Source organism: Lichenostomus cassidix, chromosome 13 (assembly GCF_008360975.1).
Source record: "Lichenostomus cassidix isolate B80296 chromosome 13, HeHo_3.0, whole genome shotgun sequence".
NCBI classification, from domain to species: domain Eukaryota; kingdom Metazoa; phylum Chordata; class Aves; order Passeriformes; family Meliphagidae; genus Lichenostomus; species Lichenostomus cassidix.
The window spans coordinates 16,009,151-16,074,704 of NC_139494.1; the positions used below are offsets into that span (position 1 = coordinate 16,009,151).

Here is a 65,554-nt window from a genome sequence, read left to right on the forward strand (position 1 = left end):
CTCAGTGCTGGGGAGGTTCCTGGAGAGGGAGGTTTAAATGGATCCCAAGCACTGGGGAGGTTTCCCTTCTTTTTTCCGCCCTTTGAACAGTATCTGCACTATCTGTGTGTGGCTTTTGGCCATTTCCCTGTCCCTCTGTGTCCCTCTGGACCCCTTGATCAGCAGGGAGATGTCACCTGGTGCTTTGCATCCCAGCTGAGGACCTCAATGCAAAGCAGGGCAAGAGAGAGGATTTCAAACACCACTTTCTAAGCCTTTTGCTTCATCCTCTGAACCTAAAGCAGAGTCCAAAAGCCTTTTTTGTAACCCAGCACAGAGCAGCCAGAGTGATGGGAGCTGCAATGGGTTTCTCACCACACAGGACTGCAGGATGTTTTATGGGAAGAAAAGGCATGGAGAAAACCATAAAGCAACTTCATTTTCTGGCAGTTTATTGCTTGTCTGTAGAGAAACCCTCAGTCCTGGCAGCAGCTCAGAAGAGATGAGGGGATTTGTTCTGGAGGGCTTTTGAATTCCAGGGGACATGGCCCAGGATGGGATCCAGCCATGGTTTTCCCCAGTTCCACCACCTGTGGGGAAAAAGCAGAGAGGAAAACACGATGTTGGGAGTGAGCAGAGGCACAGATAAGGTTCTTGGGGTGGGAAAGGTGCTGCTCACGGATTTCCCCTCACCCCTGCTGGGTTCTCCAGCCCAGGAACCCCCTGGCATCGCCCAGGGCTGGGTGGCACAGGTGGCTCAGGACAAGGGACTCAAACCCTGTGCTCCCAGGGGGGATGGCAATCATTCCTCTGCAGCCCTTTCCCACTTCTCCACCCCATCTCCTTGCCTTCCTCCCGCTGAGATCATCCCACCCCGAGCCACGTGGAAGGATCTCGTGGCTGTGCAAATGCCAAGAGCTTTTTCTCCCACTCCTGCCAGCCCTTCACAGGTTGCTGCTGCATCCCTGCATTTCGTGGAGCTGTTCCCAGCTCCTTTCTGGCTCTGGCAGAACACAAGACAAATTATCAAGGATCCAAAATAGCACAAAAGGTGACACTTGATATTCATTAGCCAGCCAGATATTTCATTACCATCCCACATATCTCCTACCTATTTAAGGAAGCAGAAACACACACATTCCCAAGCTTTTCCAGGCTTCTCTGGTCACAACCCAATGACCAGAGGATCCAAGGACTTCAGTATCTTCCTTCTTCCTCCCTTCCACTGTCCGTTCATCCCCCCTCTTCCCAAAAAGATAAAAATAACCCACCATGTGAGCTGCAATTTGCTGCGAGGTTTCCAGCAGCTCTGGGATGTGTGGAAAGCAGCCAGGTAGCCTAGCAACAGGGTGCAGCTATTTGAGGCTGCTCCAGACAAAAAGGAGAGGAGGATTGATTTTCCTGGGGTGGGGGCAGTTAGCAGCATGGGCAGAAATCTCCATCTGTGCCCAAAAATCAGGATTTACCCAGAGCTGCTGCTGCATTTCTGTCTCCATCCTGGCTGCATTTCTGGGGAACAGAAGGACTTTCAGCTTGTCCAGGTGGATGTTGGGGTGCTGATGTCCCACTGGCACTGGAGGGGTGGGAGGTGAGAGCTGGAAGGTGTCAGGGTTGGGGAAGAGAATTCCAGCTGCAGGGAAACCTGTGGTGTCAGAGCATCTGCTCGTGGTCCCTGTGGGCTCTGTGCCTCCAGCCACATCCCTCACACACACAGCAAAGGTTCAGTGATGACCTCAGGGATCCTTCTGCGATTTATGCTCCTTGCAGGATGGAAATAATCCACAGGGTTTTGCTGGAGGCTTTGGTGGAGCTCCCTGCAGCCCTTGTGGGGCTGTCCTTTCAGCCCCTCCCTGCCCCACACCACTCCTGGCCCTTCTCCCAAAAACTCTGCTCTCCCAAGCTGCCCTCCACCTCGGCCTGGCCAGGGGAGGAGGGTTTGAGCTTTTCCTCTGCCCCTGACCTGGAGGAAGCTCTTTGATCTGCCCACATCTCTCTCTTTGTCCATTTTTTAAGCAGAAACAATGAGATTTCCCTCAGTTCCTGAGCCATTCTGAGAGCCAGAAACACCTCTCAAAATGCAAAGCATGGCTGTGATTAATTGAACAGCTTCTCCACCCCAGTCCTCACCCTCTTCATTACCAGGAGTGACAACTGGGCTGGATGCAATTCCTGCCCTGAGCCTGAGCTCCTCTCCCAGGGAAGGCAAAGCCTGACCCCAGGAGAGGAATTTTGGCACATTAGCAAAGGTTCAAAGGAGTCCCAGGGTGAGGATGAGCACCCAGGAGAGCAGGGCTGGTGCTGCCAGAGCTCTTTCCAGAGCCCAGATCTGCTCTGGGAGGAGGGAGGGATGTGGGCAAAGCAGCACCACGAGAGCAGCACAAGCCATGGCATGGTCCAGGACTCCCAACCCAGGAGTTTGATCCCTTTTCTGGGCAGACTGGGCCATTTATCATGTTTGGTGTCAATGAAACAGCCTGGCTGAGGGGAAGGCTTGCTCAGGATCAATACAGGACCCTCCTTCCCTCCCTGGCCTTGCTGTGACCAGTTTTTCTCTCATTTAAATGCAAAGCTATCACCAGCCTACAAATGAGGCTAAAACAGAAAGGAGCAGAGGAGTCCCTGGCCAAGGCACAGGTGGTTGATTCCCTAATGCCAATGCCATTAATAACCTCCCCATCAGCCAGGGCACTGCAGAGCTGAATCCCCATGAACAGGATGAGAAGTCTTTTAAATGATCTATAAACTCCCCACCAGGGACTCCCTGGCATTGATCTGTAAAGATGGGCATTTCATTTCCATAATTTGTCTCAGGTTTCCCTCCAAGTCCTCTAGATGTGTTTGCAGGCAGCTCTCATCCGTATTCCAAAACGCTTTTCAGCCTGGAGAGGAGAATTTGAAGCAGGTTTGTGTGTGTGTGTGTGTGTGTGTGTTTTTGTGAGTGCCTTCAGCCCAAATCTCTCAGTGCAGGCTGCTGGCTCAGAGATAAGGATAAATTGCATCTGGATAAATTTCTTCTCTCCACATTGCTGTTTTTCCAGCAGGTCAGGTTTTTGTGGACAGGTGACATCCCCTGGGACAAGAGCAGGGCAGAGCTTTGAGTGCCACAGAGAACTCAAAACTCATCTTCCTTTCTCTCTTTCCTCCTCCACTGCCTCTCTCTGCCACTGTTGGGTGAAACTGCAGCATTTCTGCAGGCAAATCTCCAATCCTGTGTCCTCCTCTTGTGAGCAACCCTCTGAACAGGCAAACTCACCTCTCCTGACCTGTGGAATGGCCTCATGTATTTCGTAAGAAGAAACCAAAAAAAGCACTGAAGCAAACAATCCTTCAGTCTGCTTCACCCTGATTTCACATCAGATTTTAGGTCTGAAATGTCATCAAGTTAAGCAGATAATGGTAAGACCAGGTCCCAAGGCAGCAAAGCATTTAAGCATGAGCTCTCATGTGAGGAATCTCACTGGCTGTGTGCAGAAATGGAGTTTTGGTGAGAAAAATTATGTTGTTTTCGCCAGACTGGGGAGTTGGTAGCCCAAAATGTTACTGTGTAAACTAATCAACATAATGCAGGCATAAATCATCACCTTTATAGGGGAAATTATTCAATTACAGACATGAATGCAGTGACTGTATTAGCACTTTGCTGCTGCCAATAGGTCTGAAATTGCTCAAAATCCAGGAGTTTTATCTTTCACTCTTCATGCCAACATCAACACCCAGTGTTGTCCTCTCTGCATCCCTCTGTACCTGCTGGAGGTTCCATTTTGCTGCAGCACATCCCTGAGTAAATTTGCACCTCAATTCCCAGGGGATAGAGCACTGAAATGCACTTTTTCATATTTATTGCTCAGCAGGGTGGCTGGAGAGTCCCTGCAAGGCTGGCAGGGTTAATGGTTTGGGTTGGTTAATGGAGATTTTGGGGTTCTCTGCCTCATCCCCTCCCAAAAAGGAGGCAGAGCAGCCTGGAGGGCACAGGGAGGGTTTTCCTGAGCCTTTCCACATTAGCAACATCACCTGGAGCTGGGAGGAACCTCAGTGGCTCCTTCACCCCAGTGCATTCTGCAGAGCTGGGCTGTGACATGCTGTGGAGCAGAAAGGCTTTGCACAGTGAGTGCTTTTCTGCCCTCCTAAAACCCTTGCTCTGTTTATTATTTTATATTATTATTATAAATTTATATATTATTTTTATTATTTTTATTATATATTTATATATCACTTATATTATTATAATATATTATTAAAAATAATTTCTATTACTTTGGCTAACCAGAAAAGCATTCTGGGAATGACTCAGCTAAACTAGAGTAAGAAACAAGTTCCATAATTGTAAAACAATTATTAGAACCAATAATTGCTCACAGTGGGGCTGTGGTTGGTCACACCTGATGTTCCTATCCTGGTCTGTGGTGTTGGTTAAGCACATTTGTTTTGCCTCACAAGTGTGTTAACTCATAACAAACTAACAGTGTAAAAACCCTGGGTTTTTGCAATAAAAGGTGTTCACCATAGATGGTGTGTTGAACACCTCAGCCAGCCTCAGCAGCTCCCTGAACCCAGGGAGAACTCCTGTCCTCACCTCACCCCAGCACAAGGGAGCTCACCTGGGGGGTTTGACATTCCCTCTGCAGCTCCATCACGTCAGATTTGCTCTCTGCCTTTGTTTCCTAAAGTTTGCTTCTCCCTCCTCCTGCTGAGCCCTTCGGTCACTCAGAGCCCCATGGCCACCTCAGGTCCCTGACACACATTGGCTTTGCTTTCCTGCCAGGGATCTGTGTGCTTCCAGAAGGATGGCAAATCCACCAGCCAGTGCCTTTGTTCTGCTCCACTGCATGCACGTGTGCTTTTGTAGGGCTTTATTTAAAAAACAAACAAAAAAACCAAAAAACCCCAAAAGAACAAAAAACCAAAAAAACCCAAAAGAACAAAAAAACAAAAAAAAACCCAAAAGAAAAAAAAAACCAAAAAACCAAAAAACCAAAAAAACCCAAAAGAACAAAAAAACCAAAAAACCCAAAAGAAAAAAAAAACAAAAAACCAAAAAAACCAAAAAAACCCAAAAGAAAAAAAACCCAAAAAAACCCAAAAGAACAAAAACCAAAAAACCAAAAAAACCCAAAAACCAAAAAACAAAAAAAAACCCCAAAACCACCAAAAACAACAACAACAAAAAAACCTAAAAAAACCCCAAAAAAAGCAAAAACAGGGGAGGGGGAAAGAAGAGGCAGATTGCTCTGCTGCTGCCTGGAATTATCTCTTTTTGGAGGGTGGAGTGTCAGAGCAACAGTGGATTCTGGCTGGTGCAACCCTCACCATGCCTGTTAATGTGAGTCAGATGTTAATAATTATTTAGCAGTTGAGTTTGCAGAGAAAGGAGTTGGGGGGGGAAAACTGAATTTACATGCATCACTACATGGTGGCCTTTAAAAGTCTTAGCATGAAAAATGCATGGCTGCCCATGCATTATTTAATGGGCAATGAATAGAATTTCCCCAAGATCAGACTCGCAGGTCAAGACTGACAAATTTGGCAGAACTGAGCCTCGTGTCTGTCAGCCCATGGAGGGGTTGGGGCTGCAGGAAGGCTCTGCTGTGCTGCTGAAATTTGGGCTGTGGGAGGACAAGCAGAGCTCATCCCATCCTGCACTCCCTTGCCAGCCTGTGTGCAGCAGGACAGAGCTTTGTTTTGCCATTCACCGTGAGCTCAGATTGGAATCACTCCCTTTTTCCACGATGAAAAGCTTTTTACCGCTGAGTATCTGTGGCAGAATCTCGTTGTTTTGATCCAGCTGCTTCAGGTTTTCCTGTGTTTACTCTGTCATCAGCTTGAACACAACCTCGAGGCTCTCAGCTGACAAATGCCCCCCAGAATTCTCCCCATCTCTCTCATTTTGCCTTTCCAATTGTAATTCCTGTTTGAAAATAATTCTGTGCAGTCTCTAGCCCCGCTGCCTCCAGAATACCAATGAAGCACATCTGAGGCTGCAGCTCTGTTTTCTCTGGCTGCCCTGATCCTGGTTTGGAGACTCTTCCAAATCCTTCTTTCCCTCCCCAAACGCTCAGGAATGCTCTCATCCCTCCTGGAATGCCAATGCCTCTCCAGATGAAGCTTCCAAGCAGTGGGGAAGAGCTGGACCTTGGAATGTGGGGATGGTTCTGCATGCAGAGCACCCAGCCCAGCCCACCCTGGGTTAATTAATTCCCCCTTAGCTAATGAATGGAGAACATGTGGTCACCCCATTCTGGAAAGACACATCAGAAATGCTTGGAATTCTCTCCCAGCTCAATTTTTCACCCAGTTTAGGGTGAAACCCTCACATTTAACTTGTGTGAGGGTTTCCTTATAGAGCCATTTTTAACCCTTTTTCCTTTGAGCTCTGCTGGGGACACCCTTGATGGAGGAGAGGTCAGCTCCAGGTTTTGAAGTCTAAAACACAGCTGCCCTTTGCTCAGTGATGGGGGAACAGATCTGAAATCAGGTATTTCCTTGCCTGTGGTGAGTTTTGAGTGAGAAGTTTCTCTCGGAGCTGCTCCAGGGAGTTTGTCCCAGCAGGACCCCTGAATGGGGCAGACAGACCCAGCAGCACCCCGTGGAGGAAAATATTGTGGGGATGTGAGGGAAAGGGGTGTGGAAGGGTGTGAGTTGGATGAAAATCATCACAATTTCCACGGCAGGGCAGACAAGCTGAAAATGCAGGTGGGAAGTGAAAGGGAGATGAGGGAATTTGGGGAAGAAGGGCTGAGAAATGCTGCTTGGAGCAGAGAAATGCTGCTGCTCCTCAGGCTGTCCCCATGGGCACAGAGGGCTCAGGGGACAGGGATGTCCCAGGAAGGGACAGCAAACATCCTGTGTCCCCTCCTTTGTGCAGAGGGATCTGTACCTTGAGCCCTAACTCTGCCCTCCAAAAGGCAATGAAAAACGAGGTTGTGTGGAGCACAGGCAGTCCCTGCCCACTCCCAGGGAGCTGTAGACTTTATTAGCTTGGTACACTGTTATTCCTGTGTCAGGCCAGGGAAATTTTCCCCACCATCACCCCTCTCACAAGTGCCACAAGTGCATAATAGACATCCTACAAGTACAGAAGCATCTCGGCAGCAATCTACTCTGGAGCTTGCTTGAAAATTGCTGTTTGCTGTAACGGCACCCAGGGGAGCACTGCTCTCTAATATTTGTTTAAAGCAGACTGGTAAAAGTAAAATAATGCCCTGACTCACTTCTCAAGGCAGGCTGTTCCCCCATAACATTGGGCAAAATTGGATTGCTGAAGGAATCACAGCGAATGGCTCTGCTCTGGAGTGAGGATTCCAATCCAATCAGAAGGTGCAGGTGGAGGAGCAGAGCCTTTGCAGGAGGCAAAGAGCAGGTGGCATTTGGCAGGATGCTGATAGCCAGGTTGGCTGCCTGAACAGGAGCTGAATTTCAGCTTGTTCTGCTGCCTGGTTAGGATTTGGGGTTTAAAACACACTCTTTGGGTTTGTGAGAACCTCGGGAGAAGGGGAAAGATGAGCAAAGATGTTTTGGGAGTGTCAGGTTCCAAATGCCTGTGGGAAACAGTCCAGTGGGAAGGCATGGGGTGAGTTCATTGACTTGCAGGGATTTCTGTGTGAAGCCAGTGGGAGAAGGAGGAATATAGGATTTCCTGAGGAGATCCAGAGGCACTGAGTGCCTCCCACACAGAGCAGTGATCCTACACCTCACTGGGTGGATGAGGTGATGGAAGAGCTGCTCCAGCATTCACACCTCCCAGTGAAGGGCTAGGATAGCCTGGGCAGTCCCTTCACCCATCTCCCACGGTGGTGAGTGAAAATAATCCAGAAAATAATAATCCCCCGTGCCTAAAATGCCCTGTTTCATGCTGAGGCTGCTGCTTTCCCACTTTCACAGCCCATCTGATGGAAGTGACAAATTTCCTGCACAGCAGAGGCTTTTCCTGCCCATGAGTCAGCCTCTCCTGCTGTCCAGCTGCACACAGAAACTCACTGGGGCTGGGGAGTCCTCCCCTCCCTGATATCATAGACATCCTCCCTGATAGCACTTCTGCCCTCTCTGAGATCACATCTACCCTCCCTGATAGCACTTCTGCCCTCTCTGATATCACCTCCATCTTCTCTGATATCTGCCCTCTCTGATATAATCTCCATCATCTCTGAGATCACATCTACTCTCCCTGATATCACTTCTGCCCTCTCTGATATCAAGCCCACCCTCTCTGATATCAAGCCCACCCTCTCTGATATCAAGCCCACCCTCTCTCCTGTCCTGTTTTCCCTCTCTGCCACCAAGCTCTGCCTTCTCACCAATGTCCCTCAGCCCTTTGGAGCAGCAGCAGGACTCATCCCTGGCAGTTTCCCCATCAAGGCAGGAACCCTGTGTGACTCTCAGCCTTAACGTTTGCCAAGTGCTGGGAGATCCCAGCAGGGAAATTGCATTGCAGTGAAATATTAAACTACACAGCTCCCTACAACCTTGCTGGGAATCGCCCAGTGACCTGAGAGGGTTTTGTTCCTCCCCAGCCTCTTGGTTTCCCTGTACAAACCATGGCTCACTGGGCACAAGATCATCTGCAGTTCACTTGTAAGGAATATCTCTGCTCCACTTCCAGGCAGGAGGAGAGGGCAGATAATGGAATGTAATGTAAAATCTTTTTGTTGCTCTGGTTGTATTTCTCATCAATCCAACTCCCATTTGCAGATGCAAAGAGAGAGCTGAAATGGCTCTCTTTAAGAAATATGTTGGTGGGAATCATTCTGGGTGTTGTTATTGCTCTTGCACTCTGGCGTGTTTGTTGTTCCCCAAATGTTTCTGTGCAGCTGCCGTGGATGTTCAGGGCTATTTTCATAATTCACTTTTTGACACATTTGCTGGGCTGCTGCTTTCACTGTGGGCTTCTCCTGCTTGCCTTTCATCATTTGGCAAGGTGGTGTTTTGCTTTCTCTGCATTCTCATCATTCCAGAGCAGGCATCCCACAAGAGGGACACATGAATTCAGCATTTCTGCACATTCCATGCAGCTGTGGGCTCAGGAATTCCCAGTGTGCCTCAGTTTATCCTTAGGGAATTCAATAATTTCAGTGTTGCACCCTGGGTTCTTTCAGGACTGGGGTTTATTAGGTTGTGCTGGACCAAAAACCACTGAAAACCAACTTTTTTGGGGAAAGATTTCTTACAGGACTTTCTAAATAACAAGTTCCTTATGAAGATCTCCAAATGTACATTCCTAAATCAGGCTTGTGGCACTCCTTGGGGGTGTCTAAACAGAATGATTACCACTTTATGGGTAGAGAATTTAAATAATGAGGGGGAGAGGTGACCTGTCTAAGGTCATGCTGGACCTACCTTGAAGAGCACATGATAATATGAAATCAAATACAACTCTGACCTCAATCTCACTTCATTAATTTTAACCCTGACTGATGCATCCTTCTTATCCAGAGGGCTGTTCATGGATGTACCACCACTGGGGGCTTTTTCCTGAGGATCAAAAACCTGTGAGCCACATTGAGCCTGGCTGTTAATGATTAGAATCACAGAAATCAATTTTCTCTATTTGAAAGCGTAATTTCTGACGCAAAGAGCACCGAGTCATACCAAAAATGCTTTTTTTGGTCCATTTAGTGAGCTGTGAATGCTGTCTCTGCTGCCCTGAGCCCTGTGGCAGTGCAGAGTTTGGGTTACCTGCTCAGGTAACCCCAGAATTCTCCTGTGAACCCTGCAGAGCTGAGAGCTTGTTTGTGTCCCCACAGCCAGAGTGAATTAGTGAATTTAATTCCAGAGCTGTTCCTCTCGTGTCCACCTCTCCCTAACCTTTAATTATGTCTCCCTGCTCCCTCTGTAATTGCCCACAAATTCGGTTTTGTGGCCCAAACCAAAGGCAAAGGCACAGAGCTGTGTTAAGGTCAATTATCTCGTGCTGCAGTTCTCCTGCAAAGTGAGCAGCTTCTGGTGAGCTCTGTTATTAAACAGGAGCTCATTCCGTGCTGAAGTTGCCCTAATTGTGGTTTTTTTTAACTCTAAGTAACACTGCCAGGTCATCAGGATGGCAGAGGATTGAAGTCTCAGGGACAACAAGGCGTCTCAACCCCATTGATCAGGGCTGGGAATTCATTAGGAAGGAATAGCTGATGGTTTTATCTGCTTTGCAGCCACTTCTGGAGGGTCTCACAGCTGAACCTCTCAAAGGTCTGCAGTATTAATTAAGTCAGCTAATACCCTGTCAAATTAGGGAGCATTTCCCAAAGGGAAACAGAGCCCTGGAAGTTCAGTTTGTGCAAAGCCAAAGATCATCAAAGCCAAGGGAGGGGGAAAGCCTGTGAGAACATTGAGTCACTCCCCTTTTAATGGAGGATTATCCTCAAAGAATAATGGGCTGAACTGTAGGCAGGAGAGGTTTTTAAAACTCATTAAAAAAAAAAAAGTAAAATTAAAAGCCTTTGGGTGATTTTTCTCTGCTGCTAAGTGGGAAATCCATCTGGACCCTTATTTTATATCTTAAAAACTGCCCTGGAAACAAAACCTCTTTATAAACATGGGGAACTGTTGGGTAATTAGGGAACTTCTGGATCTGTGAAAGACAAATTCTGCCTTCTATCCAGCAGCAGAGATTCCAGCAGCCAGCAGGGGATTTCTGAATTGCATTTCTGAATTGCATTTCTGAATTGCGTTTCTAAATTGCACCATGTTTCCATGAAGATTCCCAAGGAACAGCCAAACAGAGAAACCCTTGAGTTGAACACAACAACCAAACCCCTGAGCTGATGGTTTTCATCCCCACCAAGCCCCAGCCATGAGGAAGTTTGTGTGCTCTCTGGATTTTGGGGCAATGAATGCTCAGGGAGGTGCTGAACCAGCCAAGTGATGCTCTCTGGCTGAATTGGGATCAGTTTGCACCTATTACAGAAATTCCTCATCTCTGCTGCCTTTCCAGCTCGCTGTTTGGAGCTCCAGCTGATTTTCCTGCCTGTGGAAATCTCTGGCAGTGTGTGGCCAAGCAGAGGGGTTCATTTATCAGCTGGAAGCACCTGCAGGGCTCAGCTGCATCTCCCCTTCTGCTGGGCTGGGAAATGTCCCTCAGATTTATTCTTTTTAATAAACATCACACATATGGGGGGAAATCCACATGGAAGATGCTTCTGTTTTTCATTTACACAGCCCAGTGCAGCCAGTTTGAAAAGAGAGATAAGGAGATTGTAGCACAGTGTCAAAATTCCACTATAAATGGTAAAGGAATCGGAAAATAATCACAGTTTAAGGGAGAACTGCATCAAATTCCAGGAATAAAGGGCACCTTTTCATGAGCTGAAGGTCTATGAATAATCCATTATCTGGAATCTGCAGGGGATTCAATAGGAGAGCCACTGCTGTATTTCCTTTGCACTTACTGGAATTCAATTTGGTTTTGTATTCTTCTTTGACATTAAAATATTGATGTTTACATCACTGCTGCACCTCGGTGCCAACACTGGGAAGGGGAGGACAGTGGAGTGCAGATAACATGTAAATTAGGAGAAGAATAAGTTCTTTTCTGGGAGATTTATGGCTCCCAGTGGTTTTGTGGTGGGAGGTGACTTGTGCTGCTTGGGAAAGGAATCTTCTGGTTTTACAGCTCAGGATGGGAATCTGGTGAGGATTTCAGGCCTTGAGTGAAAGAGCTTTGCACTCATTCTGATTTAAAACCAGGATTTATGGACAATCTTGATCACCTGGTACAGTGGTAAAGTACCCTTGTTAAAAAAAAAAATTAATAATTTTGTTTCTAATTTAATCCTTGCTAAATTCAACTGGTAACTCAATGCCTTTGCCCGTGAAAGGATCCTCTCGTATCAAATGTTCTCCCTGTGCACTCACCAACTGTGATTAAATTATCCCTCAATCTTCTTTCAATGAGCCTAAATTACATTGCAATACCCGTTGAATCTCCCAAAAAAGGCCACCTCTTGATAACTGATTTTCCAAAGAATCTTCAAGCCACAGGACCAAGCAAAGTGCCCAAATTCCTCCCTCTTCTTTTCCATTTCTGGCCTCTACTAAATCAAACCAAAACCTGTGGCAGGGAATCTGTCTCCTCTCCAAGGCAGGTGGATGATCTGAGTCAAAACATTGGAAGTCCCCCATGGTGCCAAGGTTGGCACTGAATTCAGAATTAATCTGAATAATGAAAGAAACTGAATCAATCCCGAGCAATGTGGATGGGAGATCTCCTCAAGGATCTGTTGGAAGAGTGATTAAATGCTGACTGGTTCTCTGTTAGCACTTTCACACCTTGTGATTTCTTTTCCCTCTTTTAGGGAGAGAAAGGGGATTTTTTAGGGGATCTCTGTCTCCCTTCCTTGGAGGCTGGTGAGCTTCTGCCAGGCTCCCTCTGCTCTCCCAGTGGCTGAACTTTTCCTGAGGTCTGAGAGACTCTGGAACTCGAGCAGGAATTCCTCCCCTGGGATTCTGCAGCAAACAGAGCTGGAATTATGTTTAATCCTGAGTTTTGTGATGTGGCAGCAGCTCACACCTGGTATTTTAGTCCTATTTCCTCAAGGACTCACAGGTGCTTTTTCTTTTTTTTTTTTTTTCTTCTTTTTCCCTCTGAGATCTTTGCAAAAATCTCCTTTTTTTCTGTTTGCACTTACAAGTGACTCCAAGGCATCGAGAGCTGGGTTTTCCTGCCTCTGTCATTCTGGGTTAAACACACAGTGGGCTCGAAGGTGTGTAAACATCCAGAGAGGTTTTGTTCCCCAGGGAGCCCAAAGCTCAGCAGAGCAGCTCCAGACAGAGTTTTCCAGGTGTTTTATTGACACCTCAGAAAGGGGAGGTTCAGCCCAGCAGCCTGCTGAGCTCTCCCACTGATCAGCAATCCCACATCCAGTGCTTAAATCTCGGAATCACAGGATTGGTGAGGCTGGAAAACACCTCCAGGGTCACCCAGTGCCACCTTGTCCCCAGCCCAGAGCACTCAGTGCCACCTCCAGCCCTTCCTCAGACACCTGCAGGGATGAGAGCTCCAAACCTCCCTGGGCAGCTCCTGCCAACCTTTTCCATGAAGAAATTCTTCCTTGGGAAGAATTGACACTACAGGAAATTTATCCTCTTGGCTGGAGAGCTGTGAGCTCACTGTGCATGGCCACAGCTGGAGCAGACATCGTCCTGCCCTCTTAAAAAATTCACATTTCTTTGATTTTAATTTATTTTTGGTTTTCTGTTTTAGATTTCCCAGCAGTGCCGTGAAAAGCTACCAGCAGCAAACAAATCAGGAAGCTGGGAGCAATGCTGAGCTGAAACTTCCATCCCCTGGAGCAGCCAATCCCTTGAGTTATTGGTGTTTTCTCTCTGACATCTCCACTGCTCCATAAACCTCACAAATCCATCCCCAAACAGCCTCTTGCTCTTCCTCTCCCAGCTTCCTGCACTGCCAGGGCTTTGCTGTGGACCAGCAGCAAAATTAAACCTTCATCCCATTTCGTTGGGAAGTTTTGAATGCAAAATCCTTGCTGGAAAAGAAGGGAACTGCAGATTCCATGGACCTGCAGGTCTCCAGGTCTCACACCTGTGCAGCCCCAGAGTGCTCCTTAAACATTGAAAAAGTCAAAGATGTGCTGCTCTGAAAAGCTCAAGAATATTTAGAATAAATTCAGGGACGTCTCACTGCCCACTGGTTTATTTTTTTGTTGCTGACACGTTTCTCATTGTCCATTCATCTTCTAATCACCAGACTGGGTGGAATAAATCATTGCTTCCTGCAGCTCTGTGTATAGTTCTTGGGACAATGGCCTGGAAACACAGAACAATGCTGTTTATCAGCCATTTCCCATGCTCTGGCAGACAGAGATTCCTGGGAAGGGTTGCTGGTGGTGTTCAGTGAAGTTGTCACCCATTTTTTTAATAAATCTGGGTGTTATAACTCAGGGTATTATAAACTCTGCATCAGCCACGCTGTCCTCACTGGGCTGTTGAGGTTCTTCTGTCTCCACCACTCATCCTCACCTCTGGAAATACTGATTATTTAGACCCCAGCTGCCTGAAAACCTCAGCAGGTGAGAAAGTGAGGGGAAAAATCAGGATTCCCAAAGGGGTGGCTGAGGCAGGTTCTTTGCTACTCTGAGTGTCCTGCAGGAAATGAGTGTTTGAATCTGTTGTTCTTGAGGGAAACACTTCATCACCAGCTTAAATGGTTTGCTGGATGTTCTGACTGAGGAGAAAGAGAAGGTGGGAGGAAAGAAAACAGCACTGAGGAGTCTAAAATAATAAAAGAGAAAGTGAAAAAAAAAAAAAGGATGACACAGAAGAAATAGAGAGCTGCAAGGAGAAATATAATGTTAGGAATTCAATTGGGAAGGGGAAAGAGAGAATTCAGATGTAATTGAAGGAAAATAAGAGCAGCACAGGCCAGAAAAAGCTAGGAATCAAAGACAATATATCCCTGTCTTAAACATGATTTAATATTCCAGGGAGGGAGGATAAATGATTTGTACTCCACAGCCCATTCCATGTTTTCCTGTGATGCACCCAGAATGCTTATGATTGTTTTGTTATGGTTGCTATTGTTAGGAGGAACAGCTGCTTTCTGGGGGAGCCCTGACACAGCAGAGCTGTCCTGTCCCTCTGTCCCTTGTGCTGTGACTCTGCAGGGGGAACAGGAATGAGATCACAGCCTGAATTTCAGCCCCAGCAGTGCCACCCCAGCCCTGCCAGCTGTGGGGTCACCTGGGAGAGACACCAGAGCTGTGGTGCCTTTCTGATGCTGCCAGTGCCACTGCTGTCACCTGCCCCCTGTGGATGTCACAGCCATGGCAGGGACACCTTCCACCATCCCAGGTTGCTCCAAGCACTGTCCAGCCTGGCCTTGGACACTGGCAGGGATCCAGGGGCAGCCACAGCTTCTCTGGGCACCCTGTGCCAGGGCCTCAAACCCTCACAGGGAGGAATTTATTCCCAATATCCCATCTCTCCCTGCCCTCTGGCAGTGGGAAGCCATTCCCTGTGTCCTGTCCCTCCATCCCTTGTCAATTGTCTCTCCATCTCTCCTGCAGCTCCTTCAGGCACTGTGAAGTCACAACTCTGTCACCCCAAAGCTTCTCCTCTCCAGGCTGAACAATCCCAACTCTCCCAGCCTTTCCTCCCAGCAGAGCTGCTCCATCCCTCTGACCATCCTGGAGCTCCTCTGGACTCTCCAGCAGCTCCAGCTCCTCCCTGAGCTGGCCACAGCAGGCTTTTGTGCCCAGAGCAAGGAGAAGGGGCTGTGAGAGCTGCTGAGGAGCAGAGGGGATGCTCAGGCTCTGGATGGAGGAGAGCAAAGCTCATTTTGGGAGCTTGGAAAGGGAGAAGAGCTCGGGTCAGCAGCTCAGGCTGTGAGGGGAGGCAGGAGGAGGATTATCTGTGATTCCATTTCCAGGCTGGAAGCTGAGGGATCCAGGTGGTGGAGCAGGGAGGAGATCTGTCCTTGCAGCCTTTGCTCCAGGATTCCTGCAGCTCCCAGGCTGCAGAGCCTCGGGCAAGGCAGGGACAGGGACAGGGACAGGGACAGAACAGGACAGGGACATGGATCTGCACTCCACCATCACCCTGAACCTTCTGGACACCAAAACACAGCTGGGAGAGCAGCAAATCCACAGGAGAAAGAGCTAATCCCAAACTCTGGAGCAGCTCTCCGTCTCAGAGCACCAGGCAGGGCAGACAAACCCACACAGAGCTCTTTGCCCCGGGGAAGGAGCAGAGAAGGACGAGGGAAAATGTTCCTGTGAGCCTTGACAGAGCCAAAAATTTAATTACCTGCCATCTTTGAGTCTGTCCCGTGCACTGCACCCTCAGGGGCTCACTGATCTCTTTCCTCATTGAAACCAATCCCAGTCCCTCTGTTTGGATGGTTTCACTCCTTGGCAGGTCCAGACTCCTCATTGCCTCTGCCAAGAGGCTGCTGCATTCTGAAATTCCTATTCCTGACAGAAGAATCCTGATGATGCACATGATTTTGCTAAAAGAACCAGAGCAGTAAGGAAATCAGGAGGACTCAGGACAGAGGAGGGCAGTGTGAGATGGATTGCAGAGCTGGAGGGTGACCTGGCCCTGGATGTCTCTTTTTCCAGAGGGAAAACAGAAAGTCCAGAGGTGTTTCCTCTCCATTCCTGGGGATTTGTGCTCCTCCTTGCCCAGCTGAGCACCTGGAGTGGAACACCAGAGAAACGGGTGAAAATGCACAGAAAATCTTGGATATGAGAGCAGATCTGAGAGATCTCTGGTGCTGCTCACAGACCAGAACCTGGGGCTGTCCCCAAGGGAAGGACACAGAACCTGGGGCTGTCCCCAAGGGAAGGACACAGAACCTGGGACTGTCCCCAAGGGAAGGACACACAGCCTGGGACTGTCCCCAAGGGAAGGACACACAGCCTGGGGCTGTCCCCAGATGAAGGACACACAACCTGGGGCTGTCCCCAAATGAAGGACACACAACCTGGGGCTGTCCCCAAAGGAAGGACACACAACCTGGGGCTGCCCCCAAAGGAAGGACAGGAATTCCAGCTCCTTTCCTGCTCCCTGTTGGGATGCAGGATGTCCTGAGTGGCTCAGGGATGCTCACTGCTCACAGGGACATCACTTTGTCCCAATCCTTGTGCTGTCCATGGCCAGCAATCCTCACTGCAAAATGCAGGACAGCAAAAGTGTCCTTGCTTTGGGTGAAAAAGCAGAAATTTCAGCTCTGCCTAGAGAAATGAACCACCTGGAGGATTTTGCTTTGGGATCTGTTAGTCAGCTCTTTCCAAGTGATGTTTGGGCTGGTTTAGTCCCAGCCTAATGTCCCAATTAATGTCACCTGGCTTTCTCTGCCCCCCCAGCTAGGTCCTGGCTGTCCCCACGCTCATCCTCTGCTCACTCACTGCAGGGTTTTCATTACAGCTCTGGCCCAGGCTCCAGGTTTTGCTGGAAATGAGGAGGGAGACAACAAAACTGCTGTCCATGGGCCAGGGAACATATGTGACCTTTGCATTTGTCACAGCTGCCTCGGGAAGAAGCTGCTGTTTGCTCCATAACTGCAGCAATCTCCTGCACAGGTGGCCAAAGCATTCCACCAGCACGGGAGAGAATAATTGGAGAGCTCCCTTTTTTAAACTGTATGTAACCAACCATGTCAAATTTATCACTAAATGTCACATTTTATCATGATCTGATCACCGGAGAGCAAGAAAAATGAGCAGCCTTGTCTCCATCAATAAGCAAGTGATTACTCAGACAATAACCAGGTTTATTTTCTTTATTTCCATAAATGTTTGAAGACTTATGAAGATGCTCTGGAGAAAGGATTATTATTTATTTTGGCAAGCAGACAGTTCGGTGATGGGAGGTTTAGGAAAGCTGTAGATGTTGATTTAGAAAGGATCCTAAAAGTCTTATTCGTTTTCATTCTGCAGGAGGAATCTGGGACATCAGATTATTTATCAGATTAAAAATGCACTGCCTGGTCCATCTTGTAGCACACAAGTTCTGCACACAATCACATCCCTGGAAAGCCAGGGACAGGGAAGGAGCCAAAATTCCCACTTTAGCTTTTATTTTTGAGATCATTCCCCTGCCAGTTGGCCCTTGTTCCCCATCCCAATTTTGGAAGTCGTGTGGCATCAAATGCTGACGTTGCCAAAGACAATCCCTCCCCTGGCAATAGGAAAAATAGATTTGATCAGCATCAGGAAAAAGAGATAAATTATAAACTATGGCCCCAAATCTCCAGGATGTTCCAACATGAGGAAAGTTGTCCCCAGGGGGTGACAAAGGGCAGCTCTGGTGGCACCTCTGCTGTGGTGTTTCACACAAACACACAATCCCAGCCAAGGCACTGAATTTCTTGTGGGAAAACAGAGATGTCAGGGAAGGAAAACCTTTTTCCCCATGATCCATGTGTCCCCAGAGCTATTCCTCACACCCCCAGAGTCCAGGGAACCTCTGAGGGACATCAGGAGGCTCTGGGGATGTGAGGAGGAGGCGTTTGATGAAGGGTTTTTGTGACAAAAAGAGCAATACATCAGCTGGGCTGAGTGTGGAGAGACAGAGAATAGTTTTTCTGGCTCAAGGAGAGATGGCAGTGAGAGAATTCCAGGGAAGTTTGGCCAAATTTAGCCACCAGAGTCTGAAGGCTGCTGGGAGAGCACTCCTGGTGAATCAGGGAATTGTGGCTGGAAGGGACAGCAAAGATGAATTCTCTCTTTACCCACAGAGAGCTCCAATGAGAGCATTTCCCCTCCATTTCCTTGGAAACACAGGGGAGATCCCAGGAGACAGAACTCCAGTGTGGCTCAGGGTGCCAGACTGAAATCCCTGAGCAGGAATGGCTTCAGTGCTTCCTTCTCTCCTCACAAATCCTCTCTCTCCTTCAATGTTGCTGTTGAGCCGCTAGCAGAGAAAAAGACCTGGATTCTCAGCATGGCATGAAAAGAGAGCTTTATTATTTGATTCCAGCTTATATAGATTTTTCAGAGGTCACCCAGATTGGTCAGTCAGAATGGCCTAGGCCTAGGCCTAGTCAGAATCCCCCTAGGCCTGACTGGCCAGGCCTGAACTGTCCAAATCTCGAGACACTGTTTTTAATAACATTCAAACTTTATCTTTGTTTATAAAACACAGGAGAAAGTTCTCATGGGAAAGACCTGTGCTAGCCACACTTCTCTCCTCACAAATCCTCCCTCTCCTTCTCTCTTTCCCAGTTCTCTCTCCTGCCCTGAGCTCTGAGGCCTCTCCAGCACAAATCCCAGCCTCAGTGATGGGGAAGAACCAAAATGACTCCTCCCTGTCCCTGCTCTCTTTTATCTTATTTCAAATGGAAGAAGTCCTTAGCAACAAAGAAATTGGTTTTTCTCAGTGCTGCTCTGACAGAACATGAAGACTTTCCCTTCTGTTTCCTCCTGAGGTTTTCTGTAGCTCTCTGTGACTCTGGTTTTTCTGGAAGCACCTGAGCTGGAAAGCAGACAGAGCCATTAGTCCTTAAAAAAAAGGTTAAATAAGATCTGAGGAAAAATGAAATCTGGCTCTAGATCAGAGTCTAGATTCATGCCTTGGGTCTGGAGCTGCTGGAGATCTTTGGAAATGACCTTTAACTCCTTCAAAACATTCATTTTAAAGCTCCTGCTATCTGACATTTCTGGCATAACATCACTGCAAGATATCTGCTGGCAGCTCCTGGGGTCTTGGTGACCTAAAAGCAGCTTTGGTGCAGCAGTGACCTGCAAACAGCAAATACTGTGGGTTGTTTTGCTCTTCCCATGTTGCTGGGGAAGGGAAATAGTGACAGAAGAGGGAACAGGAGGCAGGGGAGAAACTGGAGAAGAGCCTCTCCTTGCCTCTGCACCTCACCTGGGCCAGCAGGGCAAAGATCAAGAGGATTTCTGTTTTCCTCTTTTTAATTCCTTCATGAAAATGTGCTGAATGTACACTTGATCTTCCCAGGGAACAATGTTTTTTTAAAAGGCAGACAGCGCTTTCTTCTTGCCTTTTTCAATTAAGTTTACAACTATTTTCTGCTGCATTTACAAACTACTTCAAAAGCTTTCTTGGAATTCATTCACCCCAGAGTCGTTTGGCTGTAGAACAAACTAAGAAATCAAGGGAAAAACGAAAAAAAAGAAGTGCAGTGAAAAAATAATTTAAAAAACCCAACAACTCGCAGGTTAATAAGATTTCAGCTGGTGGAAAAAAACAATAGCTCAGAGCTGCTGTGTGAGAGACTTTGGGCCTATTTCTATTTATTTCTGTTCTGCCCCTCCTTGGAATGCATCAGAGCTGAATTAGCCTTGGCAGGATTTACAGCCCTGTTGGGTTTGCTGAGTTTTTAATGTCCCAAATGCTCCTGGGATCTGTTAATTCCCTCATGGCATGCAGAGCTCTCTGCTTCCCTACAGGAATTCTTTGGATCCCAATTGGATTTGGGGTCTCCTTTCTGTCCCAACCTGCTGCCACCCCATCCCTGTTGGGGTCTCACCCTGGTGTCACCTCCTCCCTTTGTCTCTGTGTTGTGTCCTTGTCACAGCTCAGCCCTCCTGTGTCACCAGAGAGGAGGAAAATTACCCCAGGAATAGCAATGGGGAGGGTTTTTCATGGCTTTCCTGGAGGGAAACAACAACTGCAGTGACATTTAGAATAGCAATAATTGTACAAAGTTAAATGCTGGATTCAGTGCTCACACATACAGGAGAGATCAATTCAATTCCTATTAAAAAAAAAAGTGGCCAAAAGCAGTTCTTTTAGTAGCAGATCTGGAATTATAGAGGTTTTTATGGCTAAAACTGCAGATTTTTGGGGTTTTTTTGTTTGTTTTTTTTTTAACTTCTGGAATTTAGAGAAAAATATTGAAGTAAAATAAAAAGTACTAACTTCCCTTCACAAATGTGGTGGAGGATCATTGAACAGGATATTAGGAGACACTGAGAGAATTGACTTCCATAATCATTTAGAAGCTCCTCAGAAGGAAAAAAACCCTTTATTAAGTAAAATGAAACAAAGTCTTAATTAGCTAAACTCCTCAGTTTAACATGGGAAGTTTAACATTTCCAAGGGAAAAGGCAGATGTACAGTATTCAGGGGCAAGAATAAACTGGACAGGGCAAGCAGAAGGATTAGGAAGAATTCATAATTTTATCACAGCTGAGGAGTTACATGAAAATATTTTGTGGGGACAGCAAGGTCAGGGGGAATGCAGAGCTGGAGGGTGCAGTGATAATGAACTTTATCTCAGGTGGACAAAAACTGGTTCTGATACCAACACCAAGTGAGCTCCTTGTTAAGGAGACCCAACCATTAGTCAGACAGTGGCAGCAAATGCAAAATTAAAGAGTGGGAGGGGGAAAAACGTCGAGGTGGAGATGATTTCCTTTAAAAAAAAAAAAAGGTTAAAAAATCATGTGGCAAATGAGTGATTTGTCAAAGCTGGATTGAAAGTAGGAGCTGCAAGCACAGTGATGTCTGCAGCAATATGGAAATAAAAGATAAAAGGTTAAAGGTGCAATCCCAGCTCTGCAGAGGAGCTCCAGGGTGGGGATTGTGTCACAGGGGGAGGTGACAAATGGGGCAGGACTGAGTCCTGGACACTCTGCATTGTGCCAAAACCAGAGGGGGATAGAGGGGAGAAGGAGAATGGAATTTCTCATTCGTTTTTGCTCTCACAATATTTCCTAAAGGTCCTGGCCAGGTTTGAACATAAGTGCCTTCTGTGGGCTTTGCCACTCGGGGTTGGAAACAGAAATAAATACAGATATATATATATTTATACATATAGACACATCTGCAGCTATGAGTGTAACTTGGTAAGGAGTATAGAAAAGGATGAGAAGTATAAAAATGGAACCACTTCAAATCACGGAATGGTTTGGGTTGGAAGGACCTTAAATCCCATCCAGTGCCACCTCTGCCATGGCAGGGACACCTCCCACTGTCCCAGGCTGCTCCAAGCCCTGTCCAGCCTGGCCTTGGACATTTTTAATTTTTTTCCACTCGTTTACTCCCATCTGGGATCTCATGCTGGAGATCTCACACCACCCAATGGGCAAACCAGACCTCCCAAACCTTTCTGAGAGCTGTGCTGGTGGCCAAGTGTCCAAAACTGTCCCTCCCTCTCCATCAATGGGGTTAAACGGGAGAGACAAGAGGATATTTGGGGTTTTCCCCACTTCAGAGAAGCACAAATCCTTTTTAAACCTCCTGGATCTCATCCTGGTGAGAGCTGGGCACATCAGGGCTCACACAGACTCTGCAAGGCAGAACAAGCTGGAACAAAAGGCAACCACCAAAAAAAAATTTAAAAAATCTTTCTCTCCTCCCTAACCCCCCGCTGGAGTGGGTGGAAGTGCTAAACTTTGCAGCACTTGGGGGAAAAAAAAGGAGAACGGTGATGTGAAAAGGAGAGTGTCAAAGAAACATCCTCCATCCCCAGCTCCTCCCCCGGCTTTGTACCTCCTTCCACCTCCTCCTCCCGCAGAGGAATCGCTGAGAAGTTTCAGACTTTAAAAAACAAAAAGCTGTTCTTCTATTAAAAAAAAAAAAAAAAAAGATTTAAAAAGAGAAAAAAAAAGATTGAAAAAAGAGAAAAAAAAAAAAGTAGTGGGAGGTTTTCCCCCAGAATTTCCCACAAGTGCTGCAACTGCACATCCTGGTTTGGCAAAGAGGAGGAAGAGGATGCTCCATGAACTGGGAATTCTCACTTTGAGACTCCTGTGGCTGCAGCAAACAGAGCAAGGTCAGGGGAAATGTGCCATTTCAGGCCTCCTCAGCAAATCCTTCCAGTGCATTTTCCCCCTGGAATGCCAGAGGTTTAACCTTGAACATTAATTCCATTAATATGGGATCAAAGTGTTTACTCTGCTACCTTGTGTTGGTGTTTTCACCCCAAAATAGGTGCTGAGAGCAGAAAATATAATAATTTAATGAACAGGAGGAATAATTGCTCTTTATTCTAAACCTCCCTGAGTTAAATCATTTCCTTTCAGTTTTCTTAGCTCCTGAGTAGGAAAATTGCTGAAAATGGACAGAACTATTAAAGGGAGTTATAGCTGGCATAAAGGGACCTCAGAGGGCAGAAATGATGGGACAGTGTTAGGAAAATAGATCTGAGTGCAGCCCAGTTTGGGTTTACATTACAATTTGCAAAAGCTGCAGGTGACTGCAGGAATACAGACAGAGGGGGAAAAAATCAATGGTGTGAATTATTAAAAACCAGAGAGCCTGTTCCTCCATTAATATGAATTCACTGGGTCCTTAGCATTGCTAGGACACACAGAGAACTACAAGAGGCTTTGGCAAGACAACTTTGAAGGGAAAGACAAGAATGAGACCAAAAAAATCTGACTGTAATTTGGGATGAGCACAGAATTCCTTAGCAGGGAAGCTGAGGGTAAATCATCCTGACTCTCACAAGGAGCTGAAAATTTCCTTCAGCCACTCTGCTTCATCACATGGAAGCTGTGTGTGGTACCAAAAACAATCTGAAAAATGTTTGAGAAAACTCAAAAGGAATCCTTGGTGCGATTTACCACTAACCCCTGCAGCAAGGTTTCTCAGCATCAGGCAGGAATCAAAGAAAAGCATTCCAAACACCTGAAATTACTTTAAAAATAGTCATTCTATATCTGAAAATCAGCTAGGAAGAAATGGGGGGGTTTTTAGTCAATGTAAGATTTTCTGCTGCTCTCAACACATCCAAGAGCCCCAATCTCCCAGGTGAGATCCTGGGATGAAATATAAGTGAGAATTCCCTCTCCTTCAGCTTCTTGCTGTGAGCAGCCCTCAGCAGCTCTCAGAACTGAAGTGACACGTCCTGGGCTTAAATGGGACTGGAAATGGTTATTTTGTGTCTCACAAATATTAAAAAATTCAGTCAAAACGAAGAAAATCCATTTTCTGAGAGCATTCAGCAGGCTAGCCCTGCTCTAGCCAGGGGAAGGACAGCATGGCTGTGTTTTAGGAAAACTCCTAATGTTTTTGGGAAAACTCCTAAACTCCAACTCTCTCCAGGTCAGGGAATCCCGAGGGAAGGAGGATTTGGGTCAGACACAGACCTGAGCTTGTGTTTTCTCCTTCCTGGGTGTCTGAAGTGGCCAGAAGGGACTGGGACTGAAGGCTCCTTGTGTTCCTCAGGCTGTTTTAAAATCCTGACACAGGGAGAGGAGAAAGAAGAGACTGAGGAAACAAGGGGAAGGCAGAAATTATTTCTGTCAGAGCAAATGGAGCTGTGCAGCAGCTGGGGAGGAAAACAAACTGGGGGGAAAAAAGGAAGGGAAAGAAAATAAAGCAGACAGAGCATTCAATCGCAATTCCAGCGTTCTGCTTTCTAGTGGAAGCCAAATCGAGTGGTCTTCAAACAGCCCAGAGAAATAGAATTGGAAATGAAATTTTCCATCCCCTGCTGTGGCTGGAGGAGCTGAGCCAACCACCCTGTGCTGCTCCTGCTCACAGCAGCTCTTCCAAAGGCTCTCCAGCCCCTGGAGCAGCATTCCCTCTGGCACCTCCCTGGGACCTCCAGGTGTTTCTCCATCAAGAACTGCTGTGGCATCAGGCTGGTTTCCTAAAAAGGGGTTTGTTTCTCCCCAGCAGAGCTGCATCCCAGGCACTCAGGGATCCCAGAGCAGCAGCCTCCCCACACCACATCCCTCCCTCCCATCCCAGTGCCCAATGACAGCCTGCAAAATGCTCTCCCTGAAGGGAATTAGGTTGTCTCTTTTGGTCCTTGCACAAGTGATTCCAGGAGATGCTCCCTCCTGCCAGTGGTGAAATTACCCTGGGCAGATCCAGATGAAGCACTCTGGGTTAAGCCTCGGTGCGTTTGGAGGGTTTGTTTGCACCGTTTGGTTTTGAATAGGCACCCGAGCTCAAAGTGGTGTCACTTCAATGTCCCCACTGTGGGACACCTCCCTGCCTCAGCAGATCCGAGCAGAAGAGGGCAAGTGTCATTCAGGAAAAATAAAAAAAAAAAAAGAGAAAAAAAAAAGGGGGGGTTTTAAATAAAAATAAAAAAGTGGGAGGGGATAAAAAAATAAAAAAATCCCACCAAAAATGAGTATATCATCATTTAAATGTCTAATCCCAGGGGAGCCAGCAAATCTGACTCCTAGAGCCATCCAGCAAAGGCTGTGGAGTCACCAGCATTCCTGGTCCCTCCCTCACAAATGGAGATATTTTTGTCCCCTTTTCAGGATTTAAGAACTCATGCCAGGTTAAGGAGAGGGAGAACCTCTTCCTAAAGGCAGAATGAAAGCAGAGGCAGGGCTGAATCCAAACCTGGGGTTAAATGCCAACACTACACACCCAAATGGGTGCCTGGGTGATTCTGTTCTTAATATATTAAAATCAACACCTTCTCCATCATGCAAATGCCAAACTATCCCTGGAAATAAAAGGGCTGAAGAGCCAGGCAGCCTTTTTTTTTCCCAGGCAGTTATGGCTGTGCTGTGCAGATTGGATGCAGCAGGGAAAAGCAATAAGCCCAGAGCTGAATAAAGCATGGAATAGATTTTTCTCCCTTTCTTTGTTTATTTAGGTTGACGAGGTTAAGGTGGAATGTCTTAGTTGTTTTTTTATTTTAAGCAAAAGCTTCACTGATATTTTTTTAAGCATGGCCAAGGCACAGAAGGGGTGAGTTGCAGGGAGGGGTGGCAACAGATTAATGTCATTTGTATGAGCCGAGGACTTTAACATCTTAATTACTCATCTTCAGGTCTCAGTGATGATGCCAATTGATCAAAACCACCAGGAAAATGCCTTTTTCCAGGAGCAAGGAGGCAATGCTGCATCTTGAAACGTGAAGTGACTGCAGCACCTCGGTGAACTGAGCCTGAGTCACACTGAGCTGGAGCCCCGCGGGACACCAGGGCTGCTGGCACAGCCTTGTCCTCACAAAAACCCAATTCTCTCCCTCTGCTGGTCTCCTCCAGACCTTCAGCCTGAGGGTCAGATGGGGGAAAATGGCTCTTCTGGGAAATCCTGTACTCGAGGCACTAAAAATCTACACGAAACTTGTGCCACCTGCAAACTGCTCGGAGCATTTAGAATCTGACAGTGGAGCTGTTTGAGCTCTGCTGGAATGTGGGGAGAAATCCTTGTTCCCAAATCCCTGCTCACGGATTCCCCGTGGATCCAGGGCCATGGCAGGAATACAGGAATGAATACAGGAATGCAGGATCAGCCCTGGCACCCCCAGGCTTGGGTCATCATCCTCAGCTGGGGGGACATTGGTTCATTTACACCCTTTTAGGGATGGGGCAGTGGGATTTGCTCAAGGTAAAAGGGAAAAACTATTGGAAATGTTGGTGCTTCACATGTGCTGGGAAATGACAGGTTTGGCCTTCCCTTCACATATGAATTTATGAAAACTCATCTGAACAACATGGTGGGTTTTTTTCTCACTGTTTAGGTACTTTCATTCCTACCACTATCATCTCAAAATTCTCTTCACCTTCATTTTGTTTTCCTTACCATTTATACTTGTAAACTCCCAAAGACTCTTCAGCTCTCCGACAAAAAGTCTATTTTTAGCAGAAGAAATCTTTTTCCTCCCCCCTGCAACAATTCCTTTTTTTTATTGATGGTAGGCAGGAGTTGTTTTTCCAGCGAGCCAAAACTCCATAATTCACCCAGTAATTCTGCTGGCTGCTATAAAAGTAGCCCCATCTTCCCAGTGGATTAAGCTGTCTTGCACACCAGAGCAGCCAGTCCGGACTGCTGCCAAATGCTATATTTACATTTCCAAACTAGAATCTGTTTCTAATACATTTTTATGGGGAGTTTTGACCCTTTATATTTATTGTTAATGAGCTTTCATCTCTATAATAGCCTTTCATCCCAAAGGATCCTGAAGAGTAATTGTAATAACCTGGCATAGAAAATATACACAGAAATCAATTTGCCCAGCACTGAAATGTGGCCGTGGCTGGAGGGGCTGGGAGGGAGGATTTAGCAGAACCCTGAGCTGCTGCAGTGCTGCTGCCACCCAGGTGACAGGGACAGCTCCTCCTGGAGCTGGGGGTGTCCCAGCCCTGCAGAGCAGAGTGTGGAGAAGGAATTTAGGGACTGCAAGGCTTGGGTTTTTGGGGCTGCAAGGCCATGGGGAGCTACACAGTGACCCAGCAGGGCCGTGGCTCTGGGAAGGCTCAGCTGCAGCCCCTGGGGGTGTCACCTGTGCCTTGGAATCTGCTGGGACAAGCTGGGATTGCTGCTGGCATCGCCCTGTTTGCTCCAGCAAATCCTCCCTGGGTTTGCACTGTGCTGCCACCAGAGCACCCCTGGGACAGAGCTCCAGGGGCTCCAGGGCTCGCTGGGACCTCGCAGCCCCAGCAGGGCGGCTCTGCAGCCCTGTGAGGATGGAGGGACAGGGAGCAGGGAGGGATAATGTCACCAACCCTCCCTCAGTGCCACGGGAATCCTCCACCCGGCATTTGTCCCAAACGCTGCTGCCTGTGTGGGGTCAGGGTTTCCTTAGGGGCTGCAGTTTGCAGGTTGTCACTCCTGCTCACCCCAGAGGGGACCCCACTCTGTGTCACAGCAGGGGAAGCCCCAGGGCTGCTGTTTCTGCACCCCAGGCAGAGCCCTGGATGGAGGCAGTAAGGCAGATCCAGCACATGGATCCTGCCGGGTTGGGAGATTGGGATTGGGATCAGGATTGGGATTGGGATCAGGCCAGCCTGTGGTGGCAGGGCAGGGCACTGGCTGTGCCAGGATGAACTGTGTACCCTGCTGCTAAGAGGCTTTTCCATGTCCTCTCACTCTGCTTTTCCCCACCACCATCTGCCTGCTGCAGGACAAATCCTGCTCTAATCCTGCCCAGCCTTCCCCAGAGACAGCAGCTCAGCCACAATGAGACTGCATTTCCCACCTTCCTGTGCTTGCTGGGGATGATTTCCCATGAGGATACAACCCACAACCTCTCAAATGACTTGTCATCCACCCTACTGAGCAGAGCAACATTTTCAATCAAAAGGATTTGACCTCTTTTGCCCCTCCAAGGGCAGCAGTGCAGGTGAGAAGGGGAGCTGAGTGCCAGAGACCCCAACCCTGCTGGGCACTCCCCCAGTGCTCCCAGTGGGATCCCTGTAGTGCCCCTGCCACTGCTGGCATTTGAAAAAAGCAAAGGCCAACGAGATGGAAGGCAAGAGCCTTTCCTTCCCCCATCTCCTCCCGTAAGTCATTTTCCCTGGCCTATTTTACAGGAACTGAAAATCTATTAGAGGAATGGCTTAATCCGGTTTGACTGTAATAATTAGGGTGCTTTAAAAACCCCTGACTAATCGTATAAAATGTGATTGTAGACAGCTCAGTGCACGACCCTTACACTTATCACTGGAGGTATTATTACAAACCAGAAACAGCTGGCAAGCACGGGGGAGGATAAAGGGAATAAAAAAATCACATGCAAAAGGACAGGGATTGTTCACTTTCTGATCTCAGGGCAGCGCCTTGAGCTGTCTTTGGGATCCAAAGCACAAAGTCACCTCCAAGACCCCAGACAGACTCAGCTGTTTTAGCCACTGTGCCCTGCCAGCCCTGTGGGCACTTCTTTTCCTCGGCCTGGTTTTGCAGGCAGTCCAAGAGGATTGGAGTCAGTGCTGGAGTGATTCCCCTCAGGGCGCTGCAGATGTTCTGAGAGGCTTTTCCAAAACAAGACAGTCTGGATCAGGCAAGGAGGATGCAGTGGTTCAGGGTCATTGGGTTACAGCAGAAAAGCAACTCTTGCTTCCATGCCTTGCCTGGTGCAAATCTCTTTTCTCTTGCTCTCCCTTTCTCTTGCTCTCCATTTCTCTCAAGTTCCAACAGCCACAGTTTCTTCCTTCCCTTCCCAAGCCTGGGCACAGCTGAATTCCCACCTTTGGTGAAGTTATTTTTTTCCAAATGTTCTGCCAGTCTTTCCCCAGGATTGCTGCCTATTCAGGACACCCTTTGTCCCTGCTGGATGAGCTCCTTCCTGTGCTGACAGCTCTCCTTCCACCCTTCCCACCACTCCAGCAGGGCACACAAACAGTCCAGGCATCCCTGCATGACTGACAACTCTTCCAGGGACCCACAAGGGTGTTTGGGTGGGGAATTCAAACTCTACCATAAGGTACCCCAAAGGATCTCCTGGCTCAGCAGGGTCAGGCACAGAGGAGGTTGGAGCTGATGGACTTGGCCATCACAGAAATGTTGAGAAGCACAGGGAAGGCTTTTATTCCTCAGAGCATCCAGGGCTGAGCTCTCAGCCTCACCCAGACACAGCTCACAAAAACACAGCTCTCCAGAGCCCCTCAAGAGCTTCAGGCTGCACAGAGAGCTGACAGCCTCGAGGAGCCTGGGCTATCACCAGCACGCTCTTTAATCAGAGCTGAAAACTTATGATCAACCTTGAAGGAGGCTTTAAAAGACTGAAATAATAAGATGATGCACTACAGTTCCAATTTTCTCCCTGTTCCTGTGATTAAAATACGTGGTTGAATCTTGGAAGCTCAACTGCAGTTGTACAGAAGCTGTAACAACAATATTGACAGGGATGGAACTTGCAGCCAGAGTTGAGTTGAGTTGTTTGGTTTCTTTTCCTTTTTCCCTGAGTCTTTCTTGTTTTTTTGGTTTTTTTTCATTCTGCTCTATACAGATTTTGATCTTTCCCTTATTAAATAGGAATGGTTATCCCCACTGACTCACTTATCTAATAATAGTTAGAACCCTTTTAATTCAAATGATTTGATTCCTGGGTTTTACTGATTCAAGTAAACATGCAGTCAGAGCATTACTGGGAAACTGGCAATAGAATTCCATGGTTAAATTATCCCGTGACTCAATCCTGCACAGCACCAGATCCTTTTTAATACATTTCACAAGTTCTCAGTTCTGACCTCTAACACCAGAGTGGTTTCTCTCCTGTGGTAGCTCAATTTCACAACTCTGAATACACTTTTTTTTTCGTAAGGAAAGCTATCCGAAGGTTTTATAAAATGTTCTTTAGCCTTTGGGAATGAGTCAATTTAATGCCAGGCTATCATTCCATTTCAAAGAGCCGAAGGATTTGAGGCAACACAATCTGCTTTCTGAAGCATGTGAGATGAATACAGTGGAGGGTTTGTTACAAATCAAGCTGCAGAGTTTGGGTGCAGAGCTCAACTTCCCAAAGTTCAGCTGTGGAGGTCCATTGTAAAGCCAGTAGAAGAGGAGCTTGGGTTTAATTATTATTTTCCTGTTGGAAATGGGTGGGAGTATAGGCAATAAAAGCTGGGCATTAATAGGGGAAAATGGGAAGCTCTGAAAATACCTCCTGAAATCCAGAATCACCCAAATCCAGAGTCACACATCCCTCCACCAACCACCTCCCAGTGCCAAGAAAACCCACAGCAGCCACAGAGACGTTCAGTCACATCGAACTTTATTTTAATCCCGTCAGAAAAGTTCAAGAATTACACCAAAAAATACTTCAGTCTCTGCTACCTACTGACAAAAAATACACCACAAAATTATAAACTGTTCAGTGGTTTTGCTGGAGTTTGGGTTGTTGGTGGAGGGGGTGGTTTGTACATTTTGAGTGAGAAATGAATTTACAGGTGGAAAGGGAAGGGAGGAGAGGGAATCAGACGATGGCATTTGGCACTACAGTTTTAGCTACACTATACAGTTATTTATCATGATGCCTGTAGGACTGAGGAGTTCTGCCCTCACACACTGCCCAGGGTCTCTGACGTGGAGGACAAAACTGCCCAATGCGAGGGAAGAAGGGGCCAGTTCCTAATTTCCATCCCAGTCTAGCCAAAAATCTGAAAAAGCAGCTCAGTCCGAGGTGAACCTGTGCACTCTGCTCCTGCTGCTCGGCTCCCCCTGCTCTTGCAGCTCTGAAAAAAGAGAATCCTTGGGGGTTTTTTAATGCCACCAGCCTGCACTCATCTCATGTGCCATTTGTGGGGAGAGGATGTGTTACACAGTGCAGGACTGCATTAAGTTTAGGCTCTGCTCTTGGTTTGCAAGCAGAGATTTGATTTGTACCTCTGTCCAGTGACCTGGAATGACAGGAAATGCTGAAGGAGCTGAAGCAGGAGCATCCCATTTCATGGGAGAATTGGGGGCTGAAAAGTTGGAGGTTCAATACTATCAGCACTTTTGAGAGGCTCCTCAGATCATAGTGGCATTTCTTTGTGTCTTGGTGACCCTCAGGAGAGAGGTCCCAAAGGATGAAGCCTCATGGAAATTGTCAAAGCTCATGCAGGGAATCTGTGCCAGAAGCAGAAGTAGAGCCCTGAACTCCTGACTCTGAGTCCTGTGCTCAAAGTTTATCCAAGATTTCACAAGAGCAGCCTCTCTCTGTCTGCTCCCATCCTGCTCCATCTGCAAACAGCAGCCTGGATTTCAGCCTCAGAGCCTGGCCAGGATCAGCAGCACCGTGGTGGCTCATTAGGAATGCCAGGAACTGTCTGGATTTCCTTGGGCCACTGCACAGGGTTGGTGTTTGCAGGTGAGCGTGTTTGGGGCAGGAGGGGATGCTTGTTTTTGTCTATCAGTGAACGAACACTGACACTGGATTCAATCTGACAGCAAAATATCTCCCCTTTGGCAAACCAAACAACACCACAATGTCTTTGTCCTGGGTTCTTCCTACCCCTCTTGAAAGGATTTCAGCTCTTCCTTCACTGCGTGTGGAGCCTCTGTCACAACTTTCCAGCACTGACAAAACTTTGTGAGATCCTTTTTGCTGCTTTTATCCTCTCTGGCTGTTTACCTAATTTGCTTTTTTTGTTTTTTAATTTATTTTTCTAACAAATAGTTAAGCAATGATTTAAAAATATTTTTACATCGTAAGGTACAGTCAACATCAAACATGCCTTTGTACAAGAGCTCGACTCGGTTACAAATCAACGAGAACAATGCACGAAAAGAAATATCCATTAAGCTGATCCTGCACTTGGGTTGGATTTCCTCCTGCCCCGCGGGGAGCAGGGCTCGCTCAGCAACGCGGTGTTGTCCCACCCGCCCTCCCAGCGCCCTTTAGTGACCTTCTGTCTTGGCAGCCTTGTTGTCGTGGCTGGCCGAGGCCGAGGGCAGCCAGGGGGACACGGCTCGGGAGCTGGTCTGCTTGGCCATGCTGTAGTGGCTGATGACGGTGTAGAACCTGCCCCGCGAGTTGGAATCCTGCGCCGAGTAGTAGGCGTCCAGCGAGGCGGGGATGCAGCGCTTGTGCTGGGGAGGGGAAAGCAAGAGATGCGGTGATGCCGTCAGGGTTCACAGGCTCCCGCTGGAGCTCACATCGCTCAGCTGAGTGCCCCGAGAATGCACCAAGCTGTTGCTATTGGCAACCCCGATGGCAGCGGGTGGCAGCCGGGGTGGGAGCTGGGCTGTGGGATGAGGGTGGCTCTGGGTCACTGCGGTACCAACACAGGCACAGAGCAGGAGCAGCTCTGCTCGTGTGCTGGGCTGAAAGCTCTGGAGCTCCAGGGCCAGAATGAATCCCCAGACAGGCACAGGACAGGCAGAGGCAGGAAAAGCTGCTGTGTGCTGCTCTGTCAGCCTGACCTGCGGGATGAGCACCTGACCTGGATGGGGATGGCCAACACAGAGCAACAAGCCCAAGGGATGAGCTCTTTTCACAATTTCAGGTTTGGATTTAATTCTGAAATTTGTGATTCTATGAAGGTACCTCAAAACTCATCTCATTCCAATGCCCCTGCCATGGCAGGGACACCTTCCACCATCCCAGGTTGCTCCAAGCCCTGTCCAGCCTGGCCTTGGACACTTGCAGGGATCCAGGGGCAGCCACAGCTTCTCTGGGCACTCTGTGCCAGGGCCTCCCCATCCTCACAGGGAAGGATTTCATCCCAATATCCAATGTAAACCTCCTCTCTGTCACTTTGAAGCCATTTCCCATTGTCCTGTTACTCCAGGCCCTTGTAAGGAGTATCCATCTTGTAACTCCTTCAGGTACTGGAAGGACACAATCAGGTCATCCCAAACCTTCTCTTTTCCCAGCTGAACAATCCCAATTCTCCCTTTTTATATAAACTAAGAGAATAATTTACATTGACTAATACACCAACATCTTACTCTATTTTCCAGCTCACAGATTATCCCCAGTGTGGTCAAGACTCCTGTGAGTTTATGAGTTTATTCACAATAAGAAGTCAGTGAATTATTTTGCAAACTTTTTTTTTTTTTTTTTTAATCTCACCTGACCAGACAAACAGTTCTGTGAATATTCAATATATAATCACTGGGCAGTGAGGTTTTAGCAATTGTTACATGGTTTTGTTCTTGATAGAGGCTCAAGAGCACCTAAAAGTGAACTACTTGGGCGAATTTGGATTTCTTTCACAAAGCATAGGAGTGTCAGTATTCCAGCACTTTGCTTTGCATTACTATGTATGCCAGTAAATCTCAGTTACTAGGGAGTGTGGGAAGCAAATGCAGGATCCCAGCTGCAATAAATCCATTCACAAATATGAGGGATTGTTGCTGAACATCTGTCTGTAGTGTTCACCAAATGCTAATCCCAACAATTACACTGTAACAGTAGCTGATGGAGGCAGATGCACATCCACATTTCCCATAACACTTTTTCCATTTCAACACATTCCTGCCAAATGTTCTGTTTGGCCTGGTCAAAAAAAAAAAAAAAAAAAGCAGACTGGGCTGTAACCATGCAGGCAATTAGAGGCTGTCATTAGCTCAGGCAATTCATCCTCCTGAAGTTCCTTACCTTATAAACAAATCCATCTGGGCAACTGTGGTCATAAGTGAAGGCTTTGTACACCACAAGGAACACTATGCAGGCAAGGAATGCAAGAGCCAGGCTTATGAGAATAGTGACCTAGAAAAGAGGGATAATGTTACTGTACATATGTTAAAATGGCATATGAGCAACCTCATAATTAAATGACTTATAGGAACAGACATTCTAACAGACTGCAGCCGTCACTCCACCGTGCAGTACTTAACTAAGCATGGTAATTGACTGAATGCTGGAGCCAAAACCCTGCATTCCCACATCCTCCCCATCCCCCCAGGCACTTTCAGCAGGGCACATTCCTGTGCTTAACCCCTTGCAATTGTATGGATTTTGCTTATGGATCTATGGATATTTGGTGTCCTCAGAGGCTTCGTGTTCCCATGTTCTCAGTCTGGCCCAGCAGCAGCCAGAATCCCCATTCCAGGTCTGGTGTGGGTGGATAAAGTGCCCTATGGCCATGGCAGATCCCACTTTTCTGAGAGCAGAGGCAGGCGAGCAGGGAGGAGGAATGAGGCTTTTGTAGAACACATCCCTTTGTGCTTCCTGGGTGATTCAACCAGCACAAACTGAGCCTTGCAGGACACAAGGAATCCTCCATTTCTCCAAGCTGTAAAAGCACAATATCCCAACCCCTGACAAAACCCAGCATGGAAATCCCACAGCACATCCACGAGCAGATGTTGGTGTTGGAGGCAGCAGACACAATTCCCTCTTTGGGCCTCAAATATTCTCCCTCTCCATATTCCCATTCAGGTCACCTTGCTGAACATTTCTACTCCTTTGCTGTAACTCCCTTCTCTCTGGTTTTTCCAGGTCCCTCCTAAGTAGTTCATCCAACAGCAAGTTTTCTGTCCCTGTTCCATGTCTGGACTGAGGCCCTGATCCTTGACTGCTGCTGAGCTGTGTATTCCTTAAGGACTGAGCAAGGATCTGTAAAACACTCCCATCCTTCCCTTTCCCAAAGCCTTCTTGGTCCCATAATTCCACAAATGCAGCATAAATGGCTCTGGACTCTGACAATGTAAATTAGAGCACTAAAGGCCATCAGATTAATTTTCTGCCCTGGCAAGGAAATCCACAAATTTTTCATGTCCATCTCATCATTCGGGGTTCATTCACCCTGTGGTAGCTACAGATATGTCCCAGTCCTCCTCATTTTCCTGTATTCCTTATTTTCCTGTACAGGTGTTCAAGGAAATTGTTCAGTAGGTACAGGCAGTTTTTCCTTAATTATAGGAAACTTAATTTATAGAAGAGGTGGTGGTAGAAAGTGGGAAAACACTGACAGAGTGGACAGGCTTGTCAGGAACAGCAGCTAATAAAGAGCAGGCTGGTTATACCTCAGAATGAATCAATATAATCTTATTTTTACAACAATAATACTATGTAATATTATATCAATGCATATTGTTATTTGCTTAATATTGGTTTGCATTTAAATTTGCTCTGGTTCTCCCCTTCAATCAGAAAAAAAAAGTGTAAAAAGGTCAGACTGGGGCTAAGAGGTTTTGCCAAGGACAAACAGTTCACTGAAGCCCCACCTGCCTTTTACTATTCCTGCTTGAATTAACCTCTCCTCGGGGCCTAATCTGCTGCAAAATAGGTCAGTGAAGCCAAAGGCAGCAGCAGAGGGGCAGAATTACTGCTGGAGCTAAGAGAACACTGTAGGAGAGTCCTGGAGAGGAATCTGCCACAAAAGGAGTGCAGTTCTATGAATTGAACCAAAAAAAAATTAAAAATTGGGATCCACCTCCTCTCAGTGCCCACAGGGATGAATAGAAATATTTCAGAGCAGCTTTATGGCAGCCCTGGGGGTCCCAGCTTGGGGAAGCCATGTCCCTTTTCTTGGTGATAAAGAGGAAGAAGGCTCAGCTCCATTCCAGGGAGATGCAAATGGAATTTGACATGTTTTTTTTTCCCAAAAGAAGTTGTATTACACACGAAAAAAAATATAATTAAGGCCCTTTGAAACAGTAAAAAGAAGAGACTTCCAGGATGAAATATGCTCTATTTTTTCCAACAGGACACCTGGGAAAAACAGATCCCTCCCCATAAAAAGCCATCACAGTCCTGATGACAGGTCAGTGCAGAGGAGCATTTTCCCCTGTAGAACTAATGTCCATCAACTCTTCTTCATTTAAAAGGGGAGTCTCCTAGGCCTGGTATTTCCTCTAATTCAAATCTTAACACCACGATGACAATGACATAAGTGTCCTTTGAGGTTAATTTGAAGGCACTAGAGCAAGATGTACATCTTGTTCACCAAAGCCAATGCCCTGCCTAGAAACGTGGAAATAAGGAATGCTCAGCTCTCCAGTTTGGCTACTCTACCCCGAATGAAATGTACAATGAAAAAAGAAATCTTGCTGGAAAGTCAGCCTTCAGAAGAAGAAAGAACTGAGCTGTCTAGAGAGTGAATAAATGTCTCTTCTTGTCTCTTTTTTTTTGCTGAATCCCACATGCATGTACAGCCTGTGGAAATGACCATTAGAAGTGCAGTTTGAGGAGTTCCTTTCCTCTTGTCTGCCCACCGAGTCCCTAAAAATAACAAATTCCCCTCTGTTCTGTCACTCTGCTCTGGCAAAGTGCTGACATCCAATTCATTGTGGCCCAGGAACAGATCCTTCTGCTGAGCTCTCCCTTCCCTCCAGGGTGTAATTGAGCCCATTTTCACCCTCCTGCCTTTCCTACATTTGCAGAATTACAGCGTGACAATATTACACCTGCTGATGATAAATGGTGTAAAATTGCTCTGGATGAAATGTCATGTAAGATGGTAAAACCCAGAGGAAAGGGAAGAAAAATCCACCCCCGGATATTCTGCCATGCCAGAGTTAAGATCCACCTCTCCAACTATTCCACAGCATACAAAGCTTCATTAACATTCAAACACCAAAGAATCACAGAGCTGCAATACCTAATAAACCTCCACTTTTTTTTTTATGATTAACACGAACCTTGGCAGTCTCTAAGCAATATAAACACTCGCAGAGGGGAAATAAAATTTAGTGAGCAGATAAAACCTGAAAGTGCTGCAGGCATGAATCTGTCACATGTGACTGCTTGAGTGGGTGAAAGAAGGGGAGGGATTTGCCTGCCCTCTCCTCAAAATCTCACATGATTCCCAAAGGTTCCCTTAACAGGGAACAGAGAAGAGAGAACATCATTACCACACCGAAAAAACTCCCCATCCTCCAAAAAATGTGGAAAGCGGCCCTTAACATCTGTGAAGGATGATGTCAAGCTCCCATCAACAGCAGCACACTTGGTGTGGTTCCTCCCTTTCCCCACAGATGAAGAACATTTTTTGCATTTTCACACCAGCACAGATGAATAAAAGGATCCATCCTCATCAGGAAACAGGACATCAGTCACTACTAGGATTTGTGCCAGGGAGAGGATGGCTAATTGCAGTGGTGTTCCAGCTAACCTGGCTTTCATGCAGCCATGGAAGCATCCTTCCTGCTCTCTTTGATTTCATCAGCTGCCCAGGACTTCTTTTTTCATCAAAAATTCCCTTTTTCCCTCCCTCGCTAAGCAAAGCCTTGTTTAAAAGGCAAGCAGAGAACAATGGCACATCCAAACAGCAGGGCGTTTATTTAACAGCTTTTTCCATTGCAAGGTTTTTATTCCTTATTCATATCATATATAATCACAGAACAGTTTGGGCTGGAAGGGACCTCAGAGATCATCTCATTCCATGGGCAGGGACACCTTCCACTGTCCCAAGTTGCTCCAAGCCCTGTCCAACCTGGCCTTGGACACTGCCAGGGATCCAGGGGCAGCCACAGCTTCTCTGGGCACCCTGTGCAGGGCCTCCCTACCCTCACAGGGAACAATTCCTTGCCAACATCCAACCTAAATTCCCCCTCTTTCAGCGTGGGTGGCACTTCTTAGATATCAGGCATGATTTTATTTCTAAACCTGGTAAATCAGTGTTTGACTCTGGACACTTTTCTCCCTGCTTATGTACACTTCAAATAGGAGCAGAGCCAAGAAGATGCCACAAGCAGGAAAAGCCTTGCTGCCTACAGAAAACCAGCCAGGCCAGCAGCACCCAGAGGAGAGATAAAGATCATTTACCATGGAAAAATCCCTACAAAATTCTGCACCATTTTCCTGCTCTCTGCAGCTGTAACGTGAGCTAGGGACCTCAGAAGCCTCTGTCTGTGCCTGCACTGCACTCTCAGCCTCCTCACAAAATTCCCGTTTATCAGGAGAGGATCCCACTGCTGCTGCCATGTCTGGTTCTACAAGATACCTTCAGTGTTGCTGGGTATTGGGAAATTTGGTGACCTTTAATAGGCAATTCAGCTGAAGTTGTTCTCTTGGTTTTAATCTTCTCTTTGTAGAAGAAGAACGGCAAAGAACAAGGCAAAATTTGTCATGAAGAAAATTGGCAGAAATTCTGTCAAGGTTATTTCAGAGAAGAGCTTAAGAGCTGTGCTTGGAGAGGCAGCAAAGCTTTTCCTGTAGTTTATGGCAATTCCATTACACCTGGAAACCAATCAATCCCCTGACAACCCAGTTAACTTGCAGGAAAAAAATCACAAAATCATCTAAGGGCATCCAAATACATCCATACACTCATGAATCCATTATAAGGATATCTGCTCAACAATGAAAAATTCAGGAGAGCAATTTTTTTCTCCTTCATCCCCTAACTTCTTCCAGCTGATAGATGGAAGATGACACCATTAGATCTCCACATGGTACAGTTAAAGTGAAAAACTCAGGAGCATTTCCCAGCTCCTGGAGCCAGCTATCCTGGCTGCCTCCCACCTGTATTCTAGGATGAAATCCAAGTGCAAACCGCCCAAATCCAGTTTGTTATTGCAAGAAAATTCAGGTGTGTTCGCAAGGAGGGAGCTGCAGGCTGACAGGACACTCAGATGGATCAAGCAGGGGATGAGGTACACCCCAAATACACCCCAGGAAGAGATGTCCCACTGTTCAAACTCTGTCAGAGAACTGCTGTGGTGCCTTGCCCAGCACCCAGACACCCTGATCCATCCTGACAGGGAAAATGAACTGACTGCACTTCTTCAAAAATGACATTTCCCTCCCCTACTGTTAAAAATATTTTGTAATAAGTTGCTGATTTTGCTGATCTGCTGGCAACAGCTTCGCCTCCGAAATTTTGAAAGGCTAACTGCAAAAAAAGTGACACAATTGGGTCTTCAGATTTGCTTAGCACTGTTCAAGAAGATGTAGGATTTGTTCTTTATTATTACAGCACAGCTTTGTTCCAGATGGTGTCCAGATTCTTAAGAAGCATTGTTTAGGAGATGCTTTGTAAGAGGGAAACGTCCTTACTAATGTATCTACATTTTCAGAGCTATGGGAAAATATTCCTTAGTGCTGCGAGGTTTCTTCTGTGAAGTTTTAGGGTGGATGGGATTTTTTGCTCCTTTATCATAGAATTCATAGCCTTAAAACAATTTTGGCCCAAATCTTAAAAAGAAACCTCTATTTTTGAGGATAGCCACCAGCAATTCCTCTGCTCCACGCCTCGTAAAGCTGTGAGAGCAGCACGAGTGTGGGACGAGCACACCGTGTTTCTAAGCAATTCGTCAAATAATTCAATTATGCACACAATAACTAGCTGGCTCAATTATATTAGCCAGTCTCCATCATGTAATATAATTTCTAGTGGCTGTTTAGGCACTAATAGGCTCAGATCTTTTCAACTGTGGCTGGTGCCAGCTGTGGGCTGCGTGACGTCTTCCTGTGCCAAGTCAAACCCCTTGGATGGAAAATTCATGGCTCCGTTTCCAAGCCCCCGTTCCTTATGGAAGTTCTAAATGCCATTTTAAATAAGGATGCTTATTTAAATGAATATCAGTGAGTTTCCACTGAGGTAAATAAAAAGCTCTGTTGGGTTTGCTTTCTCTGTTCTGCCCTTTAATGCCATTAAAATTCCTTCATCAAGCAGGCTGGTATAGTGAGATGGGGTGGTGTTGTTTCTAGCAACACATGAATACATAAAATAAATTCATGGCCATTTTGGCAGACCATGCAGGTGTTTAAAGGTCTTTTCCCACCCTCCTATAAGAATATTTTTTTTTCTTTTTTCAACTGTCTTAAGCTTTCCCATGTGATCTTTCAGGTCCCTTCCAGCCCAGGCTGTTCTATGATTCTGTGTCTGTTACCTTCAAAAGGAAAGAAGCAAACTCCCCGAATTAAACAAGTGGGGTGAGTCAAGCTTAAAAAGGTGCTTTTTTTCCCCAGTCCACATCCTGAGAACACCTGACAGTCCATTTCAGGCGCTGAGCAATGCTGGAAGAGGCTTCCTCCCAGATCCCTAATTCGAGGTGTTTTGTTCAATTAGTGGGACTGCAGCAGACAGAAACATCCTCTCCAAGCCTTCCTGACGTGCAGCCATTCCCCTGTGCCTTGGCAGAGCCTGGGCTGTGACATTTCCTGCGGTCACTCCACGTGGGACATGGCAATGGATGCCTCAGCTCATCACAGGCCCTTTTTAAATGCATTAACAGGAAGACAAGATAAATCAAGTCATCAATAAACTGTCTCCTTGCCTGCCCTTTGCCTGCCAAGACTCAACCTCTGCAGTCTCATGAATGCAAAATCTTCCCCTCTCGCTCTTCCTTCACGTTGGATTTGGCGCAGGGAAAGCACTGGGAGCCCTGAGTTAGAATGGATTCAGGGATTAGCTCATGGCAGGTTGTGTTCCCTGCTCTGCTGCTGCCTTTTCCTGACCCCTGATACTCCCCAAACCCAGCCTGAGCTCACTCCCCACTCACAGACACCCCAGTGAGAGCTACCCAAAGCTGCAAGCAGCTAAATTCCCCAGCTCTTGGCTTTTCCTGGGACAAAGCCACCCAAAGGCCACCACTATCCCTCAGCTCTAGGGAAAAGCTGAGGTGCATTTGCTTTGTGAAATTACCTCCTTCCAAAAGTCAGGCTTGCAGGAATTAAAACACCTTTGTTCAGTGCACTCTTATGCCAAAAAAACAAATCACTTGGAAGTTTGTTCCTTCAAGAAGGCCAACAAATCCACCTGTATTTCAGCATTTATGTCTCCCATCATGAGGAGGAAATAGAGCTAATAATACTTCTGCATTCATGGTCCAGTACACCCATTTCTCCTTAAAATCTTATTATGTGGGTGCTTTATACAGGAACAGAGTGAGGACTTGGTGAGCAAAGTGTCCCCTGGGTAACTTAGAAATTAAAAGCCTTTCCATTTTGAATTAGAAATATGAAGCTTTATTGCAGCAAATGACTTACAAGAGCAACACTTTTAAAAGGAAACAACAGAAATGAAAATTCTAGGTGATTATGCTGCCTTCAGAGGCATGAGGCCAGTGCCATTAGCTGTGGATCCAACCCAACAGGCTTTAATACATCTGCAAGTACCAACAAGAGGCACCTCAGCTCTGTTTAACATTCAATCACAGCCTGTGCTGCTTTACAAAGAGAGAGTGAAACATTGCATGGAAAAATGTTTGTGAGTGAAGCATTTCACTTCCTTGATTATTACTTTTTTTAAGCATTCAGTGGTCTGGCCACAAGACTTCAAATGCACTTCACAACAGGCAATAAACTTCTCTTTGGTTTCGCTCAGATGAAAACTCTTTCCTGCTCCCTCCACCCTGCTCGGTCTCTGTTGCTACAGTGGTCACATCAGCATTAAATATCTTTAATTTCACCTCAAATGCTGCCAGGAAAATTGCCCAACACACAGATTTCCTGTGGGGTGGCAGAGGTAAGTGCAGAGTGGTGTTGGAGACAGAGATGCAGTGTAAGAAATCCTCCTGACCCAATGGGAACTGCAATTAAATCCTGTAATTAGCACCTGGGGTATCTCCATGTGGTCACCTATGGAATATTTTCAAGCATTTTGCTCCAAAGCCAAGGGTCAGTTGAGGTTTCTGCTCTGTAAATCCTTTCTTCCTTCAATATATCAAGGACTGGAAAATGAAGTTTAGCAGGTGTACCCCACAAACACTTAGCCATGTGAATATTCTCTGCGACTTCCACTTCTAGAGATTTTCTGCAAAACAATTCCCTTTCTTCTTCTCTCCAAAAATAAATTAAATGCAAAAAAAAAACCCAAACCAAAACTGAGCAAATCTCTCTAGCTGATTATTCTGTTAGTGCTCACAGATGGCAAAAATAAAATAGAGTCAAGAGATTTTTCCTGACTTTGCAAAAGAGTATCTGTGTGTGTAAAACTAATATAAAATAAGAATGCATAGTAAGGAATGCTCCATTTGCTGTTTAAAAAGATGTTTGAGTTTTTTTCTTTGTTTTGTTAAGTGGTCCCTAAACCAGCATAGAGCATTCTAGTTAAATCAAAGTATGTATTTCTTGTGTGTGTTTTAGACATGGACATGACATTTTTGGGCCTGAACCAAAAAATCAGGAATTAGCTGGGAACTCTTACAAAACCACAGGTTCCTACCCAGACAGGAGAAACCTTGCAGGGTTTCTAGCACCATACCTGGGGATGTGATCAGACAGATCTGTTCCCCGGCAGCTGAGCCACAAATCCCCACTCAGTTCATCCTCACAGCTCCTGATTGTCACTGATGATCACAAATGGCTCCATCAATCTGCCTCCACACAGCCTGGGAGAGCCATGGGACAGATGTGACCTGTCCTCTTCTCTTCCCATTACAGACAGAGCAGAAGAAGGATTTCTGTGCTCAGACAGAAGATGATGAGCAGCATTTCTCACTTGCTTGCATTTATACCACCAGTGAGAGTCTGGAGCCACACAGGGGTGAGTTTGCATCAAGGCCAGGCAGGGCTGGGCAGTGGTTTTTTTGGGAAAAGACAACCTGTGACCTTCTGCATTGCATTGGGAAATATTCAGTCTCCAAAGAGAAGGCTTTGGCTCCAGACTCAAGGCAGTCCACTACAGTGTGGAGAAGATTTAGGTGCAGTGAGAGCTGTGTGACAGCCCTGCAGGAACTGTATCCACAATTATTCTGATGATAACTCAGAATAAGATAAAGAGAAAAAACCCCAAATTAGTCCCTGGAGACTGAAATCAACCCCTTCATACTGACACCTCTCCAAGCCCCTCTCTGAATGTAAGGTTCAAAACCATGGTACCAGCTCTGATGCTGGTGCCAGTGCCTGCTCCCCTATGCCTGCCCCATTTCTGCTTTGACCCTTGTTCTCCTGGATCCGGAAAACAACTCCTCAGCCCCAGCAGCAATTCCCACCAGAGTGAGAGAAATCCCTGAGCACAGTCCGTGCTCCCACCCTGGAGCACCACTCCCCTGAGTCAGGGTAAGAGGATCCTTCAGCACCACTCTGCATCTCCCGATAACCGATGGGAATGTGGTTGTTGCCATGGTAACACTGGTACTGTGAGGATTAAAAAGCAGTGAGGAAAACTGTCCTGCTGATTCCTTCCTCCAGGAGTTACTCTTCTGCCCCCTGGGAACTGAACAATTAAAGGAGACTTTAAATTTATTTACCTAAGAATGGACACAAGGAAAAGCCCCGGCTGTTTTTCTGGGATTTGTTTCTTTGCAGGTTAGAGGAAGAACTATCAGCATAAAGCAACAGCCTCCGGGTGAAAGGAGAACATCCCATGGAGGAGTTTGCAGGATCCATGGCATGGATGGGGAGTTTGGGAAGGGGGGGCAGGAAAGCCACGTTTGGGGCTCTGTGTGAGCAGCAAAGTGTGAATTCCCTGGGGATTTGATGGATCACCTTCCAGTGGGGAAACAGGGGAGAATCTTCCATTTAGCAAAGCTGTCACCAACAGGAAATGAATCCCTGGCCCAGAAAAAATCTTTCTTAATTAGGAGCCAACCAGTTCAGATATTGGCTTGGGTTTGATCATGAGCAATTCTTGCATCAAGGTCTGTTTTGCAGGGTGTGGCTGGAGACAAAGCAATTTTGTTCTAAATCTTTCACACTAGGTCAGAGGAAAAGAATTATTCCAGTAGGAGCATTTCAACAGAAGGATTTGAATGGGTTCCACTACATTTTGAGGACCTGGTGAAAAGCGTGGGGAATAATTGCATCCACTGATCCCTGGATCTGTGTGTGTCAGAGCAGTTTCAGGGTGGAGAGAGGAGAGGGACCTAAGGATGAGAAATAATTGTCACTGCACACTCAACAGGAACAGATGACACAGCCAGTGACTCTGAAAACGCATCTTGCTACAATTGTAGCAAGAAGAATGAAGTTCCCAGTCCTCTTCAGTGAAGCAGTGATCAATACTTGCAGATGATTTCTCCAGGTAGATAAATGGCTTGCAAAAAACATCTTAAATGTCTTGACTTCTCCCCCGTACACCCACTCCCAACTTGTTCTGTTAAAGTACAGAGTTTAATTATTCTAACTCTGAAAACATCAACTTTTTAGAGAAACTGATCCATGAAAAGGAAATAATTGGAGAAGACTTGAGCAGTCAAGTAACTATGGGAGGTAACTATCGCCCAGCTAATAGTCAATAAACCATTACTTCCCTGAAAATAATGAATAGTTCTGTGGCAGAGGTGAGAAAGGCTCAGACTGGTGTAACAAGTATTTTTTTTTTTTATAAAACCAGTAAGGAGCCAGCAGTTACAGGTGTCCAGCCAATGCTCTGTAAGCCTGCACTGAAAGGCCACTCCAGCACCTCTCGTGGTGCTATTTAATAAATTTGATTTCTATGCTATCTGGACTGGTTAGATGAGAAAAGAAATCATGGAAACCTGTTCTCCAGAAGTAACAAGACTTCATTCAATGCATAATCTGATTAAAAAGCAAAAGGGATTTGATCTCTTTTCAGCACTGGTAGAAATAAGGGCAGAATGATTACTCACATATGAGAGATTGTTCTCGAAAGCTGTAAGATGGGGTATCACTGGTGAGAAGGTGCAGGAAGCCTCAGATGCAAAGGGTTAGAGCTACCATCCTCCAGAGGAATCAGACACAGAGACATCACATTTGCAGACTTTCTCTAATGCACCTCAGTGTTGTCACTGGATGGCAAAGCCCAGGAGCAGGAGCTCCCTTCAAAATATCCCAAATGAAAGGCAAACAACAGCCACCCTTCCCCTTCAGCCTGGGAAACCTCAGCTCACAGAGTTACTGCAAAACAAGATCTCTGCAGTTCAGAAACCTCCTAGAGGAACACACTCCAAAGGTGTAAGCAGTCTGGAGAAGGCAAGGTCTATAAATCACTGCCTGTCAGCTTAGAAAAATGTTCTCTTTGCTTCTCTGTGGAGGAGTAAAACGAGAAAAGAAATTTCTTTTCTGTATGGATGGCTCAACCATAAGGCTATTTTAACATCATTTTCTTGTAGCCCATCTACACACAACTATTTGAACAGTTGTTATAAAGGATGTATGGGCTGACTCATGCAGCTGAAGAATCAGCCTAATTGGTCAAACTTGCAGGACAGTGTGTGCTGAGCTGGAGAGAATCATAATCTCATCTATTAGGGGATGTGACAAGTTGCAGGAGCTATCTCAGATTCCTGGAAGAGCTGGTGTGAAATAAGAACCGTTGCCTAGGGACAGTCTCTTCTTTATGTTAATTAAAGAGCTCAGATCTGGGCTATTCTGGATGGATGAAAAATATGCAAGCATAAGCTTAAATTCTGGCTTGGGCTTGTTCATTTGAGAAAGTTGTCTAATAATTCATTAGTTGCTTCAATAAAAGATACCCAAAAGGCAGGAAGAAGTGTATCTGTGGACTTGGCTGGCAGGTTTAAGATTTCCTCCAAACATCCTGCTCTTCTGTATCACAGAATCTCAGCCTCTTGTCCCAGGCAGCCAGTGACAGCTCAGGAGGAGAGGGAACAGCCTCAGGCTGGGCAGAGGAGGCTCAGCTTGGCCAGCAGCAGGAATTTCTCCATGGAAAGGGTGCTCAGGGATTGGCAGGAGCTGCCCAGGGAGGTTTGCAGTCCCCATCCCTGCAGGTGGCACTCAGTGCTCTAGGCTGGGTGACAAAGTTGGACTTGATGGTCTTGGACAGCTTTTCCACCCTCAAAAGGGCAAAAGAAAGCATGATGATCACAGTTATATCATCTTTTTAAAAGCTTTTAAAAATGTAGCCAAACTGAGATCATAGAAGTGAAGTATTTCCTATGATTTGCTCTTAGAAAAAAACAAATTTAAAATGATTTCATCAGTACCAGATCACAGGCCAGTTTATAACCAGAGGGCAGGGTTTTTAATAACTTCACTAAAAATATGCACTGGGACAAAAATGTGGTGCAATAAAAAGAAAAAGTACAAAAGGTAATAAATATTACCTATTATCTCAGCTCATTTTTGTCAGGAAATAATACTACAAATTTAATGGGATACATGGAAGCCTTATGAAAAGCAGGCAGGGAGAGGCTTAGAGTCTTATCCAGTATTAGACCAGAGGCTGCCTGATTAATAAGTTGACATTGAAGAGCAGAGAATGAAAATCATATGGACTTTAGGGAAAGGGAAGAGCTCAAAAATGAAACTGTGATGCTGCCTGGCTCTGTAGGAAGAGGCCCAGCTCCCACCTTTGCAAGGACTGCCAGCTGGAGCAATGGGAAAACTGCACCAAAAACAGGATGGGAAAAGGAAAAAAATGCATGAAAGGAGAGGTTTGAATGCAACAGCAACTTGGGTGTGTGAGGAAAGGGAAAAACAAGATACTCTGTAGAAGGAGTAGAGGAAATGAGATTTATCCATGAGCTATACACTAACTCAGTGTGTAAGGAGGTGATGTTCTTGATCGCTTTTTTAAAATAACAAAGCCAGATCTTGGTGGGATTAAATCATGGTTTTACACTGCCTTTCACACCCTTCAGGGCTGCAGGACTGAGGGTTAAATACCCAGTGATGTTGATGCTGTAAATACTATTTACAACATCACCAAGGCCATTTACTGTGGGTCCCAAGCCAACAACATCAGTCCAGGAGACTCTGAATTTATTGCTGGTTCTCAGGCACATCGTGTCTGGTTCTGATTTGTGTGCTGCTCACACTGGAAAATGTCTGCTGTGGTTTCCAAGGCTGGGATTTAACCGTGGTTAATTCACTCTTCACTTTACTACTGGGACAATGGAGATTTACCAATTTACCACTGGTGGTAAATAGATACTAGACACACAATAAGCTCAGTGAAGAATTCAGTAAATACCAACAGCAGGTAAGTTATTTTAGATCAAACTGTGATGTCCACTGGAAAAAAAACAACCCCAAGAACCATAAACATTTATTCACATAACTCTTAAGAGTAAATTATGCTTTGGAAGGAGCAGGACTGTAACCAGGCACTGCCTGCTTTCTGTGCTTTCTACTCAAACCATTGCTATTTCTTCTGACTTTGAAAATGTGCAATCACATCTCCCATTTTTATCACTGCCATGCTCTGTGGTTTAGAAAAAGCACCAGGTCTTCCCAGTGAAAAGGGAGGAAATAGTGGCAGCTACACACTTGGAGTCTAATTTTAGGAGGAACTGAGCCATTCTAATGTGCTGCAGTCAACAGGAACCGAAGGCACTCAATAATTCATGAGTTTCTTTCCATGTTTGAGTAGAGCCTGTTGAAAATCTCCCAAGGAAACATTTTCCATCACAAAATTCCAATTCCTGTGAAGCAAAACTGCTTACAGGACAGGATATGCTTGGATACGTCTCTAAAATCTCTTTTTCTGTGCATTTTGAAGTGGATTTTAATCTATAGTAATATAATTATAATAACAATGTATTTTAAATATGAAAAGCGTTGTCTGGCTGTGAGACAAAAGGAATTTTAAAAGGCTAAACAAAATGTTTCAATCCATCCTCACTGGGATTTTAAAATTATTTTTAAACACCAGTGTTTGAGAAGAAAAAGGATTCAAACTTGGTTCGTTTTCAATTTGGGCTGGAAATTATTTTCATTTTTTGTGGGACAGAAAAGCATTTCCTACTTTGGATGTAGCTAAGAAAGTATTTTCATGCCTGTCCTAAAAAAATCTTTACACTCATGCAGATAAACCTCTCTTTGACCCTGGTGATGAGTGGAGTGTTAAATTTGTTATGTCTTTCCTGTCACTTTGATTCAGTTATTTTAAAATGAATGGCATTTGCATCAGAAGGCAGCAGAACAACCATTTCTTACCTTTAGTCTTTCTGTTACCCCATCAGTGAAACTGACTGTGAATTCAGCAATTTTGGGCACTCTGAGTTTTCCTTTGTTCTTCTGGTCAGGCTGATATTCTGTTCTTGTTTTCACAATTACCTGGAAAATAACAACATTTTTAAGGGTTCTGCCCACAGCATGAATTTTGGGTTTGTTATCTAATCTTTTCTATATAAACCATCCCCTGGACCTACACAAACACCATAAATGAACACAAACCCATCATCCCCTCAGGAATAAGAGAGGCAGATAAATAGACAGAGACAAAGAACTAGGACAGTGAGCTTATCACACTGAGCCTTAAAATAGCTGACAGCAAAATGTTTGACACCCACTTTTGTTTAGGACTAGGCATTGAATTTGTATATCATGCTCAACAGGCAGAACAGCCCATCCTAAAGGAGAGCCTCACTAATTAAAAGCTCCGTCCAAACAAGTTCCACCAAGCCAATTTAAATTTAGGCCATTTGGTGTCTCATTCATCCAGGCTCCAGATTATCAATATTTATCTTGTATTATCACCTTGGCTTTTCCCCTAAGATCTGTGTCTGATTAATCCAGATCCTACTAATCTTATCAAATGAGGTGATTTACACCAGTGCAGAAGACTCTTCCACTTTTTGGCTCCCCATTTGGAGTTTCAGCCTGGTGAAAATGAGAAACTCCAGGAGTGGAGGCTGTTCCAGATGAGAGTGACAAAAGTGATCCTAAAGCTCTTAGCTAGAAACAAAACCGTGGCGAAGGATTGGAGAAGATTAAGTGATGCACAAGGCTGAGTTGCCAGCTAATCAAGGACTCATTTCCAAATGAAGACAGCAAAGTCTGCTTTGGACCAAAGAGAACCCCAGGTATTTAATCCTCCTGCATTTAATGCATGTGAAAATCAGAGGGAGAGAAAAGCAGTGAGGAGTCATAAGCCAATTTTCTGGATTCAAATGCAAATCATTAAAGGCTGATGAATATTTACATCCTTCAGCGACTCCCTCTCAATAGTATTTATTACAGGAGCATTTGCAATATTAACACTTGGGGAGAAGAAGGGACAAAAAGCCACTCAAATATATTTCTATGAGCATTTGGGAGCTGAGGATTTGTGATGAGACAACACAGAAGATGGGAAATGACCCACGGGGACAAGCCTGATTGGGCAGGTTTGGGGTGAATCCTGACCCTGCTCTGAACCCACTGTTGAATCAAACCCCATTTTGTTCACTCCCTCCAGCACACTGTGGGCAAAATAAAGCAAAGCTCCCTCTGCAGCCAAGACTCAATGGCCCAGGTCAGCTCTGAGCTTCAAACAAGCAATAACCTCATTTTCTGCCTCAAAAGGAACAACTGCACCCAGACTCATGCAGCTGGCCAGCCTTCAGTCTTCTCCCTGGCCTTTTGTAAACCCAGTACAGTAAATTATAGAGGATCAGACAGCAACACCTGCCAGCCAGTGTTTAGAAATTGCTCTCTGTCTGTTTTCAGACAATATCCAATTCTCCCAAATTCATGCCTCCTGCTTGATATGAATCTTAGCTGCAGACAATTTATTTTAAATTTACATGATGGCTTTTCCACAAATTCTAACGTTGGGTCTTAATGGAAGACCGTGAAGGCAGAATATAAGAAAAAAATCAAATTAAAAACCTTCCTTTTTTCCAGATATAATTTAATTTTCTTCATCATCAACACCAATTTGTTATGGTTATTTTTTAACTGTTACATCACACCAATAAGCAGGGAAGTTTGAATCATGCTGTCTGCAGGGGTACTGAGTAAGACTGAAAATGAACCCACACAGCCCTTCAGAACCAGGCAGCACATTCAGGTCCAGTAGCAATTCCACCACATCTGTGAATAAATAAGCAAGCTCAGGGCCCAGCCAGAGCAGAAGGCACTTGAAACACAATTTGCTGACTGTGACAGCAGTGAAATGAGTGTGCACAGAGCCAGAGTCACCCTGGGCAGTGTTTTGCAGAGAAATCTGCAGAGGTATCAAAAAGCTTTGGGAGAAGAGGGAAGAAGTACCTTTGCTAAAGGCCTTTTAGCATTGCAAAAGCTAAAAATCATCTCTCCAGAAGTGTCTTTGTCAGGGACCTGGTGGAATTACTCAGCAGAAGAAAGACAGGGCAGGCAGTGAAGTCTCCTTTTGAAAGGAGAGCACAGAAATCAAACGACAAAGGTCAAAGAGAAAACTGAAAACCTGCAGTGGAGGGGGACACCATTCAATATTGTACCAGCAATGATAAAAATGCAATTTTGCTGAGGGCATGGGGTGTACATTGAGAAGAACAGAGCTCCCTCTTGCTCAATCCCCCACAGGGCTAAATAAATCAGCCTGAGCATGGATCCCACTCTTGCAGAGTTAAAAGTGCAAATTTAGAAAAGGAATAATCAATCTTCTAAAGAAACCTTTCTGCATTTTCAGCTTTTCTTTCTTTCTTTCTGTTTTCATTTGCCAGCTTTCTGATATGAGTTGGGTGGGAAATATTTGCCTTTCCCCATTCCCTGCCATCACTCCTTTTTCACCTTCTTTTTCCATTTTGTCAGCGAGGAAAAAAAAATTCCTGGCAGCGAAGTCTTCCAGAAATTCTACCCAAATTGCTGTTGAACGTCGAGTAATAAAAGCCTCCTGACTCCACAGTCGGTGCAACGATCAGTGCTCATTTATCACCGGCTGCCCCCGAGCAGCTCCAGCCGAGCCCAGGATCCCAACAGTTTCCATGCAAACAAGGTACATCCATCTCACACCACGACAGCTTTCCTGGGAGAGCTGCTGGCGTTTATTACAACCCACAGCCAAGAGAATGATCCTCATTCCCTCTACTTGTCTGTTCTGCTGCGGTGCTGCCTTGGGAATAGTCATGCTGGATTGAAAGCAGGGAAAGGGAGGGGAAAATGGGGGTCCTGGGGAGGCTGCAATTCAAAGCAAAAGAAAGGAAAGAAATGCCATCTCCTCGTTCCCTCCTCTGGGATGTTGGCACGTTGGAGAAGAGCTGCTCTAAGGGGGGAACTTCCAGATGGATAGAGCTCAGGGAATCTCCCTGCGGATTGTCTTGCTCCTGTGATCTGTTCTTAAAGTTTTCACACCATTTCCCAGAGATACAACGCCTTAGAGTTGCAGGGACTGTGCTGTTCATTGCATATGCAATAAGAGGAACACCAGTGAATTACCTGGGACTTTTTTCATTTTACATCCAAAATAAAGCTATTCTTTGAGAGTTGCTTCCTAGATGGGGTTTGCAGAGCGATTGTGAGAATACCAGAAGAGAGAAAAGAGCTTCCATGGACCAGCAAAAAGACACATCTAATTATGGGAATCCACACTGCAGCCCTTGCAGCTTCGTCCTTAACCAGGTTTGTTTAGAATTTGAGCTAATTAACCACCAATTCAGCAAAGCACTTAAGCATGCAAGTAGTCCTATTAACATCAGCAGGATGAGCCGGATATTTAAGGTTAAGTGTGCAGTTAAATGCTTTGGCCATCGGAGCTGGCTTCAGGCTCCTTCCCATAGCCAGCTCCAACTCCGATGCTTGGGGATCCTGGGGAATTCTCCAGCAAGTGCTCAAGGCACTCTGCACACAGCATGACCCCAGCACCCCACATTACTGATGGAGGAGTAGGGAAAAAAGACAAAAAAAGAATCTCGGTAATGTGCTGAGTCCCACTTGGTGGCTGAGTCAGGAGTTCAGACCGCAGTTGGTTCATTTCTTACAATGCACTGTTTTCTCAGACTTTCATTAATGAGAGAGAATAGCAGCTCCAGCAGATTCTCCAGATAAGCACAACATTCCTGGGATTCGGGGCTAGCAAAGGATGGCTGGGGTGGGAAGGAGTCAGACAAGCTATGGAAAATGGCAGCTCTCTGCAGAATTGTCCTCCTCAGCCATCCCAGGTCAGCAGATGTAGTAACTCTCCATGTCTGGAAAGGTTTTGACATTCTGTTCTCTTCCTCGGATCTTCTGGTTCCTCATTCCAGTCCCTCCAACACTCTTCTGAAGAGCTCAGAGCAGTCTGCAGGGAATAGCCTCTGGAAATTATGAAACCCCACCACAACAGGACCACAAGCCACATCCATCCCCCAGCTCCACACAAGATGTTTCTAATGATGCTGTTTGCTAATACATTTATTGAGTCCTAAACCCAAATGCTCTTATTATTCCAGGCTTAATGCTAGTGCCACAATTGGAATCAATAGGAAATCTTTCCTTGGCTTTAATGAATGCAGGACCATGCACCCTCTCTGTAGTGATGCTTTGGAAAATTATAGGTGTGCTGAGGTGAGAAACAACAGATGAGAGTCTGCCTACACCAGCAGGAAATCCATCATCGACAACCTTGAGAAGGTAAACAGTGGGAGAGTGCTGGGAAATCCAGGGATTTGGGCTGCTGAAAGGGAAAAGAAAGCAAGCTTCTAACCAAGTGGGCTATATTAAAAGCATTTGCTGTGAGGAGGAAGGAGCAGAGTAGATGTGAAATGTGACAAATTGAAAAATAACCCATTAAGCATGGAACCTTGAAAAGGATTTTCCAGCAAAGGGATGAAGTAAGTGTTTCAGAAAATGAACTGATATGAATTCTGAGCCTTGTCTCTGACTGGCTAAATGTAACATCATTTATTGCCACTTTATATTTGCGCTTGAGCTCTATGGTTTTCCCTGAAGAAATGAGTAATAATATTTAACATAACTGGCATTGTGAAAACTTTAAATTATTCATTTGGAAAAGGACATGCAGCCCTGCTGTAATTCCCACTCCACTGCCACGGTGCATGTAATATATTGTGGTTCAGGTGCTGCAAAGCGCAAACCATAAAAATTTAAAATACTACTTCCTGGGATTATTAATAATGAAGAGTCTCTCAGTCGGAGTGGCTGTCAGATTGACAGAAGAGATAAACAAACTGTGTTGCTGCTACCAAGGAGAAAGGTTCCTTCCAAGTTCAAAGCTGGACTTTGTAGTCCCACAAAATGGTTGTAACACCCCCAATCCATTTCCAGGAGGATTAGTCATGTTCACTTTTAAATGAAAATGAGACTCAGCTTCCTTCCTTTCCACACCTTTCTCCATTCCTTGCAGAGAGAGAAGGGAAAATATCAACTCCCCACTGGCACCAATGTCGTGGTTTCCTTTGCCTTTGTTCCCCAGCTGAGCATCAGCAGGTGAGCAGGACCTCAGGGTGCAGCAGGGGCCAGGTGACAGCAAAAGGTGACCTCAGGGTGCAAATCTGGCACTAAACCTGCTGGGACTGGGGCAGGTTGTCTCCTCGTGTCCAAGCAATGGCCAGAATTCACCACAACACAATTCTGCACAATTCTCCAGTCTGATCCTCACACAGAGCCAGCTCCAAAGAGCAAATGAGATGTGGACATTGCCAAGAGCAGCTGAAGTTAAAATACTCAGCACTAAAAGAATATAGGAAAAGAGATGGAAAAATCATGTTTCAGGGCTTAAAACAATCTCTTGCCTTGCAGGCTTAGGATGAAACATTGATAGGCATGAGCAGCTCCATGCAGCATCTCCTCTACCTCCTCCTGACCGTTGCCCTGGCTACTGCCAGAAACAAGACACACTGGATAAGATGGACTAATCTCAGACTATCCGGCAATCACCATGCTGCAAATTCCTGGATTTTTAGAGAATTAGGTCTACATCCAAATCTACAGGATGGACACATCTCAGCAGGCAGACTTCCCAAAGGTTAATATTCAAATTGGCTATTGGGATGTAGGTAATGGCATCCTAGTCATTATTTGAATACACAAAATGCCTGAAATATCAAGCAGCAAAAACGAAAAAACTCTAAAAATGAAAATTTTAAGGAAAAGATGCTCTGGATCAAATCCACAGTCCTTGGAGAAAGGCAGGGTCAGTACTCTGTTATTTTTTGACCCTGTATCAGCTCATCTAATGGGTGTTGTGCTGGAAATGAGTTTCACAGAGGGTGGTAGGAAAAAAAGTGGTTTCCTGAATCGATGCCAGGAGGATATTCCAGGCATAAGGAACATCACAAAAGGACAAAGACAGCAAATGTAATCAGCCCTGGCATCACCACTGAAAGGCAGCACAGAATGCAAAGGCTGCACTGGGAGCTGAAAGCAGCTGAGAAGGGCAAGGCACAGCCCCAAGAACAAAAGTAGCATGGAATTTTTTCAGCCAAGTCTCCCCACAAATCCCTAGGTGCCCATAACCACCAGGAACCCAAAGGAAGTAGGGTGAGAAAAATTGATTTCAGTAGCTTCATCCAGGAGAGGCTTTAGCAAAGCAGACAAAAGAATCAATCACTCAGCTGCAGTGAGGGCAAATTGGCTGAGCTGAATTAGCAGAGCTCCACTGATTTCCCTTCAACTGCCCTGATTTACAGCAGCCAAGATTCTTACCCAGTTCTCCTTTCCAGACCAGTAAGGAACTGGTATGTGGGGTTCACTTCACAGTCTTACTGAAATCACTTCCACCCTCAGCAATGGGCTTTCATGGCAGAAAAAAGAATAGACTGCAACAGGCTCAGCCAGCCTCCATATCCCAACACACTTCCCTGTGTCCATTCCTGCTGTTTCTGCAGAAAGCAGCTCCATAAATTGCAGTGCAGACATAGCTGGGCTTAAGAGAGCTCACACAACCAGGCAGCTTTTAAGCCCCTAATTCAGGCACTGATGGCAGAGTGGTTAAGGAGGGAGATTTCTGCCCAGGCTACACAAATCCGGGGGTGTTCAGAGTGAAGCTCTGCAGCAGCAGCAGTTCTCAGAATGATGGGAGCTGCTGGAAGCTGCTCCAGGTCCCTCTGAGCCTGGATTCAGCACAACCCCAGATCACCAGGGAGTGCAGGGGTTGGTGTGTGAAGGGAAGGCCAGCACAGAGACATCCAAACAGGAGCCAGAACTGCCAAGAACCACAAGGAGGGCTGTCCAAATCATGAAAACAACATCAAACAGGTTCCCCCTGAAACACTGCTCTGCCTGAGTGTGATGCTGCAAGGATTAATTACAGCCTAATGAGCAGAGGTGTTCACATTCTAATACACACCCAGAGGACAAAGGGATTTGCTCAGTGTAGGAGGGGGACAATGTCACAGGAGAAGGCTCAGACTTTGGTATTTGTGGAGATGAGGCAGAGTATCCCACGTGGAGAAAGGATGAGGAAAGGCAAGACAGCCTGTTCCTTTATATTTGTTATTCCCATCCTTTATTTTATCCATGTTTTCTTTCCCTTTGCATCCTTCTCCTCCCTCCACCTGGTTCATTACTATCCCTGCCCCATCCCTCCCTTTGCCATTTGCTCCATGCCACCAGCCTCACCAGCAGATGAGCAGGAGCTGCCTGTCCTCTGCTCATCCAGAGCTCCTGCAGGGAATGGGAGCTTTCCCAGGCCGGGAATGCCAAGCTGCCTCCAGCCCCAGCACGTGCAGCAGCTCCCCAAAACCAGCTCCACGCTGCCCTGACAGCTCTGCCTTCAGGCTGCACAGAGGAAAGGCTGACACTGGTATTGCAGGACACGGCTCCAGCAGTCCCCGAGGTACAGGAGCACTCATCCGGCTACTCTTAATTATTCCTGCTCAGCTGGCCAGGGCCAAACGTTATTTTCTGTTAAACCAACAGGGACAGGCTGTGAACACCAGGGACCCCCCCGATTTCCAGGAACTCTGTGTAAATGCATGGCCTCAGCCACTCAGACAGGGATGTGGCCCAGGGGCAGGAGCACACAGTGGGAAAAGCATTTTGAACAGAGCTGTTACATCTATTTTTTTGCTTTCTTTGGTTGGTGGCAGGAATTTGCCACTAGAGAAATTAATTCTCGAGCCTTCTGATGCATTCAAAATAAAGAACAACGGACCACATGATAAGCCTTCTGCTGCCTTTGCCACAAAAGAGATGCTGGATGTTTTTTTCAGCCTGACAAGAGCTTTCATGCACTTTTGTGTTATGTAAAATTAGGATTTTACTGCCAGAACAGAGGTATTTCCTGCTGAATTATACTGAAGCGAGCCAAGAGACCAAGGGGTCCCCAGTTGTTGGTCTCATTTAAAATTTCAGTGAAGAGAATGGCCCTGAAAAGCTGCACATCTTTCAGCATTATCATTGCAGAGATACAATCACAGCTGAAGCTGTTTGTCTATGCCTTAGAAAACAAGGCAACAGCTCCTCTTTTCCTCTTTGGTCCTAAAAAATAAAAGGCTTCTGTTGGGGTGTTTTTTCTTTTTAAATCCGAAGAAATTTTATGTCAGAGACATAAAAAGCCAGGTCAAGGGCTTGTCATTGTTGATGGGGCTATTATTGCTGATACATGGATGGATTTCACCAAAAAGGCCATGCAAAAATGATTTAAGAGCACCTGTCTCTGCCTTCTGCTTGAAGAGAATCAATAAATATACAGCAGGCTTAGCACCTCAGGGGGAAAATTCCTGTCCTGGTAACATTTGTCCCCTTGCAGCCACACAAGTGCTGACAGAAGGACGAGAATGCTGATGCTGCAGGAGGAGCAGCATGAGGAGGGGACATCCTCCTTTGGTGGGAGAAGAAAGAAAACATTCCAGTGGCCTGCAATTTTTTAAAAAAAAAGAAGGGTGCCAAATTGGAGCTTCCTGAAATCCTGCCTGCATTTTTCCAAGCAGCCAGGTGGAAGTCAGAGGGAGCTGCTAAGCTCTCAGTGCTGTGAAAAACAAGCCTGTTAGGAAAGCACCCCTAAAAGGACAGACAGTAAATTTAGGCACACCTTTAAGAAAGTGTTCTCCTCTCTCACCCCCACCTTCATATGATTTCTTCAAGGAACTATCTGAAAAGGGCTGGACTTCAGGGATTACATCACATCAGCAAAAGCCTCATTTTTATATTCTATCTCTGTACCCTTTCTCTGAAAGGGGAGCTAGACACAGACAACACTTGGGAAGAGATGATGGAAGCTCTGGTGAAACACCTACATAGGTTAATGCTGAGAGCCACTCTGAGTGACTCTCAAGTGATTCAGCTAGAAAAACATGCTTAAAATGAAGAAAAAACCCAGGTATTTAATGTCCTCAAACAACAATTTTCAGTCTGTAGATTCCATAAGCTTTGTGGGCTGCTTTTAAGGATCCAACAAACAACAGGTTTGATTATTTTTTTCAACTTGCATGCAAGTATCTAAGACTCAACTGGAAATAAAGCCTATAAATGAAGAAAGCTTGCAAATATAGCCCAGGTGAAGGCATTGTTGTAGTGACAGCAGGAGGGCTGCCCAGCACAAGCTTTTCACATTCTTGGATCACTATCCAAAGCTCTTACTACTCCTTCTTTATGACACGGAGAAAGGACAGAGCCCTGAGCTGCACCCAAACCTCCTTGCTCTGGTTGCACCCCGGATTGCCCTGACCCCAAGGTTAGCTCGAGGTCAAAAGCTCAGAGTTTCATAAACGAAGATCCCCTCGAACAGAGAAGAGAAGCTCAGAAAGAGGAGTACTTATCAGGGTCGGGTTTTTTTTTAGGTCTCACTTGCTGGAGGATGCCAGGACAGTGCACGGCTGGCTGTGGAGCGCCGAGGATGCGATGCAGGAGCTGTCCGGCAGCATTGCCTCCCTGTGGCTGCCGGCAGCACGATCGGGTTGCAGTGCACAAAACCCCCGAGGCTGGAAAGAGCTGTCCCTCCGACTGACACCACGGCTCGTTCGGCTCTGCTCACTCCTGCAGCCTCCCATGCACGAGGCACAAGGAGCACCTCGCCTTATGCTCTCATTCTCCCAGGCTAAAAATCAGCCTCTCGCGGGTTTTAGGAATAGAGAAGGGGGAAAGTCAATTTCGGGTGGTTTTTTAACGCTGCTTTCTGTCAGCAAGGCAAGCCCAAACAAAAATACACCCTTGAAAGACTGGAAATCCATGTCCATTCCTCCTCAGAAGAACAGCCTGCCTGAACTCCCCAGCAGCTTTGCCTTCTGAAGTACAAGGCTGCCAATTGCCCCCTCTCGCTTAACCTCTGCCCAAGCTTTTCACCTGAGGCTCAGCTCCTTATGAGCAGCTCTTTAAACAGCCCCTCTGCCCCGGGGTGAGCTCACCCCACCAGAAGCCGTTCTACAAAGGAAACAGGTCGTGAATTATTTTGCTTTTATCATAAATAACCTCTCCTCGTGGCGAAGGGATTTCCAGCCCGTTAACTCCGGGCCTGCTGCACGGAGGAGATGAAGCACAGCCTGCAGAAATCAATAGCTCTGACTCTAATGAGCTCTGAATCACGCCCGGAGATACATCCCACACTTCCAGCAAGGAAAAACATGGATGTCAGTAGATGCATTGGCAGTAATATATGCTAATGAAGGTAATGTAACCTAACAACATGTGAATTATTGATGCGGGCATGTTTAAACAGAAAAATCAGCAAGGAGTCACACCACACCGAAACACGGCAGTGTTTGTTCACCAACACGCAATTGGAGCTGTGGTGGTCCTGAGAACACTCATTACCACTTGATTAGCCTGAAAAGATCTTTGTTGGGTAATCCGTGTCTCACCTGATGCACAAGTCATTTAAATTCTACATTGTCATGTGATACTAGGTGATCTCAACGAGCCCTTTGTACTGCCATCACTTTTACACACCTACTGTTTCCTCTGAGGTTTTTTAGACATTTATGAAAAATCACACTGCTTTGCCTGAATTATTTTGCTTCATCTTATTTATCAGAGTCACAGATAAGGGCTGGCTTAGCCCCTCTTTCACAATTCACAGAAGTCTAACTCTCCTGAAAGCAGCAAAGTTGCTCCTGATTGCCACAAGCCACATGGAGAAGAGAACGAGCTCCTTTGTCTGGCACAGCTCTGGTTCCCAGGATGTCAAGGCAGTTGACTCAGCTCTATTCTAAAATAAATACAGTTTGTCTACCTAGACAAGTTTATCACATCCATCACCATGTTCTCCTAACGTAGTTAGGGAAAATTCATTTTGTACCACGGCAAAAGCAGGATATATGTTCAGTAATCATCAGTGTTAATTTTGCTGTTATTCCATTATCCTGTGAGATCTAATCATTCTGTCTGTACTTTGGGGTGGGCTGGCTCCACCTCTGTGGTATCTGGGAACTACATTGCAGACAGGCTTTGTTTTGGTGAGGGCTGATGGGGAATACGGATTTTTACAGTCTCATCATGTCCTCACCAGGTTATACTGATATGCATCATCCCCACAGGGATGTAGACAAAAGATTTCCTAGTTCACACTGCATCCAAAAAACCCCAACACAACCCGCAGCCAATCGCACATTGCTGGGCATTTCAGTGTTGCATTCAGGTGTGACAGAGTTGAGAGGGCAGGGGAGAACAAGGTCCCCTGCCCTGGGCCAAACGAGTCCCTGGGCTGTCCCCCAGGAACTCAGCCACTCCCCCCAGGGAAATCAGCATCCTCAGTGCCCAAATCAGCTTTGCAAAGCCACAGAGAAGAAAACGGAGCTTAACTGAGATAATTAAAACAGCTGCTTATTTCGGCAGAGTTATCACATTAGCTCCTCTCAAAGCAGGCCATTAATCTTACTGATAATAACACATTCCACACTGCTCCTCAGTCTCTCCAGCGCTTGCAAGAGAAACGCACCGAGCTTTTTTCCAGTAGCATTTATAAATATCTGGGGTTCTTTTTTAAGGAGGGAAAACACTGGGGGACAGCTGCGTGCTTATTTGCCATGTTAAAACAGATAAACACCCCGTGAAAGATAACCCCTTTTTTATTTATTGAACAAATATCCACAATTCTCATCACCAGAGCCCTGTGACAACCAAGGGGCACGTAGGTGTGCGCAAGCATGCAGGAGCACATTCTGATTTTGTTTTACCTTTTCCGGAGCCGGGAACTGCAGGTGATTTACTTCCAAAGGCGTGATCAAAGGAACCGTCTGAAAACCATCTTCGTTGGATGGTTGTTTGTTGTTCTTGTCGTTCAAATTACTCCCCAGCTTCACCATCCTTGCACCTGGCTTTCCAGACCTAAAGCCGGGGGAGATGAGCAATGTCACCGGGGCAGTGGGAAGGGGACAATTCCTGCCTTGTCCTGCTCGGTTTGGGCTCAGGTGTTGGGTTTAGGTTTTAGGGAATGCGACTTCACTTCAGCACAGCATTTGCCTCGTGCAGACACCCCACAAATACCCTTCAGACCCCACGAATACCCTTCAAACCCCATAAATACCTTTCAAACCCCATAAATACCCTTCAAAACCTACAGCCACCCTTTAAACACCACCAACACCCTTCAAACCCTTCACTGTCAGCCCAAACACGGCGGATCCCAAAGCGCCGGCAGAGCCACCGGCACTGCTGGGAATGCCACTGACACCACCGGGAATGTCACCAGCACCACCGGGAGTGCCACCAACTGGACCGGGAATGACACCAGCACCATCAGGAATGCTACCAGCACCGCCACCAGCGCGGACACGCAGTGGGACATGGGGACACAGGGACAACAGGGACACGGCACGTCTCCACTGACCCCAGGGGGGTTTTGACACCCCTCTCCCATTTCTGCAGCCCCCTCGAGGGTTCCGAACTCCTCCCCATCACATCTCGGAGCACTCGGGGATCCCCCCAGCCAGCTCCCCGGGGCTCGGGCTCGGCGGGCACGGCTCGGTTACTTACTGCCAAGCAGGCGGCGAGAGGCGGCGGCGAGGCGGGTGTGGGTGCGCGGAGCCCGCGGTGTCCGCGGGGGCAGCGGTGCTGAAGGGACAGCGCTGCGCTCGCTGCGGCTCCGCCGGCGACTGAGGCGGGCGGGGCGGCGGCTGCTTCCCTCACCCTCCGCCCTCAGCGCCGCGGCTCCGCGCGCCCCCTGCCGGCCGCGCCCAGCACCGCGGGCACAGCGCCCCCTGCAGGCCGTGTCCCCACGGGCGGGGGGACAGCGCGACACGCGACACTGCCAGCGACTGCCCGCACGGAGAGCGACGGGGGAAGGTGACCATGGCACTGCCCGCACGGAGAGCGACGAGGGAAGGTGACCATGGCACTGCCCGCACGGAGAGCGACGGGGGAAGGTGACCATGGCACTGCCCGCACGGAGAGCAACGGGGGAAGGTGACCATGGCACTGCTGGGCACGAAGAGCGACGAGGGAAGGTGACCAGGGCAGCGGCACGGGCACAGGGCCCTCCGTTGTCACCCTTGGGCCCCTGGTGGCATCGATCACTGCATTGCTCACTGCGGCATCACAGAATGACATAGATGGCATGGCCTGGGTTGGAAGGGACCTTAAACCTGCCATGGCAGGAGCACCTTCCACTGTCCCAGCTTGCTCCAAGCCCTGTCCAGCCTGGCCTTGGACACTGCCAGGGATCCAGGGGCAGCCACAGCTTCTCTGGGCACCCTGAGCCAGGGTCTCACCACCCTCCTAGGGAAGAATTTCTTCCATTTATCCCAACCCAAATTTCCCCTCTTTCAGTGTGAAGCCATTCCCCTTGTTTTGTCACTCCAGTTCCTGATGAATTGTCCCTCTCCCGCTTTCTTGCATCCCCTTCAAAGACTGGAAGGGGCTGTGAGGACTCCACAAAACCTTCTCCAGGCTGAACATCCCTAATTTTCTCATCCTGTCCCCATAGGGAAGGTTCCCCTATCCCTTTATCAACTTTGTGACTCTCAGTCACCTTCCCTGGTGCACACTCAAATACCTGACAAGAGGCTGTAGCCAGATGGAGGTTGGTGTCTTCTCCCACCTAAGAAGAACAGGACAAGAGGAAATAGCCTCAAGTTGCACCAATGCATGTTTAGATTGGATAGGAGGAATAATTTCTTCACTGAAAAGATGGTCAAGCAGAGGCTGCTCAGGGCAGCGGTGGAATCACCATCCCTGGAATTGTTCTAAAACCATGTGGATGTGGCATTTACAGTTTAACAGTGGACCTGGAAGTGCTGGGTTAATGGTTGGACTCCATGATCTTGGAGGTCTTTTCCAAACTTAACCTGTGATTCTCAAATGCTGGGATGGCAGGACAGCACCACAGCCACAGCATCATCACATCCACAGCATCACCACAGTCACAGCATCACCACAACCACAGCATCACCACAGCCACAGCATCACCACAGCATCACCACAACCACAGCATCACCTCAACATCACCACAACCACAGCATCACCACAGCCACCATCCCCTGCAGCAGGAGGCTGAGCACTTCTCTTGGAGACACAGGATACTTTGGGATGACTTCAGCCTGATTTGTGTATAAATTTAGAATTTGCCTCCAGAGCTTGCAACTTGGCATTTTTCACGAGGCCTAAATATACTCCTTGAAGGCGTGAACTGTTTCCATAATAAAGCCTTTTAGAATTGACTTGTGAAAACTCATTTAAAGCTGTATTTTGGCAGAGTGAGGGGAAGTGCTGACTGCAGTGGTAGAGCTTGTTCACAGTACAGAGAGAAGAGCTGAGAGGAAAAGAGAAGGGCAGCTAAAACTACCTGCTACTAACATCACCTTACACGGCCCATTAAAGATCTTGTTTCCAATAGTTTTACCAGTTTTTCATGCTTGGGTTGGAATTTTCTCTATTGCATTTCTGGAGAAGGACAAACATCTACAGTAAATTTCACCCAGGAGGGTTTTCCAGTGTTTAGTCACCCTCATAGGGAAAATAGTTTTTCTCTTGTTTAAATGAAATTTCCTGTGTTTCAGTTTGGGCCTTTGGTCCTTTTTTCCTGTCACTGGGCACAACTGAGAAGAGGTTTCTCCAGCCTGAACAATCCCAATTGCATCAGCCTCTCCCAGAGGCTCCAAACAAGACAGTGTAGTCACAGCAACTCTTTCCCCAAATTTCAATATATTAGATTTTATTATCTGAAGTGGTTTGACCATCCAAAGAGATCTATAGTTACCTTCCACTGAATGTATGGATTTGAACTACTCTAGCTTCTCTGTCAGCAAAATGGCTGTTTTCAAAAGAGGGACTAGGAAATATTATTAAATAATGCAAAGGAAACATTGCATTGCAATGCCATAAAAATGCCATTGGCATTTTCCACCTTTATCTGGTAATTACTAACTTGAGGGCTCTGTTGAAAAGCAAAGTGATGTCTTTCATACCTTGCAACAGCATCTTGTGATCTAAAATCATTTTCTTCCACGTCACCACTGGTAATGAATATCCTGCTTAGCCAAAATATTGCATTAATGACACCTAAGCAGATGCTCTGACTTAAGAGAGGTCTTAAGCAACACTTCACAAACACAGTGGTGTGAAATCTCCAGTCACCTGTGCAGACCCATGGAAACTGGGGTTGCATCATGAAAAAATAAGCTTGCAAATAAGGTTACCTGTTTGTTCCACACCTCTGCTCTGTTGAACTCACAGAGTTCAATAAACTAACTTTTGTTGGTTGTACTTGAATACTCTTCATAGTAACAAAGGTAAGGGGCAATGAGAGGGAATCCCCTTCCTTCTTGTGCATTTTGCCCCTGTAAAACACCTTTCCTGTAGCTGCAAAGCAGCTGATAACTAAACAAAGCTCAACTCTGCTGGAGATGTTCCATGTGGCCCAGAGAACACAGCTCACCATGGGCAGCACTCAAGCACTTGGAGCCACTTTTCCACCACAAGCCTTCCAGTTCTGAGTGCCAGCAGCAAGAACCTGCGAAAAATGAGCAGCTGCTGCTTTTACCTTTTGACTTTTCAGGGTAGAAGCACATTTTAAGCAACATTTTTCAGTGGCACCATCTGAGAATTTTGGCAGTGTGGCGGAGGGAGATGTGCAGAGAGATACCCAAAGCTTCCCTTGGAATTACATGCTGTAATTTTCATTTCCTCCATGAGACTGATCCAGCCCTGTGACTACATGGCCCATTCCAGTTTGCAAATACCTCTTTGCAAAATCCCTCTCTCACAAACAAACCAACAACCAGGAGTAAATTTACATAGCAGGATGCTCCATGGCAAAAATAGATGCCTGAAGTTGCCAGCAAGATCCCAGAAGTGAACATTCTGTAGGGACAACATTAAAGCAAGCCCAAGAGAGTATGAGAAATCAAAGTAACACACAGATTTTCTTACAGAGCCAATACAGAGTCTGACATTTCCGCCCACACAGCACAGCTCAGTGACAGGCAATAAGACACAGCAGCAATATGAGCAACATGAGACTCCAGAGGAATAAACAATATATTTCTGCTGTCAACAAAAATGTATGCCTCTCTTTATTCCTTTCATAAGTCTCCCACAATGTATTAATGCATTGGGTTGGTGTGGCAGGGGGGCTGCAGGGGTGGCTTCTGTGAGAAGCTGCTGGAAGCTTCCCCCATGTCCAGCAGAGTGGCTCCAAGGGGATAAACCCTCTGGAAAAAATGAGTTAGAATGGGGGGAAAACTGCACAGGAGAGAGGAGTGAGAATATATGAGAGGAACAGCTCTGCAAGCATTCAGGGCTGGGGGGAAGGAAGGGAAGGAGATGCTCCAGGTGCTGGAGCTGAGATTCCCCTGAAGCCCAAGTGAAGCCCAAATAAAGCTGAGCCCAGGAAGAAGAGAGGGTAACAGGGCTTGGGTATAAACATTTCACTGTAGTGTAAATTCTGCAACTTGTAAACAAAACATCAGTAACAGCAGAATTCAGCCTCCCCCCACTTCAAGCCTGAGAACACATAAATCAACTTCTCTTCAATGTTAATATCATTCTACTCACTTGCTCCTTGATCTATGAAACACTTACTGTCTCACTTCATAAAATACGTTTCCTGCACACCAAGCATTTTTCCCTATAATGTTCCTGCTCATTAGTATAAGGAACAATATTTTTATCTGTTTTCATGTATTGAAAATGTGGGACCAGGCTTTCAATGGAAGCATTGGAAAATGTGTGAACAGGAAGCAGGGATTGCCAAGAAGAGGAACTACAAAACTGAAAGGCACTGAGTGAGGACAAAATTTCAGGAGGTCACAGTAGTCATGATAGGACAAATCCTTGGAGTAACATAACCCACCTCAGACTGTTCTACCAAAAAAATCCTGTTTGTTTCTCAAACATTCACCTGAGTTCATTTCAAAATTAGTCCAACAGAGCAGTGAAAACCAACAAAGTGCTCTTTTCCCTGGGAGATTGCAGACAACTTAGTACCATACTCAAAATTTTTTAGCCTTTCTGTAGCTGAAGGAATTTAAAATACCAGGGGATGTAAAAGGTGACCATGTCCATTTTAAACTGGGGTGAACTACTCGTAGTCATTGCTGTGAGGAGCTCATCCATTCCACAGAATTCCAGCAGCACCACTGACTTCCTGTCACACACATTAGGAACAAGAAAACAATCATGCAGCAGAACAGGGGAAAAAAATAAAAGCCACTTTAGTTTATTATCCATTTCAAAATACAGGAGATTACAAAGATTCTGGAAGAGAGGGAACATTTGTCAGTGCCACCCTGAGCCTTCCTGCACAGCTTTTTCAATCTGCCTCTGTTCCTCCTCAAACAGGACTGCCAGGAGTGCAATAAATCTCACACATTCCCAGCACAAAGGGATCTTGTCATGACCTCTGGGAGATGACAAAAATCAGACTTGTTCACAGCCCAGCCCAGCAACATCCACAGCTCAGCTGAGCGCCTCGGCTGAGACACAAACATGGGGTCCAAATTTAGAGAAGGAAGGAGAGATCCTCTCCTTAATCTGCTCTATATAATCAGTGCAAGAAACACAATAAAACCCAGCCTAAGAGGGGCCACAGTCAATGGGAGGTCAAAGCACTCAGCATCTTGCAGGAGGTGATAGCCCTTCCTGGATCAAGGCATATTCCTTTTTCCTTAGGGACCTCCATAACTTTTCTCCCAACAAAATGAAACTACAGCTGTACACATTAATTTTCCCTACGCAGAAACTTTCAAACATGATTTTTTCTGCCTCAGGTCAGAGGGTCTAGATGCTGTCACTGATAAGTGAGAAACTTCCTGTGAATATTTATTAAAAATCTATTGTGGCTGTAATATACTTCAATAATATTTGCTCTTTTCTTCCTAAAGTAAAATTCCACCTAAGTGATAGTTCTGCTACTTCAGTTTGTTGGAAAGCCCATGTTAAACCCATCCAAGTATGGCTGTTTTGGTTTTTATGCAAATTCCAACCATCAGAGTTATGTAAGTGCTTATGCAATGAAAAGAAACATAATTCACAAACCTGCCCATGTCACTGAAAATTATTTACAGGAACTATAAATCAAAGTTGCATCCTGTTTTGCTTTATATTTAAGGACCTATTGCACAGACAAAATGTCATATATGCCCAAAATTTGCTTTCAGTCACTTCCTGCTCCCAAAGAAAAAGAAAACTACAATTCAACTGCCTGCTGAAGGCTATTCCTTAGTCAGACTCCATGCAAAATTGTATTAGAAGCTTTGAAGTTAAAACATGAACATT

The 65,554-nt window shown here is 46.2% G+C and overlaps 1 protein-coding gene across 1 annotated transcript; it reads right to left on the minus strand.

The window, feature by feature from the left end:
* Positions 1–29,792: 29,792 nt before the first annotated feature.
* NSG2 (neuronal vesicle trafficking associated 2) lies at positions 29,793–59,973 on the minus strand. Its single transcript, XM_085073984.1, has 5 exons — positions 59,816–59,973; positions 59,017–59,167; positions 47,219–47,338; positions 33,122–33,232; positions 29,793–31,608 (listed from the first exon to the last, which is right to left on the minus strand). Exons 2-5 carry the CDS (start codon positions 59,143–59,145, stop codon positions 31,417–31,419), a joined length of 552 nt encoding a protein of 183 aa, XP_084930110.1. The 5' UTR covers positions 59,146–59,167; positions 59,816–59,973; the 3' UTR covers positions 29,793–31,416.
* Between the last annotated feature and the right edge of the window lie 5,581 nt (positions 59,974–65,554).

Bases quoted from the DNA above. Each gene is read 5' to 3' on its own strand.
- NSG2 (XM_085073984.1), bottom strand. From the start codon at position 59,145: ATGGTGAAGCTGGGGAGTAATTTGAACGACAAGAACAACAAACAACCA. The intron at 33,233-47,218 runs GTAAGAAATGGT...CCTCTTTTCTAG, and splicing joins GGGTAACAGAAAGACTAAAG to GTCACTATTCTCATAAGCCT. The intron at 31,609-33,121 runs GTAAGGAACTTC...TCCCCTCCCCAG, and splicing joins CAGATGGATTTGTTTATAAG to CACAAGCGCTGCATCCCCGC.